Here is a 72,089-nt window from a genome sequence, read left to right as displayed (position 1 = left end):
ATATATATATATATATATATATATATATATATGGTAAGACTCTCTAGGTAACTATGTATTTCATACTTTAGAACATTTGGCTTAAAATAAGGAGTATACTGAGAGTGGCTGGTTGTTCCTAACTGCAGTGGAGAAACTGGGAGAAAGAAGGGATGAGCACATCAAATTACTAGTTTAAGCCCTGAGTACATTACCTGAAAGCTTCTATTCTGCCCTGAAACAAACCCTGTTTCCTGTGGCTATAGGACTGATATTCTAAAAACAATTACAGTGTCACATCCTGTGAATGGTAGATCATAACACAAACTGAATTCTTGACCATCTCAATAGGATATCTTCTGTTAAAGAGAGGGCATTCATTAGGAAGGAATGGGATCTTGAAAATTGGAATGGCAAGATCCTGGTGAATCTGTGAACATTGAACCCCTAAATTCTGTTGAGTCTTCTTTGATAATAAAAGCAGTCTTTCTTTCACTACAGACTGAGGAGGTTAACCGTGATTTGCCTGAAGAAACTAATGACCTATTTTGAAGTGGTTGCCTTTGAAGACATTGCTGATTCTTCTCAGGACCCATCCACAACATCTCTCTTAGCTTCTAGACCTATAACTACACTCAAGTCCCAGCAGGTCATAAAGGGTGAAGTAAAACATGTTTCCTACAAGGAGGTATACTGCATGCCAATGGATATAGACAGAAATCTGGGGAATATGTGTAGGAAAGGATAAAAAGAGTGAAGGAAAATGGTGAAAGGAATATATACTTGGTTCACTCTGGATTTATTAATATGGGCCAAGTAAGCAAAGGTTCTGGATTCAATTTTTCAGGTTGATGGGTTAGAAAGAGCTCTAACAGTGTGTTTGGTTGGTTGCCTGAAACATGGATCAAAAAATAGTTTATACTACATGAAGCTAAAATGCAAGAACTTCTCTGATATATACTGTAGAGGAAGGTGTTGAAAGGCTTAGGAATATTGGAATGTTAAAGTACATTAATCATGGAAGAGTTGCTCACCCACTTCAAGAGTGTCCAGAAAACACACCTTTCACATTACTTTGAGAAATCATTTGTGAGGTGAGCCTCAGCATCTTTGAAGAGATCTTTGGTATCTCTTCTCTGTAGGCCAGAAATTACAGTGGAAAGTGCTGCTAGTGCACAGAGATCCTTACGTACAATGGTGGTAACTGGATCCCAGAGTGGCAGGAAACAATGGGCAGAACTCAGTCACCAGAGACAAGGTGAGTCTGGTTGCCATAATGGACAGTGGAGTCAAAGCAGTAACCAGAATAGTTGAGAAAGAGATAGGGAGTCTATGAAATTCTGACTTTATGAAATGTAATCAGAGCTTTAGATTGAGTTAGACAAAAGTCTAACTTTAATCACCAAAACAGAGAACTATGTCCCCTCCATCAATTCTCAGATGTGAACCCATTTATAGACCCAGAATTTCTTGAATGAAAAGGCTAACTCCTCTTGAGAAAGAATCCAGCTACATCACCAAAATTCATACTGTCAATCTTTCTCCCAGGCTTCTTGAAAGGGACATATGCCCTTTTACCAGATTTACTAAGGACTGGGGAAAAGGAAATGTTCAGATTTTTTGAGGATTACTGAATATTGGCTCTGAAATGACACTAATTCCAGGAGATCTATAAGTCATTGTGGTCTATTACTCAGAGTAGGGGTTTATTAAGGTCAGGTGATCAATAGTGTTTTAGCTCAGGTCCATCTTACGTTGGGTCTAGTGGGTCCCTGAGTCCATCCTGTGGTTATTTCTCCAGTTCTAAATGGTTTAATTGGAAGAATCCACACACTGGTTCCTTTACCTGTGGAGTGAGGTAGGAAAGCCCAAATGGAAACCCACTAGGACTGCCTCTAATTAGGATAAGTAGTTAACCAAAAGCCATGTCACATTTATGAAAGTATTTCTGAGATTACTGCCACTATCAGGGACTTGAGAGGTGCAGAGGTATTGATTCCCACTGCATCCCTATTCAACTTGCCTTATTTATCCTGTGCAGAAAACAGATGGATTTTGAAGAGTGACAGTGGATTTTTGTAAAATTAACCAAATGGTGGCTCCAATTGCAGCTGCTCTTCCAGATGTGATTTCATCGCTTCAGCAAATTAACACATCCCCTGGTACCTGGTATGCAGCCAGTGCTTCTTTCTTGATACCCAGTAGTAAAAAAATACAAGAAGCAGTTTGCTCTCACTGTTCTACCCCAAGGGCTATCTCCAGCCTTAACATTATAATTTAGTCTTTAGGGACCTTGATCAAATTTCCATTTCCCAAGACATGACATTAGTTTATCATATTGGTGAGATTGTGCTGATTAGATGTAATGAGCAAGAAGTAGCAACTACTCTAGACTTAATGTTAAGATATTTGCATGTCAAAAACTGAAAAATCAATTCCACAAAAACTCAGTAGACTTCCACTTCAGTAAAATGTCCAGGGGTCCTGCGGTGGAGGGCATTTCAAGACACCTCTTCTAAAGTGAAGGATAAGTTGTCACATCTGTCCCTTTCTATAACCAAAAAAGGAGGCTCCATGTCTAGTTGGCATCTTTGGATTTTGGAGGCAAAATATCCCTCACTTGGGTGTGTTACAGTGAGCCATTTATCCAGTGACCTGAGGAATGCTAGTTTTGATTGGGGCCCAGAACAAGAGAAGACTGTACAACAGGTCCAGGCTGTCAAGCCAGGTGCTCTGCCACGTGGGCCATAAGATACAGGAGATACCGAAATTCAAATTACTAACATGTTTATAAGGAAATGCTCATTCTCACTAAGGATTAAAGTAGTGTAAATAGAAAAGGAATAAGTTAAGAATTTATGAACACCAGATTGGCAAAAGATAGAAAGTCAGATAACATCAAGTTTTGATAAATATATGGAGAAAAATGCATAGTGTGCAGTAAAGAGTGTAACTTAGATGATTAGCCATCATAGAGAGAATTTTGAAAGTAATTATTAAAATTAAGTATACCTAGAACCTCTAACACCCCTATCACTAGTATCAGTCTGAAAAAATATATATTTGCACATTTATTGCATCATTTTTTTCTGGTAGAGGGAGTTGGAGACAACCTAAGTTCTCATCACTAGAGAACTAAAGCAAATGTGAAATATGCAGTGTTAAGAACACGAACTCAATGTACTCTCAGAAGTACCAATAGATCTTATAGAGTATACTGCTGAGAGTAATAGATAAGAAAAATAATGAGCTCTCAAGCAGGACATCATTTCTGTAAATCAAAAATACATACAGAGACAAAGGAACATATTATATTTTAGAATAATGTATGTATCTAAAGGTATATATCAAACACATTCAAAAGGGTGTTTGTGTGAGGGAGAGGAATAGGAATACGATTGGGGAATATGGATGAGAAGGAAATAAGAAAAATTAAAATAAAACTAATAATAATTAATAACTGATAGTAGTGTGCAACAATCTGAAGAATTGACCAACTTAAATGTCTATTTAAATGAGAGAGATTTAAATGTCTATTTAAATGAGTCATTTAAATGAGAGAGAGAGAAAGCAAGAGATACAAACTACTGTTAGGAATTTTAAAATTAATAGTATATTTATATGTTTAGCAATGTATATTAACATTTTAAATGCATACCATTTACTCAACAACATATTTACAGCTATTTATTATAAGAGAATTAGGCTGTGGCCAAAGTTGTGTTATACAACATTTATCCAGAAAAGTGAAAAGATAGGAAACCTAAAACATACACTAATATGGGATTAGTTAATTATAGGAGTGGTTAAATAAAATATAAAAGACTTATTGAAAGCAAAGCTTACAGATTGTGGAGGTACTGAGCAAAATAAACATGGATTTTATTTTTATGTTAAAAAACTGATTACAAACTAGAATATACAGAATATATACAAATGTATGTAATATACATAAGAAATGACCTAATATGTAGAAGCAAATTCTGATAGTTGTTTTATCTTAATTATGAAAACTAAACAAACATGCATTAATGATTCAATAAAAAAGACAATTATTCAATTAAAATAATACAACTCTGATATATATCTTTCATCAAAAACTAGTAATCATTTAAGATATAAGTAGCTACGATATCTATACTTTTATAACAATTATTGAACTTTATTACTTCCATATTATTATTATTACTGTGAACTTCAGACATGTAACTTTTCAGTGGCTTATTAAATACTTACCGCATTGTTATGTAATGTTGATACAAGGTAAAAAAGGCATTTCTACCTTAGAGAAACCCATGGTAGGGACATGTATTTGTAAATAGATAAATTAGTACTAAAAGACAAAGACTCAACAAAGAAACATGGTCTAAGTGTTTCTGAATCCTGGAGATGTATTACTGTGTCCTATGTGTCCTTACTTATGAGGCAAAATAATATGGAAATAGAATAATCTGAGAGAATAATCTGAGGATGATGCTTGCTTTGGCAGCACATATACTAAAATTAGAATCATACAGAGAAGGTTAGCCTGGATCCTGTGCAAGGATTCTTGAAGTGTTCCATATTAAAAAAATAATAATAATCTGAGAATGATTAAGGCGGAATCTGAGATAAACCAACCTGGTTGTGCAATTGACTGGCCTCTTTAGGAACGGTCTTCCTTCCAGATCATGGTGTCCAAAGATATCATTTGCTATACCTTAAACGTAATAAAAGCAGTCACCTGTTGGAAAGTTTTTGTAAGTGTATTTAGGTAGAAGTGACACCCAACCAGTTTCTAAAGCTCTTTGGAAAATCCCATGCCCTTGAGTGAGAGAGATCGAAAAGGCAAAGCTGGGTGTAAGGACCCAGCATGATTGAGCTACATGGTACAAGTTAGAATTCAAGAAATCCCTCCACAATGGGGAAGAAGCACACAGAGGTGCTGAGTGTAACAGACTGAGGTTGTAAGGCCCACTCACTGTAGCCACAGCTGGTGTTAAGTTTGGCTTCAGTATGAAGAGTAAAGCTGCCAATTCAGATGTTATTAACACAAAGCAAAGAGCATCAATAAATATTTCTGAGAAAGGTGTTTAGTGAATGCTCTACTATATTTCACATTTCAAAAAAGTTCAAACCATAGTAGAACCAATGAACAATGCAATCGAAGAACAAAAAGTTAATATAGTCTTTCATTTTTTCAACAGATTGACAGTATATAAAAATCACTTATCAAAGAGACTCCTCTGAAGGGAACATGTAAAAGGGTGATTTTTTGGAAACAAAATAAAACTTGTTTTTGTATTTTCTCAGAATAAAAGCCTGGCAGTTCATTTGGGCTATTTTTTTTTTATGACTATTTGCAAGTGGAGACAATATTTTGTTTTTGTGGACTATCTCATTTTTAGCTAACAGACGTGTTAATAGAGTACTGCAAAACTGAGGTCCGTACATCTAACTATCCTCAAATACATTTCTAGCCATAATCCTTCAAAACTCCTTATAAAACTCACCTCCTTCATTGAATCTCACTTCATTTGATAGTCAATGAAGTGGGTATTATCAAATTAAAATATATCAGCATGCTTATAAACGTTAATTTGTTCTAATATGTGGTCTTCAGTAGGATTTCTAAGACTTTCATTTGATTAGCTTTTTAAATAAAATCTTTCAGCGCCTTAAGATTATTTTTATGGCTTATAATGTACATAACACACCCTCAAAATATATTGATTCTTGTAATAATATAAGATCCATGTACTTCATTTATGCCAGCTTACAGATCACCCTCAAGTGCTTTGATTTTACAGTTTTTCCCTGGCAGTTAATTTAAAGTTAGAACATTGGTCTTCCAAATCTGATGTTTGTGTGATTGGTGTATTGTAATGAAATTTTATTGACCTTTATCTTGTTTTTGTGCTCACTGGCTCATCAGATGCTGTGCTGTCAAAAAAAGAGCATTAACAACTTCTCTACCACTCTGTCTACAGTGTATCTTTTGCAAGAATATTGCTGATCAGTTCATGAATAGTTCTTAGCTTGGTTACAGCCTTCGACTCACTATAACCTTTATAGCCTTCAGGGAGCTATTTGTCTTCGCATTTCCTAATCTTGTGATTTATATACTAGTAAGCCCAAGGGCTACTTCTCATCCCTAAGGTGGCTACACACACTCTCTCTTTATTTTGTTGCCAAATCTGCCTTTTCCCTCTTTTAAAGTAACCATTACTTTCTATATTCTTTGAGGATACTTTTTTTTCAAGACCGGCCCAATTTTTCTTGCTGGCTCTAAAGAAAACCTATTACTAAGCTACTATTAAGTCCTGTTAGTATATATTCTGATCACTATGAAGAAGTAGCCAGGGGATGGCACTTTTATTTTTAAATATTTTTACAAATATTCTGGACTACTGAGAATCTCAGCCTTTAGTTTCTACCTGTTAATTTCTACTTCATTCCAGAAAATGTACATTTAAGAAAATTTAGCATAAAAATATTACTCTTGCTTTCTGGATTTAAATTTAAATCCAGTGTTTACATTTTTAAGCCTCACCTTGAACTAAGGTTTTGTTATCTACTGTTCTTATTCATCACCTTTATCTATGAATGTCCTTCTACTCAACAATTGCATGACCTCCCCAAAACAAACATCATTTCAGAACAGTGAAGATCTTCTAGGCTCAAATGGGTAACTTAGATTTATACACACATAGACACCCATTGCCACAAGAATGTATATTTGTGTGTATGTACTCACATGTGTATATATACATGCATGTATATACATGCATATATAATTAAATATTTATTTTCTTTATTATCTACATATGTTTATGAATATATGTGCATACACATATACGTTTAATGCATGTGTATATTCATAAGTGTGTATCATGTATGTATGTGCCATTTCCTCTCCTATGTGACCATTCATACCATAACACCATACTACTTTTTCATTAATGTTCTTTGCTGAGAATGTCGTGTATTTTTTTTTCAGCTTTATTGAACTATAATTGACAAAATAAATACTACATATATTTACAGTGCACAATGTGATGTTTGATATACATATACATTGCAAAATGACTAATACAATAAAATTAATTAACATATCCACCAACTCAAGTAGGTATCATTTGTGTGTGTGTGTGTGTGTTGATAACATTTAAGATTTACTATCTTAGCAACTTTCAAGTACAGTATTAATACAGTATTATTAACTATAGTCATCATACTGTACATTAGATCTCCAGAATTTATTCATCTTGCATAACAGAAATGATATCTTTTAAAACTTCTAAATCTTTATCATTGAAGTAATCAGGAGAAAACTTCCACAATTTTCCACTTAACTTCATGTGTTTGTGTCCATATACTATACCTTCTCCTACTTATATGGATTAAACTGCCCATGCTCCTAGCTAAGGACAACTTCTGCAGTTCACATTGGACCAATCTTTTCTGATCTACTCAAGGATAATATTCCAGCAAGTTTACCCTTTCTCAAATTCATCAAATTATCCCTTTCTCCTGAACCATTTATGTAAACTTGCAAACATCCTGTATTTCAAAAAACTAAAAGAAACAGCAAACTAATAAACCTTTTGACCATACTTTCCTCTCAGTTGAGATCTCATTTCTCTTATTTTCTTTACAGAAAGTCTTCTGTTCTTTTCATTCCATCTTGAACCCCCCACTCCAATAAGATGTTTGTTCCCACTGCTCCAGTGAAACCCTTGACTAGGGCTACTAGACTATAGAACTGCTAAATCTAATGGTCATTTCTCAGTGTTCTTTCTACTTGAAGAGTTGATGACTCCCTTGACCTTTAAACACCTTTTCTCTTGGCTTCCAAAATATCATAGGCTTTTGGGGATTTTGTTTTGGCTTGGTTTTGTTTTCTCTTTTTCTTCTTCTGGTTTTACTTCTCTTTCTTAATCTCATTTTTTGATTCTTCCTCATTTCCCAATTCCCTACAGTTGTATGTTTTAGTATTAGTATTAATAAAGTCTATCTATTGGTATTAATTGAGTGTTAATAGAAGAGTCCTTAGAACTCTTCTCTTTTCTATCATCATATACTCCCTTTACATCCTAAAGCTTCCTAAGTTCATATTTCGATCTCAAACCTACAGTAGTCTACTTCACAGGGATATCTAAATGGTATCCAAGACATTAAACATCTCAAACTGAGCTCCTTATATCTTCACTCAAGCCTGCTCTTCCTAAGTCAATATTACCCTTTTTAGTAAAGAAAAAACTTGAGGCCTTCCAGTTTTTTAGTCATCTGACTCCTGTCTTCTGCTCACTCTTAACATTTGGTTTATTAGCAAATCCTTGTGCCTCCTCTTTCCCTGTTTTGCTAACCCTTAGTGCTTCCTACCTGCCTAGCATGGTTCTAAATGCTCTTCAGAGATTACCTCTCAATTAGTTACTATTATTATTATTCCTGTTTTTACAAAAGGGAGAAGTGTTAAACAAAAAAATAGACCACTGTCTTTTATGTTTTAAGTAACTAACTGGATTTCAAATCTGTGCAAATGAACTCTAGAAGCTGGTCATCTGACCGCTGTGCTACGCCACCAGAGTTAATCAGATTTTACTATTTCTCATTGCTTCTACTACTTCAAACTGGATGTAGGGGTCTAAGCCATCATTGTTTCTCTTGTAAATTGTGCAAAACCTCCTGCCTTGGCTTGCCTGCTTTTACTATTTTCCCCATCTATCTGCCAGAGTGATCCTTTTAAAATATAATTCAGATCATGATCATGTCACTGCTGTGCTTAAAAGTATCCAATGGCTCCCTTCACACTCAGACAAAAAAACCCATGAGTCTCTGTATGGTCTATGCCCTGTTCTCTCTCTGATTTCACCACTATCCTTCCCAATCACTTCTCTACAGACCACTGGTCTCCTAATGCTTTCCCAAAGACACCTGCAATGTATACACAGATTGCCTCCTTCCTCAGAGTCTTGGCATAAGTTCTCCCTACTTTCTGGAATAAACTTTTCCCAGTCAGCCTCATGTGTTATTCTCTCTCCTCCTTCAGCCCTTATCTGACTTTTACTTATATATTGAGGCTTCTCTTGGTATCAAATGTTTCACCCTTTCCCCTTCCTAGTCTACTTCCCTGCCTTACTATTTTTTTCTTAGTGTTTATCATGAGCCAACATTTAATATATTTTGCATGTATTGTTAGTCTTTTTGTCTCCCTGGCTAGAATGGAAATCTATTTGTCTCCCTGGCAGGGCTTTTTGTATTTTTTGTTGTAAACCAAAAATATAGTATCTCCAGGACCCAAAATATTGCTTGGAATATTTTTTATGCATAATAAATATTTGTTGAATAAAAATTAACAAGCATTTATTCCATCATCTTGGCTCAAAATTTCAAGATTATGATTATTTTTTTCCCAAAGAGACCTATTAATTCTCAGGTTATGATGTCTAGAAATGCTATGAGATTCCTTCTTACAATTGTGGTTTTGGTCAGTATGTTTCTGATTAAATTTGAGACTCTTACTATACTTTTATTTTTATTTCTTCTCATTTTGTACATGTTTTATAGGGCCATCATCATGATCATTTTGAAAGAAAGATGCATTTTGTTATAATTCCCTTCCAAAATCTCTGTTTATGAATCATTAACAAATTAAACAAAACATTTCTATTGTAAATCAAAGCCAATATCTGGTTCTTATTTCAAATTTCCAGCTTCATCTCTCACTAGCTTTCTCCTTAAACCATACATTATTATCAAAGAAACCACCATTTGTTTCTCATACATAACATTCATTTAAATATATTTTCCTTAGTCTTCTCTAAAACAAGATTTGATTGATTTCATTACATCTACCTCCAGTATAGTTTCTTCCTATCAGTTCCTTTTCCTTCTTCTTATCTCTCCTTTAATGAATCCTTATTTGAAATCCAAAAATTGAAATCTCTTTCATATACACTTGTAGCATTATATCTTCACACTCGTAACTAGCTACTGTGTTGTAAGTTTTAAAATCTGTCCCTTTCATGAAACTGTATGCTCTGTGAGAGCAAGGACTGTGTCTTAACTACCACTGCTACTCTGAGACACAGCACATAGTGTGTGTATATATATATATATATATATATACACATACATACGTATATATACCTTTTATATATATTTATTGAACAGTTGGAAGATTGTATGAATGTACCATCTATTTTGTTGGCCAACAGAAATCCTATTAATTCCTTTAATGAATATTTCCCATCTTTCTAATATTGCAAGAGTTAAACCCAAAGGAAACCTACTTTATAAAATAAATTTGAATAACATTTATTTTTAACAAATTATTTATTCACAATAAAGAAAAATGAAGTCACAGACATGTTAAATGCTTATATCATTAATCAAAATTGAGTATTATTCAAATATAACATTTTTACTAATTTTCTGAAACCAAAATAGATAAGATATATTCACCTGTTATTAAAGTTTCAGTTACTGAAGTGTAAAATTTTAATGAAAAGTCTTCCTAGGAAACTTTATATAAAAAATTAGTTATACTGAATGGAAAATGTGTGAAACATATTTAATGTGTTAAGTAGTTAAAGCCAGTCTATTGTCAATAACTGCTTTTTTACAAAACTTCAAAATACATTATACAATTGAAAAAGTTTCAATTTTTATGTTTTAGGAATTCTTTCTAAATTGTTTATCATGCTTTTAACATAAAATTATTTTATAAACCTCATTAAATTTAAATCTTTACTTTTTGTGTTCTCTATACTCTAAATTTTAGCAGAAGTATCCATCCTGCAAACAATGCCATCATTTTTAGAAAACATCTAATAAAACCTTCCACACAATTCAATTATTCATCTCCATTGGTCATGCCATCAACAGTTTGTAGGTACAAACTTTTTTACCTTCCATCCTTTCTTTCTTCCTTCCAACCTACTAGGGTCATGGATCTGAGGTAGAATTAAGGATCCAAATTGTGCAAAACTAATGTGGTCACTATCACTTATCAAGTTCCAGTTTAGTAGAGAATACGTATGTGTTGTTTCAAAACCTTCTAGGGAGCTTCCTTTGTGTAATTTGAAACTGGCTTCCCTACAAGGAGGACAGGAAGAGACTGAAGAAAGAGGAAAACCATTCCAGATTGGTAGGTGGCAAGTTTCATAAGCAATGAGGCTTGTCTTGGGCAGCAGCAGGATGAGTAGATTTCCACACACAACTACCAGATCATTGAATGAAATTTTGCCATTTGCAGCAACATGAATGGACTTGGGGGGTATTATGCTAAGTGAAATAAGTCAGAGAAAGGCAAATACTATATATATCACTTATATGTGGAATCTAAAAAATACAACAAACTAGTGAATATAAGGAAAAAGAAGTAAACTCACACATATAGAGAACAAACTAGTGGTTATCAGTGTGGAAAATGAAGCAGGGATGGGTACTATAGGGGTAGGGGATTAAGAGGTACAAACTGTTATATATAAAGTATATATTGTACAACATGGTGAGTATAGCCAATATTTTATAATAACTATACATGGAGTATAACCTTTAAAAACTGTGAATCACTGTATTGTACACCTGTAACTTATATAATATTGTACATCAACTATACTTCAATTAAAAAGTTTCCATAGAGGTCTTAACCCGTTTGGTCACATATTCAGTCTTGATGATCACAACAACACCTTACTCTCTCAAGGCTGTATCCTTGGAACAGCTCCCATTGTGGGAATTGTAAGCAGAATGTATGTTCCAAGGACAGGTGAGGGAGTGAGGAGCCTCTGATTGCCTGGGTCCAGCTTGTGGGTCAACCAGTGGTCATGTCCTCTTGATTAACTCCTCCAACCATATGTTAATCAAATCATTACAGAAAATTTTGAAATTATAACTATGGTAAATATTATGAGTAAGGAGGTTCATGGATCAATCAGAGAACATAATAGAGGAATTTGACCTAGATAGAAGATTTGAGAATATTTTCCTGGGAAAATGAAAGCAGAGCTGAGATGTGAAGAAAGATTAGGGGTTAACAGAGGAAATGCAGAGGGAAGAGCACTCCATGAACAGAAATAAAAGGTGAAAAAGTTGTGTGGCAGGAGAGCCTGTAATGCTTCATGGAGTTGAAAACAGTCAGGATGACTGAGCCAAAGATAATAAGGAGAGTGTGGTATAGAATAAAGGAGGACAGAAAGACAGAGTCAGCCCATGTGTGAGAATATCTAGTGCATATTTAGTATATCTAATCCTCAAATAAATGAAGAGGAGTTGAATGACTTTAAGCAAGAGAGTGAAGGGTGAAGGGTAAGTGTTCTGTTACCAGACCATAGAATGACTTTGTGTAAATCAGCAAAAGGGTTTGTTTCTTCATGACACTTTACTGCCATCTGCTAGGAAATTGCCAAATACCTATTTAAACTAATAAGATTATGGAGTGAAGAATGCCCCCTAAAGATGTTCAAAACACCACCTGCACTGCTTTAATCAGAAGTTGTGCATGACTGGAGAAGACCTTGTAAAAACAGCGTTATACTAAAGTGTGAAGGTAGCTGAACCTAGAGCAGAAGCAAAGAGAGTGCATAAACAAAAATTTGCATGAGCAAAATTAACTGAAATTTGGATTTAATATTAGGGATGAAAATGGATTTAACATATAATTAGAAGATAAAACTAACAGAACAATGTTATATATCAGATATGGGGAAGAGAAGGAAAGTCATTTGACACGTTGGTTTCTGGCTCATATAAGAGCAAGTACCATTCACTGTGACAAGAAACAATAGAAGAGAATTGGTTCTGGAGAAAAAAGAGGGGAGACCATTATTTCAGTTCTTCACCTGTTAGTTTGGAGATATTTCGAAGCATTCAAGTGGTGACATCACGAGAACAGTGGATATAAATCTGAAGCTCAGTGGATAAATCTTAGCTGAAGATAAAATTGTAATCTTTGACTTATATGTGGAAACTATAGTTGTGTGCTTGGAAGAGACTGCCTTGGGAGAGAGTCAGGGTAGGTAAGAGTTAAGGGTATAGCACCTGGGGTTATGGAGAGAACAATTATTCTTTGAATGTGATGGTGATTAACCATAATGAAAGTGGAAGTGTCACCAAAATCAAGGAAAAAATGAGTTTAAAGAAGGAAGGAGTCATCAATTGTATCAAATTCTACTGAGACAGAACATAACATAGAAAGTTTAGAAAAGCTTTCTTTGGTTAACTTTTTCAAGTACTGTTTTAACTAAAGTGATGAAAATGAATTGATCTAGTTTGGAGTTGCCTACAGATTGTGTACGTAAGAAATGGAGGCAGCAATTAAATATTGGGTTAGCCAAAACTTCATTCTGTAACAGCCTATGGAAAAGCCTAAATGAACTTTTTGGCCAACTCAATACTATTTTTGAGAAATATGGTTGAAAAGACCTAAAGATAAATCAGGGAGGTACAATAAAGAATGTAACAATAATTAGTACTTTTTTTACTTCATTAGCTTATTTTTGCTGTTGTTCCTATTTAATGTAAGATTCTCCAGCATATTTTAAAAAATATTTTTCAAAACTGTTTTTAACCTTATTGAGTCTTGTATTAAATATTTCATATATTGGATTATACTCTACTTATTTTAGGAGGGCAGATATACTAAAGCTATCAAAATCAGAAGGAAATATTAAACAAGTAGCATTACATCTTGACTTTGAAAAATTGTTAGAATGTTAGGAGCTAAAGGAGGAAAGAGAGCTAAATGACACAGTTTTCCATAGAATATTTGGAGAATCATGAGATGGCTGCTCTAGTAGCAGTTTCTTTTCCTGTAGTCATGAGATATAAGATTGGGAATATAAAATAAACTTTACTAGTTCAAAGTTTTAAATGCCAAGCCAAAGCTCTATGGAAGAATAGGGAGAAGAATGAGGCTAGAACATGAAAGATGGGGGTAGAAGAGATTCCTGTAGTTCACACAGCTGTCAGAATCATCATAATGAAACATCACAATTTTGGTGTAATTCTCATTGATGCAAACATATTTAGAAGCTGCCAGATCTCTGTTCACCTGACGGTGTCACTGCTCTTGTAAAGTTCAATAAATACTTTCGTGAAGATCTTGCTGCTTCTCCTCACCCTTCTCCTGTGCTTGGGGTACAGCCAAAATTATTCAAACAGCTCTTGAAAATTTAAACCCATACAGGTATTATCTTAGGCTGAAGCATGTTCTACTTGGAAATTTATAGTGACTCCTCCACGTTAATCTACATATTTAAATTTAAAAATAAAATTTTAAAAGTATTAGTTTTCTTTAAATGTTTTAAAGCATTCTATGCTTATTATAGAAAATATTCTAAACAGTATTTTAAAGTATCAATATTTAAACCTATATTTCTACCATCCAAGTTAATCATAGTTGAAAACATATGATAATATCTACTTCTGGGCAATTATATTTATAATGTTTAGATAACAATAAGTTTTTAAATTTGCATCCTAAATTTTTTATAAACATAATATGAAATACATATTTTTATTTCACCAGTTATTATCTTCTCTCCTCTCCTAATAAAAGCATGTTGATATTTTGGTGCATTATAATAGAATTTTCTGAGAAAATATTAAACAGCATAAAACATAATAGTTAAGAACATGAGTCTTGGTATTAAAAAAATTTTTTTTAATTTTTGTTTCTACACTTGTTATGTTCCTCTCTACTAAGTAGTCTAAGAAATGTTTCTTTAACTCTCAGTGACTCCCTTTCAAAATAGTAATAGTTCAGATATGAAGACAGCTTGGTTATGTGTTACATATTAGAAAGCATCATCCATTATCCTTTTGTTAATGATGTAATGTCATTATCTTTAATTTTTGCCAATTTTGTATAAAAGATACAGCTCATTTTAATTTTAATATATTGCTTACTAGTTAAATATGGAATTTTCAATCTAGACATTTGACATTTAAATCTAATTTTCTGAGTTGGTTTCTCATCTCATTGGTCCATTTTTATTTTGAAGAGTCTTCTTTAATTTTTAAAGAATCATATCTTTTGAAAATTAGCCCTTTATCTGTCACATGTTTTTCTTTATTAAGTGCATTATTTGCACAATATTATAATAATACTTTGACTTATAGATGCCTCAAGTGATAGAAATAATATATATGCATATAGTTTGTGCATGTGTGTATATACATTCTTTTTTGAGCATAGAAATTCCTTCCCACTAACAAATAATATTAATAATCTTATTTGATTTCTTTAGTTATTTATTGATTTATTTTTTCATATTTAACTCTCAGATATATTCAGAAATTCTTTTAGCATTTGGTTAAGTAGGTATCCACCTTAGTTTACATTTGGCTGAGCTAGGGAATTTTCATTGAAAATTTTCCAGAGACTTAAACGTTTCCTTTATCCATTAAATACTTAAACGTAATGTGGTCTATTTCTTCTTCTTATTTTTTCCCATGTGGATTACACTTTAATTATTATGTCTTTATACTATATCTTAGTCTCTGGCAAGCCTCTTGATAATACTCTCTTTTTGTTTGAGTGTTGGATGTATATTCTTGTCCACTTATTCTTCCACATTAACATTAAAATCATTGGTCAAGTTTGGGGTGAAAATATCCCAGGGTGAGCTTGAACTGATTTTGTTTTAATCTATTAAATAAGTTAGGGAGAATTGAACTCTTTATAAAAATGTGTTTTCTCATTTAATGACATACTGACTCTTCATTTATTCATCTTTAATTATTTTTCTAGATAAAATTATGTAATTTTCTTAGAAAAGATATGCAACATTTCTTGGTAGGTTTATATCTATTTTTTGTATTAAAATACTAGTTTGAGAAGACTTATATTCCCTTATGTTTTCTAGCTGATTAATCTTGCGTACTGGATGGAAGTAAGGAGTACAGTTATCCATCTCTAGACTCCCTGGGCTCAGATCTTGATTATTTTGCTTTTCAGGTAGGGAAAATTACCTAATCTCTGCGTATAAATTAGTTCCTCTATAAAATTAAGATAATATTTCAATAATAATAATAATCTCATTGAGTTGTGGTATGGATTAGATGAGTTTTTATGAGGCAAAGAGCTTGGTAAGGTCCCTATCTTCTGTGATGCACTCAATAAAACTTGGAAAATATGTAGGCAAAACTTTTTATTATATGTGTATTTTCTTACTGAACTGCTTAAAGTTCTTATAAAACTTTTTATTCAATTTTGTTTAATAAATATTTCTGTCATTTATATGTAATAATTTTCTCATTTCTATTTTCAACCCTTATACCGTTTATTTCTGATTTCTATGCTGGACTATTTATATCTAGAGGTTACATAATTTGCAACACAGTAGGTTTAATAGTGGATTTTTGGTTGGAGTCCTGGAAAGGGTAAAAAAGCACACTAAATTTGAGTAATTAAAAAAATAATACAGAGACTATTTAAAAATATATGGGTGAGGGTTAAGAAAGCAACGTGATAAAGTGAAGTTCTCGGCCTCATAAGAAAGGGGTGCTAATACTGCCTTTATGCTACAGAGACAAGGGAGAAAGCAGTTATCAGGACTGGAAACAGAGTGTATTAAGAAATGCAGTCAGTGTGGAGTAGCCATAATGGAGCAAACCAAGGGAATATACTCACCAACTTAACTCTCCTTCCTCCTCTATAATGTCTGCAGGTATTCAACTTTGGATAAACCAAAAAGGAAGCCTTGGGATAAAGGAACCCTTAATGTTGTTTATTTGGGTTGACCTTGCAGGACACCGAAGATGGTGTATATGAGGAGGATAGTGAAAGATATCCAGTTGAGGGGTAGTGTTGTCACATCCTGACATGGCTTGGTGTGTTTCTATTTCTTCATAGTTAAATATGAGTTCTACGATAGTTCTAACTAAAATAAAATTTCTCTTTCACAAAGTAATTTATTACCCTATTACTAATTAACTATTTTTTAATATATCAGGAAGAGATGTTATTTTTCCAATTTTGTTTACATTTACTCATTTGTTTACATGTTTTCTGAGGCCCAGTTATAAGCCAAGTTCTCAGCAGGTGCCCAATTTGCATTGGAAGTTAATTCAGAGTTAGTTCCTGCCTTTATGAAAATTACTGAATTTCAGTGAGACTGACAAAACTAGGTAAGAAATCAAATCTATAAGTAAATGATTCCAAAATGTAAATTATTGCAAAGAAAACAAATAATATGTTGCAATACAGAATGATTTGGTGGAATGTAGAAGAGAGTAAGGGGGCTTACACTTTAACACGATGTTCATGGAAGTCATTATGAAAGAGCACATTTAAGCTGAGACCTACAATATGATTCCACAATGACAAAAACAGCCAGGACAAGAAATGAGGAAAAGCATTTGAGAAATATTATGCCAAAGATTTAAGGGCACAATCTGGGAAGGGAAAGGTGAGTGAAGCTGGGGTCTAATGCTCCAGGCAAAGAGAAGAGGAACTGAGTACGACCAAGCAAGTGCACAGCCCATAGTTTATAATAAAATTAGACTTTAAGCCATGGAAAGACATTGGCCCCTTATTTCTCTGACACTCCACCTTCAGTCACTTAAAGAATCAAATTAGGTTTATCTTCAAAATATATCCAGTACCCACCACATCCAATGACTTCTACTGCTACCATCTTGTTTCCAGACATCGTGACCTTAACAGCTTCCCCCTCCCCAAAACCCTTGTATTCACTATCCTCCACACAGTAGTCAGGGGCATATTCCTAAGAGTAGGAGTGATTCAAGCTGTACCAGTCTCCCCACTGTTCCCTTTTAAAACCCTGCAGATAAACAAGGCTGGTGTTCAGTTTACTTTCTCTTGCACTCCAATAAAGTTGGGATTTAGGTCATTTCATAAAATTAACTGGAACACTTTTTAAATTTTTTCAATGCTCTTGAACTGTCTACATGGGTATATTGTAAAAGTTACAGCTAACTAAAAAAGTAAGCCAAAAAGTTGAAAGTTTATTTGATCTAAATATATTAAACTATTTTGAATTTTCTCTGGGCTATTGATCTCTTCAGCTATACTTATTATTTGATAACTTTGGGTGATTTATAATTAATCGTGCAATCATTGAATTCTAGTTTTGTTGCAATGCAGTTTAAGGAATGTGGCCTTTAAATGTTGTTTTCACATTAATTTGGAATATGATCGCAGAATTACTTTTAAATTTTATTGTAAAAAATTGTGTCCTTTATTTATATGCCAAACATTGTATAAATCATTTCATATAACTATGTCATTTTACATATCTATATGTTAATTTATATATCTATAACATCAAAAAGTCTAATGAATTATATTACCCTAAGATATATACTTATGCATTTTAGAGTACATTTTCTTTAAAAGACAGAGTGATTTATTAAAGTCTTCCTAAATAGTTGTTTATGTTGATCTTTATTGAACTCATTACAGGCATACAATGGAGATATTGTGGATGTGGTTCCAGACCACAGTAATAAAGCAAATATCTCAATAAAGCAAGTCACAAGGATTTTTTTGGTTTCCCAGTACATATAAAAGTTATGTTTATACCATACTATGTATTGCACACACATAGCTTGTGTGCAATAGCCTTATGTCTAACAATGTACCTACGTTAATTAAAAATAATTAATATCTTAAAAATGCTAACCATCATCTGAACTTTCAGTGACTCACAGTAGTAACATCAAAGATCACTGATCAAAGATCACCATAACAGATATAATAGTGAAAACGTTTGAAATATTGAGAGAATTAATAAAATGTGACACAGAGTCATGAAGGGAGCAAATGCTGTTGGAAAACAGTGCTGACAGACTTGCTCAATGCAGGGTTGCCATTAACCTTCAATTTGTAAAAAACACAATGTCTGCGAAGCACAATAAAGCCAAGTGCAATAAAACAAGATATGCCTGTACATACTTTGTCTTATTTAATTCCATGCTTTGTTAGTTGAGGCCAAGAGCTTCATAACTGTTATATAACCACTGGGACTATAAACTAAGCCTTTCATCTCATGGAATTTTTAAAAACATATTTTTTTTAGGTATCTTGAAACATCACAACAGGTTCTGTGTGTTCTGAGCCTATCTCTGAGGGACTTCTCATTTTTTTATCATAGAATATAATTTCAATTGTATAAACTGATTAAATTTGTTGTGTGAATATCATTCTTTCCTGGTTTCCATCATTGCTGTAGCCTTCATCTCTTTGTTGTACTGAAGTTCATATTTAATGAGAGTTTCTGACTATGATGTTGAAAAGGAGTTTGTGGATGTACTCTTGTTATATTTCCTACTTTTCTTCTGATCCATGCAATCTCATTTTTTATAGTCATAATTTTGATTCAATAACATAATATCAAGTGTTTCTAAATGAACCTAAATTATGAATAAGAAAATCAGAGAAGAATAAAGAAGAGACCTATCAGTGGTAATCACCCTTCTTTACAGCACCATTCATTGTTTGCCATTGTTCTCTCTCTCTGTTGTCCCTTATCAAAAAGCATATCTTATCAGGTAAAATTTAAAAAAAAATGATTTCGTGGCCAGTCAAATCGATTTATTATTCATCTTTTTTTTTTTAATTTTTACACTTTATTTATTTATTTTATTTTTTTTTGGCTGTGTTGGGTCTTCGTTTCTGTGCGTGGGCTTTCTCTAGTTGTGGCGAGTGGGGGCCACTCTTCATCGCGGTGCGCCGGCCTCCCACTGTCGCTACCTCTCTTGTTGCGGAGCGCAGGCTCAGTTCTTGTGTCTCACGGGCCTAGTTGCTCCGCGGCATGTGAGATCTTCCCAGACCAGGGCTTGAACCCATGTCCCCTGCATTGGCAGGCAGATTCTCAACCACTGCGCCACCAGGGAAGCCCCCTATTTTTCATCTTTAACTTAGTAAAATACCACTCTAAATAAAACTCTAGTATTCTGAAAATGTGGTTTGGTCCTTTTTTCCCCACTTTCATCATAGCAATTACATCAACATAAACAAAAATTAGATGGTTCAACATGCAGTATATAAATTACTGACTTTCATTAAAGTCAGTTTATGACCATCTTGAGCAAGACCTCTTCTCTGCAAACTATTGTGAGACACAATGTGAAATTTAGCATTTTTTTGGTCTTATTTCAATTGTACTGCATATCCCCTTAGATAATACTATCTGTTTTACTCATATAAATCAAGATAATTCTGTGATACAGGTTTTATATTATACTTTCTTATGTGCTTATTACTTGGAGGCCAATGCTTCTGAAGCTTTTTTTTAACTGCAATGTAAACTGACAGATTGCCCTGAGTTATTTCTTTGAGGAAAAATGACTAGAGGCTGTATTTTATTTTTTTAACCTCAGTTCCACATTTGTAAATTGAAATGCATATATCTTATAACTAGAAAGGAAAAACGGATTCCTTATGGACTTGCCAGAGTAGTTTTGGGCTTTTACTTGTTGAGTTTCAGTTAATATCTAAATAATAATTGGTGTATCAATTAAGATATCTTAAAAACAAAATAAAATAAATTATAGTCCAATCCCAAAAGCAGGCAACAGCCTTTAGGGAGGTTAATCAATATATATGTTTTAGGACCCCTCACTTTTTTTCTTCAAACCTAAAACAGGAATATTAACATTTTTGTTCACTAAGGACTTCCTTCGCATTTGAACTATCATTCTACAATGTGGTGTGCAAACTGAAAATAAATATTTATTTAAGGATTTTTTGGTGCCCTGCACATGGTTTATACTCCCAATCTATATAATTAGTTATTATTACTCAAGCATATTTCACAAAATGCAAGCAAGCAAATACAAAGAAAAATGAGTAAGTTAGATCATATTTTCTCTAGGAAATATAAGATATATACAAATAATCAAGGAAACATAAGTAAAAATCAACATGCAATTGAGAGAACAGAAGAAGAGACAAGCAGAAGTAATTTAAAATTATTTAAATTAATAAAAATTGTAGGGCAAAATTTTTATCTCTGGCACAAGAGTGGATCAGAAGGCACATTTTCAGCCACTAATAGAGGTTTGAGTTTACTTTGCTGCAAATGTTGGTATACGGAGTTGGAGGCATAACAGAAAGAAAATGAAAAAAGAATAGGAATCTGAAGCGCAGAGAGAAATACTCTATGAAAAGCTGTTATAACCTACCAAGGCACACATTCAAAAATTTACATTCACACGAGTTAATCAGTAGTATGAGAAGAGTGGTGTGAAAAATCAGCCTAAGCACAGGGAAGTCTGAAAGCAACCACTTTTCCAAGGTCAATATACAAACTAAATGAGGATACAAACTTTCTTTCAAGATATCATTATCAACATTTATTTTCAATTAAGCTTTTAAACATATAGATAGTTTTTTTTTCACTGTATTTTATTTTTACAAGAGATAAATAGACTGACACCAAGCATTGTAAATGGATGACCACAACAAAAGCAACAATGACTGCAATTACCAAACACAAAACACACTCATACTATGTCATAATATTGACATTCGGTCCAGTAATCCCCCACTGTAACAGCTCCTTTACTCTGCAGTGAAAATTGATTTGTATATTCTTTGCCTCTGAGTCCTTGTGGGATTTTTTTTTTCTAATTCAAACAGAAAGTCACAAAAATTATAATCATCCTCATCAGTTAGATAGTTTTGAAAAGCATTTTTTCAAAGTATTTGCTATTTTTGTCCTATGGGATATATTTTAATTTAGTAAGAATTGTACATATTTTCTCTGGTTATTGAACAATTTAGAATGTTATTAACCAATGGTAATTAGAATGTTATTAACCAATGGTAATATAGAAGCTATTAACATCAAATCAGAATGTTCAATTTTATACAATTACTATCTCCTTTTATTTAAAAAAAATATTCTGATTATTTTTATTTCTTTTATTGAAACAATGCAATAAAATTAATGTTTTAATGAACGCACATGCCTCGCACTATATTATGACTCTAAGTACTTAATGGAATATACAGTAAATGCATTGAACTTTATAGTTTTACAAAAATCTCACGTTCTACATTGCCAAAAGCAACAGTGTATTATGGTCCTGGGGAAAAGCACTTCTGAAACCAACAAAGCCACCTTTTATATCAACTGATATGGTGCTAATAAACATTAGAAAATATTTTGTGCTTGGATGTCAAGTACTGAGAAATGATACTGTGCCCTCGAATATGTTCTTAATATTAGTTGACTGATAAAGTCACTGCAGGTGGCATTTATTGCCATGAACTATAGTGCTTCACTTTATCACTCAGACTAGATCACAATGTTCCAACAGCTACAATCTGTTAACTCTCATCCAAATAGCTAAAATGCCCTTAAAGGAAGTGTTACTTGCCTCTGAAGGTTCCCTAGCAATTTTAAAGATTTCATAAACTCTGGTAAAGCTCAATATCTGCTATTGGTTTGACACTAAATTAATTGTGAAATAGAAGAGAAAACTTTCTTTTTTTCCACAAGAAACTGAGCCTTGTGTTCTACAATATTTGTAAGAATTGTACACTTATTTCAGTAAAAATCAAGAATTATACTCTATTGGATTGTCCTTACAAACTACACATGGCAATGGATGACACAAAACAGCACATGATAAAACTAAGTGCTCACTCCCTTCTCTCCATTCCCTTCTCTCACTCCACAAGGAAAATTATTAACTATATAATGGACATCTTTTCAAGTAATTTTTCTATGTCCATGTAAACATATGAAAGCATATATATATATATATATATATATATATATACACACACACATACATAAAATCTGTTTTTACAAAAATGCTATTATATACATTACTCTGAAACTTGCTTATTTTACCGAGCATTATGATTATAAAGAAATCGATTTTTTTTTAATGACTGTGTAATATCAGATATTTATGGACGTGCTATGATTTTTTCAGTCATTCTCTTATTAGTGGGTATTTAGGATCCTTTTATTTGTTAGCCCTTCAGAGAATTCTGCAGGGAATCTTTAAACAATGGGACTTTTCTTTCCATATTTTTATTATGAAGTGAGAATGTTGAATGTAGTGGAATGTATATTTCAGTTTTAGATTCTGCCAGCTTAGTTTCCCAAAAGGTTGTTGTGATTGGCACTTCCATTGGAAATGCATGAGAGAGCTCCTTTTGATTGCCCTCACCATCATTGGATGATATTAGTATTTAACATATTTGCCAGTATAATCAATTAAAATTGTTAGTTATTGATTAGCTTTTTCCCAATTCAAAAAGAGGTTGAACATCTTTTAAAACACTTATTGAAAATTTGAATTGATAGCCTTTTCTACTCTGTATATTCTTGTCATAATCTCTACCATCGTTTCCATTTCGGTTAAAGGTCTTTTACTCTTTAATTTGCAGGAGCTACTGGAACATTAAAATATCATTCCACTCCTTTTTTTCTTTTATATGTTTCAAATCTTTTCTCCTGGTTCTTTTCTGTTTCTCTGACTTATTCTTCTATTTGGAAAATATTAAATTCTTATACTCAAATATATTACATATGTTTTTTCTTTGGTATCTTCTATTTTGCAAAATGTCTTTCTAAGTTTTTAAATTTGGACTTTAATCTTTTTGGAATTTACTTTTATATATGGTATGAAATAGTGGTTTAATGTGACTTTTGTTCATAATCATTAATTCCTTTTGATGATTAATTGTTAATATTTTAATTCTACAAATTTCCAAAGATGTTACTCATATACCCATATGATTCTAACATGGAATCATACCATCATGGGCATTATATCATGATACTTATTTCTTTGTTCCTCACCTCCTTTCTGGGTTCCAGTGTTCTGAAAATGTTTATGATTCTTAAAATCTCTGTGAATTATCTGCTATTCTGAATTTTGTTCATGTCTGTTGTTGTTATTTGGGCTGGGGAAGGGAGTAGAGTGTGCGTGTTTGTGTTTGCATGCAATTGTGTTTATGTGTGTGTGTGTGTCCGTGTGGTTGTAGCTCTCTCTGCTTTTTCTTTTTTTTTTTTTTTTAACATCTTCATTGGAGTATAATTGCTTTATGATGGTGTGTTAGTTTCTGCTTTATAACAAAGTGAATCAGCTATACATATACATATATCCCCATATCTCCTCCCTCTTGTGTCTCCCCCCCACCCTCCCTATTTATTTCTTTTTGAACTGGCATAGATTCTGACAGTGTACGGGGTTATGCCCCACTCAGACTTTTATCAGAGGGTTTTGTTTGCTATTTTCTTTGTAACATTGTAAATATCTTCTGGCTACAGTAATACAGGTGATTTTTGATGAACCAGTTCAAGGAATTTCTGTGAAAGCTATAAAGTCCAATGTTACAAGTTAGAAATTTGATTAGTTGGCAGAGTTTGTGGCTAACATCTTATTTTTTGTTTGTTTGTTTGTTTTGTTTTCTTGTGAAGTGATATTGGATATACCGAAATACATTAATAGATATTTGCCTGGTCATGACCTGCTTCATTGTCATTGATGACTGGGGGTAAAATATCAGTTTTGTTCTCCACTACAAAAACAAGCAATTAAAAAAGGGGAGACCACAAAGTAGACAATAAAACTAATGATCATAATGACCATCATTTAATAACTCTTTCTATCCAAAATTTTTTATAATAATAATCATACATGTTGAAGTTTAAAATATATCTTTGAAAAAATAAAATTATACTTTTAAAAGTGGTGTTTTAACTCAATTTTGAGTTTTCTCTTTCCTAATATAAATAATTTGAATTTATTTAAAATTTTGCCTGAAGGCTATTTTTCTAGGTAGATGGTCAATGTGGATATTACTGTTAATGAGAATAATGAAATGAAGACAGTCAAATACTCAACAGTATTTACTGAGTATCCACAACATGCAAGATTCTGTTACATGTTCAGAGTGTTTCAAAGAAAAATTATGAGTAGAGCAATTACAGTTCTGTTAATATTTATATAAATAAACATAGCTTAAAAGAATCTACCCAACAATTGTATGAATTGTATTCAAGCCTTATATTTTAGATGATGTGTGGGTAGTTATGCTGCTTTTTATTGGTCCTTCTGTCCCTAGGAAACACAGCTGCATTTAGTGAAGCTGGCCAGTGCTTACTGAGAGAACATTTCCTGAATTAGAACAATCATAAAACTTTTCTTCCACAATATAACTGTATTGCACATTTATGATTTCTCTGATTCTTCTAATAATTTCCCTAATATTTACATAGACAAAATATTTTAATCCCCCTGGAAGCATAAAGAAAAAGGTCCTAAACTACTCTAATATCCAAGTTTAAATCAAAAAAAAAAAAAAATACTCAACCTATGGCAATCACAAATGTTTTAATAAAAGTAGATTATTATATAAAATATTTTATTCACTTAAAGTTTACTTTTTAAAGACATTTTAATGCAAAAGGAAATGAGGGATAAGGGTTGTAAGATAATTCATATAGAATACAAGATTCAAAAGCAACTCTTCTACACTTGTTTCTTTGTACACAATTATTATTACATTTTGTTCATGCTTATTTAATAAGGTATTTATACATATGATCATCAATAAAGTTGTATCACAAGAATTCAAGGTTTTGAAAATATTAAAACAGTGATTAATGCAGTAAACTGAAAGATTTAAAGAAAAAGCATATAATTATACTAATAAATGCAGAAAAAAATAGACTTTATCCAAGTTCATTTGTAGTCAAATAAACATTTGTAGCAACAAAATTGGCTAATTTTTTAACTAATTAAGGGAATGGCCCAAACTTACAAACAAATCTAAATCTGGCATCACATATATAGTTATTTTAGACATATTCCCCATAAGATCAAGAATAAAATTACATTCACTGTCATTCTTTCCTTTTTTTTTTTTTTTTTTTTTGTTACAAAGAAAAGTAAAAACCAAACTTTATTGTTGCTTTTTGCCATTTGGTAGCATTTTACACAGGTTTCGATCTTCAGAATACCCTGGATTCAGTAGAAAAACCATTTAAATGAAGTTTTGTACAATAGAAACTTCTCAGCAGTCAAAATTTAGACTGTAAAAAAATACATGCAAAACATACTTTTCTGAAAACACTTAACTTTGAACAAAGCACCGAACTACACAAATGCAGAATGAAAACAGCATTCCAACTCCACCAAAAGTAGTCATCATAAAAGGTGTAAAAGTCACCTAACTTCACTAGGCACTGTTCACTTTTTAAACAGGAGACAATAAAAATATTGTCCACAAACAATATCCCAACTCTAGGGCAGGTTTCAGAAAGTCTTCAACTTCATGCTTTAATAGCGACGAGGTGAGTATGATCGAGATCTGGAACGTGATCTGTATCCTCCACGACTATAGTAGGGAGAAGGTGACCATCTTCTGTATATCTGATCCCTGTCTTGAGCAGCTCTCCATCCTCCTCCTCCTCCACCTCCTCCTCTGTATGACCTGCTGTAATTGTCCCTATCATCGTAGCCTCGATCATATCCCCTGTCGTAGTAATCTCGACGGCGTGAGCTGCCATAGGTAGGTCTCCCCATGTAAATTCCTGGTGTTGGGGTATGTGGTCTCTTTGTTATAGAGAAATCAACTCTGATCCTACGTCCATCAAGCTCCATTCCATTGGCACGCTCTTTCGCTTCCTTGGCATCATCTACATTTTCAAAATATACAAAGGCAAATCCTCTTGAACGTCTAGACTGCTGGTCATATACAATAGACACATCAGCAATTGGGCCATATTTAGAGAACACTTCTCTTAGATCTCCTTCTGTAGTGTATAAGCTCAATCCAAATACTCCAAGACAACAGTTGGGATCAGGATTTGCCCGATTCCCAACATGACGCCTGTGAGTAGACATGGGAGAATGACTGTGGCTATGCCGTCTTCGATAATCTCTACTGTACGATCTGCTACGGGATCTTCTATGGGAGCGGGACCAAGATCGTGACCTTGTATAATGCCTTCGAGAACTTCTTCTAGATCTAGACCTAGATTCAGATCTGGACCTGGACTTTGATCTGGAACGCCTGGAATCTTCCTTGGAGCGAGACCTTACAGGGGTATGCCTTGCAGATTTCCCAGATCCATAAGCACTTCCACTTCTGGAAGCAGAACGGGATTCCTTGGTCCATGGTCAAATCTGTAAAACCAGCTGGAAAAGCCCCTACACGCAAGGGAAATTTCAAGTCCACTTTCAGGGTTAGCGTAGTGCTTTCTGATTCCAGATTACTTCTTATCTTAACTTCATTTTTATTTCTTTTCTTCATTCTTCCGTTTCAAATTCTGACTTCTTTCATCTTCCCGACTTCACACAAATTGCTCAATATTCTACAAGTGGGACTTCTGGTCTGATAATTAGCATGCAGTCTTTCTTTTATTTTTTCAAATTTCAGCTTCACTTATTCCTGAGCTTCAAATACTCATTTATAAAACTTGTCAAATGACGACTTCCGCATTTTCCTTCTTCAGCATTAACCCGCTCGCCGTAGTTCTGCTCGCCGCTGTCGCTCATGACTCTAGCTGCTGTCGCCGCCCGACGTGCTTCAATGGAAGCTGCCAACCTCTTGCGCCTTCTATCTAGAGGCTCAGCCGCGGCCTCGCACCACGCACTGGTTCCCGAGCCGCTGAGAGGAGAAACGCTCCGCACCGCCTCCGCTCGGGCTCTAACCATTCTTTTAACTTTATAGGCTCTGTGTGTGGCCAGGGAGGGTAGCAGATCCTGGCTAATTTCAATAAATCTAAAAAATGAAATACATGATATAAAATTAGATGAATAATGTCTAATTATATAGGAAAGGGAAACCTTGGAGAATCTAGAAATCATTAGAAAAAAGATAGTGAACAACAATGTTGTTTGGCATAAAAATATTATTCAAAGGCAGAACATTTTACAATCATAATTAAATAATAAAATTTTTTAAAAACCACATAAAAACCTAAAACTACAAGATATACATAAATTGAGCTACTAAATGATGTATAAGACTTTTATAAAGAAAATTATAAAATTATAATAAAATATATAAAAGAAGATTTACAAAAAACTGGACAAACATACCATATTCATGGACAATACTATTCAAAAGTATGAAGATTCTAATTATCAAAAAATTAATTCATAAATTTATAAATTATCATTCAGGATATTAGCAAAATTTTCACAATACTGGATTCAAAACTAGCTAATCTGAAAATATGTATGCAAAGGAAAAAATGTACATGTCAAGAATAACCAAAGAAATATGGAATAGAATTGGCAAGACTTATAAGTAAGTGGATATTAAAGAGACAGAGGAGAAGATTTCTTCAGAGAAAGAGAGGGTGCTGATATAATGAGTTCCCACTTGGGGAAGAAAAATAGAAAGTGAAAATACTTCTTCTTCATATCTCAAGTTAAGTGAGGAGTTTTCAGGCCAACCACCTAGACAGCTGAAAAAGCGTTCTTTCAGGTTTGGCAATCGTAGAGCCTGGTGCCTGGTTATCATTTAGAGAAGGATAAAGAAGAAAGGCTGTTGTTGAAACAGTCTTTCTAGTTGATCGCATTCAGAGCAAGCTGTACTTATTAATGGTGGTAAAAGGATGCGTGGAGGGTCACTTGAATTTACAGAGGAAGTGAAATTCCAATAAAAGTGGAATTCCAGACATCAATGGTCTGTAGACCCATCAGTAAAGAAAGGAGTGTAAAGCAGCCTTCCAGAAAACAGGCATCATTTGCCAAGGGGCTTCAGTCAGAAGTTACTGCAAAAGAATCTGAAAATACAAAAAAGCATACTGAAAAAGAGCAGCTAGCAACTATGCATCTGCATTTCCCAGAGGGAACAGAAGCCAGATTAAATATCACCCAATATGTAAAGCAGAATCCTTTTGTCTGTTAAAGACTGATTTTCAAAAAGGTTAAACATATGGCTCAAATAAATACAAAATGAACATGTGTCAAAGAAAAAGAATTTAGAAGGAAACTGTTAAGACAGTATAACCAGTTCAAAGATCATTTGAGGACTTGAGGTTTGTAGACAATATAATAAATGAATACTGAATAAGACTGGTTACTTACAAAATTTGTTGATTTCTTATGGAACAAAAACCAGTAATTTGGAGGGTTATCTTTTCTATCAGAAAGAAAGTGTCTGCATCTCTCTTGGACAAAAATATACAATTTAACATGTAACTTCACTAATCTGGGACTTTGTTTGAAGTGAATTGGATAAAGTACAGTTCTCTGGATAATCCTCAGATGGGCCTGTTAAACAGTGTCCTCATATGACCTTAAAGTGACATATTGCCCAATTTTTAACCTTATTTCCAAGTTTGGGATATTTTTTTTAAATGTATCTTTATTTTAAACTCCATTCATCCTACCCAGTCTTCAAGGATTAAAAATCCACTTCTAATGACATCTCCTAACCAAGCTCCACTCTCCATGGCACACTTGCAAGCCAGAAACCAACCCCAGATGGAGGAAAAAGAGTCTATTTAATGTGAAAAATATTCAAGTCTTTTATGACCATATCACATTACACATTTTAGTTATTAATAAGAGACTGCTAAGGCTATATTGTATTTTGAAAATTTCCTAAGAGAGTGAAACTTATATGTTCTCACCAAAACAAAACACAAAAGGTAAATAAGTGAGGTGATGGATGTGTTAATTAACTCAATGGGGGAGAATTCTTTCACAATGTATATGTACATCAAATCATCACAGTGTACACTCCAAATATCTTACAATTTTCTTTGTCGATTATACATCAGTAAGGCTGAAAAAAATAAAAGGAGACTGGTTTTAAGACTAACACAAAATGCTGTGGAATGAGTCAGATTTTTTTCCCAGGACCTATTGAAGAGACAATGGGAGAAAGAGTAGGGTTGCTTCATGAATGCCTCTAACTGAGTTCAGCTGATTTCATTGGATAGTTATATTTTCAAGAGTAGAAATTTGTAAATAATTACCACCTTTAGGAGAATGAACAAATAAATTGCGCAAAATCCTACAATAAAATACATTACACGATTGAAATGAATTAACTTTAAATGCAATGCAGTGTCCTGGACTGGATCCTGGAACAATAAAAAAAAGCATTAATGGGAAAAATGGCAAAATTCAAATAAAGTATGAAGTTTAGTTAATGGTAATGTTCCTATGTAGGTTTCTTGGTTTTGATAAATATTCTGTGGTAAAGTAAATTGTTAACATTAGGGGAAAATGGATAACGGGGTATGGGAGCTGGGGTGGTTAATTTTATGGGTCAACATGACTGAACTACAGGGTGCCCAGACATGTGGTCAAACATTATTCTGGGTGTGTCTGTGAGGATGTTTCTGAATGAGCTTAATATTTGAATTAGTAGACTAAGTAAAGCAGGTTGGCCTCCCTAATCTGGATGGACCCCATTAGATCATTTGAAGGCCTGAATAGAACAGAAAGGGTAACACTCCCATGAGTGAGAAGGAATCCCTTCTGCCTGACCTCCTTTGAGCTGAGACATCAATTTTCTCCTGTCTTCTAATTTAAACTCTAATATAGGCTCATCATGGGTCTAGAGCCAATGGACCTTCAGACTGGGACAGTGTCATAGGCTTTCTTGGGTTTCTGGCTTACACACTGAATAGCATAGGACTTACTCTCCATTACTGTATGAGTCAATTTCTTATTAGAATAAGTCTCATATATATACACATATATATGTATGTATATATATATATGTATGTCATAAATATCTCTTCAAGAAGGGAGATGTGGTCATTGTGCTGATCGGGTGGCACCCTGGTTCAGGCTTCACCAACACTATGTGAAGTAATGCCTGTGCCGTGATGAGCCCGGAGCCCCTCTTCCAGCCCCTGTCCTATCCCCCTTCCCCGACCCATCCTTTGGGCCAGCCATGCTTGTAGTTCTCGCTTGGGGCTGTAGTGTGGCACTGGTGGGCTGTGATGCCAGGGAAGACTCTGGGCCTGCCCTGACTTGCTTCTCCAATCCCCTCAGCTTCCATTGGAAAGTAAAAACATAATAATAATAATATTTAAATCAGTGAGCACTGACTCTTTTTTCTTCTTTTTCACACACACACACACACAGATCTAATAGCCAAGATGTGCAGAGGAAATGAGCTCCTCCTGTGTCCACCACAATCCCCATTCTGTGACTGAATCTGCTGCTAGCCCTCCCTTCTTTCCAGCAAACATAGAAGCTCACAGTGGCTGCTCCACACTGCAGCTGTAATGCATTTCATATTTCATATTGTGTGCATGTCCCTCCCCAACATATCCCCTCTTACAAAGAAAACAAAAAAGTTGTTATTGGTCAGGGATATGTGCTTCCCAGTGGCATTAGTTCCTACCTCACAATGAGAAAGTGAGGAGATATTCCTGTTAGGAAGATACACCCCCCACCCCCCCCACACACACACCTCCTATTGCTTCTGCTCCTCTGGAGAATCCTAATATATAGGAACTATCTGTACTATCTTTGCAACTTTTCTATAATACTAAAATCATTCTAAAATGAAACGTTATTAAAAACATTAATTAGCTAAAGCTGCATATATAAAGAAAGATAAATCACAAAATGTGTCTTTGAAGAAAGTTATACACATAGTTCTTTTGTTTTCTACTCATCTGTAATCTACTAATACATCCAGAAATTAAATTCACTGATATTTAGTCTTAAAAAAATATCACGCCACATACACACATCAATAAAATGTATTTTTTTTTCCTGAATACTCATCGGTACACCATTGTTTGTAAAGTGAGAGCTAGTTAGGCTGGTAAGAAAAAATACTGATAACATTTTAGGAACATTAATTGTTACTATTTAATATTTTTACATTTTCAAACTAATATATATAATTTTATTTAGTTCTTACAGTAGCCACTTAAAGTAAACAGGGAATTATTCCAATGAGGATATTCAAATATGTTAAATGGCATGAATTGTTAGAGGATAGTAATAGTTGAACCTGAATCCCATTGTTTCAAATATTTTATGAATATAGTATAACCATGGAGTCCATTGGAAAGTCAATAAATTAACAGCTTCAACATATTTTAAAGGTCCTTAGGTAATCCTCTGATATTTAAAAGGATCTTATGTGCTAACAAACTTGTTCAAAATCCCCATCCTATAGATCTCACATTAGCAAATACTAGAATATGTCATTTTATTTCTCACTATATACAATTTGATTTTCCTTTCTCTAAAAAAATAAAATTCAGCCACATAAATGGCTGTACTTTTACCCCTTCCTACACTCCATAATCATGGCAGATCTACCCAATATGCACATTAGAGATGAAGCAGGCCCAGATTCATTTCTGTAAAACAGTCAAATGGCTATTTCAGATAAGTTGTTCCTGAAGTCTAACAAAAATCTATTTACAGGCCAGAGTCCCCTGAATGTACCTTAACTTTATTTGACTAAATTAGGGAGTGTTAATGAATCTATCAATCGTTTTGTTCTTTATACTTTCTCTTACAAGCAGGGAGAATGGTGGATGGCTTTGTGCTAACTGCCTTACTCAGTAGAAGCCCGTATTCAGTGAGAAATGGAGAAATTCTCAAATCCAATTGCTATTCATAAGAATCCATTTTACTCATATGGCTTTGCCTATTGTTCAAAAGGTTATCTATCGGGGCTTCCATGGTGGCGCAGTGGTTGAGAATCTGCCTGCTAATGCAGGGAACACGGGTTCGAGCCCTGGTCTGGGAAGATCCCACATGCCGCGGAGCAACTAGCCCGTGAGCCACAATTACTGAGCCTGCGCGTCTGGAGCCTGTGCTCCGCAACGAGAGGCCGCGATAGTGAGAGGCCAGCGCACCGCGATGAAGGGTGGCACCCCGCTTGCCACAACTGGAGAAGGCCCTCGCACAGAAATGAAGACCCAACACAGCCATAAATAAATAAAAAATTTAAAAAAAAAAAAAGGTTATCTATTGTTGTAATTGCCTTTTTATTCCTTAATTCTCTAGGATTCCCTTTCTTTTCAATCACCTTCTCATGTATTCAAAACTCATGAACTTCCTATTTGCAAAACATATGAAACCGTAATTCCTTTTTTACTATTTTTCATTCTAGCCTCTTTAAACTCCTACATAATAACATTATTTTTATTTGATTTATGAAAATTTTATCCTAAATAGTTGCAGCTAGTACTGCCAGTATCTTAACTTTTTTGTGTCAGATGGTACAACACATTACAAATGTTTGTTTTAGGTACTATATAGGTAAATATAAATAAAGAAAATTTAAAATTATGTGTTTAGGTAATAAACTATGAAGTTTATGCAAAATCTCATCTCCTCTGAACATATACTTAGGGAAAGACCACTGCTGCCATCCTCCCACAAAAAAGCCTTTTTTGTGCTTTTATTTCAAAATCTGCCACACTGTAATAATTTTATTAAGTATTACACTCATGGAGCTAGTTGCATTAATAATCTATAGTAAATTCTGTTGCATATCCACTCACATAGACTAATACAAAAATAGGTAATATTTGCTAATCTGTATTTCATGTCTTAATTCTGGTCATGAACTATTAGGAAGAAAATATAATATGGTCTTCTGATCTCCTTCATAGTACATGCAGGTAAGTCTCCCCAAAGAGGCAATCCTTGGGAGCTCCCTGGCGGTCCAGTGGTTAGGACTTGGTGCTCTCACTGCCATGGCCTGGGATCAATCTCTGATCAGGGAACTAAGATCCCACAAGCTGAAGGCCAAAAAACAGACAATCCTTGAGGCAAAATTCAAACTCCCTTGTATTGCTTTGGAGAGCTTTTCTCTAGTGCTCCCTCAACATGAGTAATAGATTCTTCTTTAGAAAACATCACAACACTTGTTACAGAACCTACTATTTGCTTCAAGAAATGTTGTTCCCCACTTCAGAATATTTTTGGCTGGTGATTTTTTTCTTTTCTTTTCTAATTATATTTAAAGTTCTTTAAGCACAGAAACTACAAAATTCTTCCTTTCATTTGTTTTTCATGCATTGCTACAAGTAGAATGGAAAGAAAACAATTTACTCGTTGGATTTATTTTACGAATGTGTAAGTTATAATAGGAAAGGAAATGATTTAAAATAATGTTGCCTACTTTAAGAACAATGTCAAAGGAAGCATAGGGTAAGGATAAAACTTCAGGGCAGAATGTTGCCCTACAAAATGAAAACTCGACTAATTGAAATCTTTAGGCTTCTGGTGACTCTAAGTGAAAATTCAATATAACATTTTTGCCTTCAGTTCTTCCTATCCATTTAACAGACTAAGCAAAATGCACAGTGCAATCTTGCATAAAGGAAAAAACATAAAAATCATTGACTGAGTTACCTTGTGGATTTGATAAATTATACATCAGGATTCAACACTAGAAGCATTCTCTCCCTATGTCCTTTCCTGGAAACAACCTACAGGGAAGGAAAGAGAAGCATAAGGGAAGCTTGATTTCTCCTTCCACTTGACTGCTGTATTTAACTTCACCTCAGCCCAATCCTAGGGTTCTTTAACCTTTTGACTTTTAGGATTTGCTAGATAACTTTCCAATTTTTAAAACCTTTAAAAAACAGCTTATTTCTGATATATTATTCCATCTAACACTTTCTGGCATTTCCTGGCTATAGGAATGATAGCTCATGCAAAACTCAGAACTAATCTTTAGATATATTTTTGCAATCAGAGAAATATCTTATTCCTTTTTGTTTTGTATGTTATTAATTTCTGGGTGTTTTTCCTGATTAGCAGCTCTACAGGTCAGGTAACAAATGTGTCACAAGTATCATGTTAATAGAAAATTAAAGGGCATTAAGGTAATCTCGCTATTGGGAAACAGGGAATTCCCAGTTTCATGGATGTTCCCAGCTGCACAAATTTTATTCCAAACTTATCACTCCATCATAATCCACCAAGAATCTGGACAAATGTCTTTTGTTTTAGAACTCATAAGCAAGAATAGATCCCACTTGAAAACCATTTTCACTGTGTTTTTAAGATATAAAATTATATGAAACACACTTACCTTGAAAACAAATGTTCTCTGAACCGTGATATTAGTCAAAATCCCCTTTCAGAAAAGCAAACACATATTACTTAATAGATTTAAACATTCTAATATTTTTAATCACAGGTTTATGATTTCCAGTCGACCTCTCAGCAATGAAAAGGTTTTTCTATTTACATAGAGCAGAGGTCTTCAGTATCAACACAATCCATTTTTTTACTATAGATTGTGGTATCCCCACCTAGGCTAAATGGACATAATTTCAATCTCACTGGAGTAAGTGAATTGTTCCCCAGGGTAAAGAAGATCTCTTCTCATCAGATCTCTAAAACGTGAGAGAGAAAACAAAAACAGAAATAGACAAGTAGGAGCTTTTTTCTCTGAGATATTCCTTTAATCCAACAGCATAACTGGCAAATACTTAGATCCAATTCTGCTCTTAGAATTTCCTTTCTTTCTTGTGAGGTTATTTCTTTACACCTGAAAATGAATCCATCTCTCTCTTGCATCTTGACACATACTTAGAGGATTCACTAAAATCAGTGTCCAGTGGTATATTTATTTCCCCAAAACCAAATCATTAACCCTAAAGACAAATTGATGCCCTTTCTCAATTACTTCATTGAAATTATATATGACTTATAAGTATTTCTAGAAACACTTTCTCCCCTCTACAATTTAGAATGCTTCATGTAATATTATACTGCATCGATCTATGAATTCAGCACATCTGTTCATTATTCCAAGTTTGTGATAAATTCTAAAATCCCTATACAAATAAAATATTTAATAAAATCCACAAATGTAATAAAATGTGAGAGAAGAACAGATGTAAAGTGTTTGAAACTATCATATACATCTTTGTTTGTAATTACCCCAGTAATTCTCACCATTTTGTTTTCCTACTTCCGCAAAAGAATCATGAGCTTAGAGAAATTTCTTCCTATTTTCAGTTTCACAATTTAAAATTTCATATCTTCTCAATATCCTTGTCATCTCACCCTGTCAAAACTTCAAGGAGCGAGGTTTGCAGTTTCAATCCATATATGACTCATGGGAATGTCTTTCCTAGTTGTTTAGTTCACTAATTAGACTTTTTCTGTACATATATACATCATTTAAGAATTTTCCCTTTGTTCAGGATCTGGAACACACCGTATCTAAATGCTGCGCATTTCTTATAGTCTAGTTTAAATAACGGGATATATCACTCCACATTTAACATCAATTTAACAAGTTTGGTAAATACCTCTTCTATTAGGTCCTAGAGAAAAAAAAATGGCACAAAAGATATTGCTTATTTAGTTATTTGCTTCCTAGCCGGATAACTCCTATTCTTTCAAAAACACTGTTACAGATATGGCTATTTTCTCACTTGGCGTTTTCCACTACAAGCAGTTTCAGTAAAAAATATGTGCATGTATCCCTGCAACACAGACATCCATGGGGCTTAATTGTCCCCAAGAAAGTTGGAATGAATGACAATTGTGTACAATCTCTAGATTGTTATTTAAGAAGGGTGCTAAATCAATTACCTGGTGCTTGTATTATGAATATTTTATGATTGATCTTTGTTATTAATGACAATAAAACGACTCTGAGGATTTGTATAATGTTTGAGGTTGTTATTATTTTGAAATGGTGTCATAGTCAAAAACTAATATTAATTGAAATGTTTGTATCATATTGAAATAATTAAAGTATTTTAATGGCTACTGCTCAAGTTCCAGATAATTTTGAGTCCCAAAGCTACAGAATTTTTATATTTTATGCTTTGATACTGGTTCTCAAATGTCAAATTCTTTGTTTGTCTTTGGTTCTCTCTTTAGCAATAAATTCCACACTGCGAATATGATTTGAGTAGATGACCCTCGATTAAGCACTTTCTCTGCTATTCTCATTGCAGTGCCAATATCCTGGCAGCAATATAAAGGTTTTAGTAGCAATGTTTCCCTTGCATGTGATAAAACAGATAATAAAGATTGGCTTCCCCTAGGTACAGACTGGCCAATAGTAGCTTTAAAAGACACAAAATGTGCTCTTCTCATAAGTTATTTACTAAACAAAATACTTGGGAAGATAAACACAGGACGGTTTTACAACTATATCAAACGTTATAATGCAGAAATGAATGAGCATTTTAAAAAATCAGTAGTACTACAATTTATAAAAAAAGATCTAATGTTAATATTAATAATAATTTCAGTGGTAGTCGTATTATGGTCAATATTCATTGAATGATTTCTATGACCATTGCAGTGGGTTAAATATTTTATATACATTATCTATTTTAAATTCCACCGTGATATCTCTGAGGTAGATATTATTATTATTATGGTTTTTTTTTTTTAGATGAAAAACAAGTTATCTGAATTATCTAGCTAGAAATTATCACAGATGTGTTTTATACCCAGGTGTGTATGTCACATCCAAGTTGCTAGTCACTCTCTTATACTGCTTTAAGAATAATAAGTTCATCTTGGGACACTGTTACTAATATTTATTTTACTTGTGCTCTTCTCTAGAATATTCTGTTTCATCCACACATTAATAATCATCCTAATATTTATTGGAAATCTACCTAATATGCTATTATATATATTAATAGTTTTTTTTTTTATAATTATGTGCTATATTTGACTACGCTACATATGATCCAATGGTGTTTTCCACAGATTTTTTTTCTGTAACCAGTGTTGTCAAGGGCACTTAACACATATTGAGTTTTCCCAACAAGTTTTAATGCAATGCTCTAACTTGTTGATAATAAGGAATGCTGTTTTGAAAACACTGTCAGGAATTTTTGTAACAGTTGCAACATTCATAAGAAGTCCATGCTAGACATCTCCATTTTATGCCTCAAAGGATTTACTCTCCCTCCTCTACCTCCCCTCTAATTGGCTGGACTACATAGTGTATTTCAACAAGGCTCTTGTACACTAATGGATTCCAGTTGTTTTAGCCCATAAGTAACCAGGCAAGAGATTGGAGGAAAGGAAGAGAGTAAGATTACTGTAATTTTACTTTAATAGACTTTATTTTTTAGAGCAGTTTAGGTTCACAACAAATATGAGCATAAAGAACAGGGAGTTTCAGCATACCTTCTGCCATCACACAAGTTACTGACTTCACCGTCAATGTCCTTCACCTGAGTAGTACATTTATTAAAATTGATGAAACTACTTTGGCCATCATTATCATACAAAGTCCATAGTTGACATTAGGGTCACTCATTGTACCTTCTATGGGCTTGGACAAGTGTAGAATGACATATGTCCACCATTGTCGTATCATACAGAACAGTTTCACCACCCTAAATATCCTCTAAGTACCCCTTCTTATCTCTCTGTCCTCCTTAACCCTTGACAACCACTGATCTTTTTATTATCTCCATAGTTTTGCCTTTTCCATAATGTCATAGAGCTGGAATTCTTTCAGGACTATATGTGTTAATAGCTCTCCACTACTAGCCTCAGATTACAGCACTATCCTGTGTGGTTTCTTTGTAAGGAACACTCTTCTTTCCCGTGTGCCCTCTGTTTCTTATTTTGACACTAACTGATAGAAAATCCAAAGTTGACAAAGACCCAACTCCCTCTCTTCTGTATTTTACTGTTATTTTTACATGTGGAATATTCAGAAGAATATGTTGCAAAGTAAAAATAATATCTTACTGGTTTTTTTTACTAAATATTCCTCAATATGAGGCTCTTTCTAGTACAATAGCCTCGGACCGGGGTGGACACAGAAAACAGGGAGCATCCACATCACACTTTTAGCTCAGGGAAGATATCCAATACCAAACGGAGCATTCTTTCTACATCCAAATGATAATGGAGACATTTTCATAAGAGATTTCTTGCTGCTCTATTGATGCAAAGCAGTTAAATACTATCACCTCAATGTCATCAGTAGCCTTGTGGAGAACTATTATCTACGTTTTAAAAATTAGTAAACTGAGGGTCCTTTGCCAATCAGGAAGTTATAATAGAATTTAAAACTAGGTCTAAATTCAAATGTTGTGTTTGTATTTCTTTCAATTCTGCCTTGTGTAAAATCTAAGTATTTAGTATTCTGTACATTGTTTAAATGACTGGGCTTTAAATTCCAGACCCCTGTAAGTGGAGGCAAAACCATGAGTTCTCACATCTTTCTCCTGTGCCATCCCTTGAGCCCCCAACTCCATGTTCAGCTGACGAGTGACCTGGTTGTGTGATGCTCCTACAACTACTCTATGTCCTCCCTGTGCATCCGTGAAACTCAAGGTCCTTGCCCTCTCCTCCCAGAGATGTTCTACCTCTGCACATTCTTCTTTCAGGAAGCCATCTCTTTCTTGCACTAGATTAACAAATTAATTCTCAAAACTAGAGATGGAAGACAGATTGCTCTAGAAAAGCAATATATCTGATGTTGTAGCAGCCTTGACCAAAATGGAGTGAAGAGGTTTGGGAAGATTGTCAAGGCACACAAAGCTGGCTATGATTATAAAAAGTAATATTGATAAATCCCCCAAAGCAAATTTACCAAAGAGTATGGAAGGTCTAAACAAAAATGAGGATATTATAAAAATGATAACATCAGAACTATATAAATCAATAAAGAGTATCAGAAAAGCTACTTCTCTTATGGGTTCTTTCAAATATTACAGTTTCATCTTTTGTGCTGAATATTTGGATTTCTTTCACATTTGGTTTCTCACTTAGCCTACAACCATAGGTGTGACCTAGACAGACAGATATAGAATTCTGACACTTAGAACACATTTACAGAAGAAACAGAGCTAGAGAATAATTACCTTGCCCAACTGTAACAAAATAGAAGCAGCATATTTGTTATATTTCTTTCAGCCTAGGCTCTTTAACAGTTCTAGATTATGCTTTTAAATACACTCATGGAAAACATGAGAATAATAATTTTCATGTTTTCTAGTGATGCTTATAAAGAAAACAAAAAATAAAGGGTAAAAGAATTAATGATTATTAAAAATCTAGATATAAAAATCTAACACTAGTGAAGAATTTAAGACTAGAGGTCAACAGGTTACATATAATTAGTAGTCACTACATGCAATCAAGAAAGAAAGTCCTAATGAGTAAACAGAATAAGATAAAGTAACATGCAATTAAATCAAATAGTGGACTTGCAAATTAGAGATAGTTAAGACTTAAGCCAGATTTGGGGGCCAAATTATTGAACCATGGATTTATTTTACCTCATGTAATGAAAGATTGTAGTTATTAGATGTGCACGTATGAGAAACAATCTGCATTCTGAGATCACAGGCAAGGCCTTTTTAGTATGTCCTGCTTTTTTATGCAGACATTGCCTAATATTACTTCATAAAATAGTGGTGATGTTTCTTTGACTTATGGCATCCCTCAAAAATTTTAGTTTACCATGACAGCTGGCTAGGATATTTTTGTGTATGAAGAGCTAAAAATATATTGCCCTCAACTAAGCCTCCATGCAAATCCCAGTAAAATAATAATTTATATGGCAAAGATTTCTTAGCTCTGTCTCCAAAACAAGTTGTCATGTCTATAAGAAAGGGCTTTCACGAGGTCTGTGTGTTTAAGCAACACACTATTTCATGAATTAAATCCACCCATTCTCTGTAGTTAAAGGTCATAGAGTGGCCCCATTTTTTCAGAAAAACAATAAAAAAAAACCATGTTTACATCACAGGAAAAGAGTGATTTTTTTCTTTATATTGATAATAATGTTTATGGTTTAAGTTAACCTCAAATCAGGATACCTATCACTTTCAAGGTTTATGTTATACTGGATTGCAGTAAAGGCAGGAAACAATTGAGCAGGTACTTATTGATGGCTATGTATTCTGGAATCATTTCTAACTCCAGTCCCTTAAAAAGATAAAACCCACCCAAGCATAACACCCATCCACCCACTTGCAATTACCATGGATTTAACTCCAGGAATCATGCAGGAACAGGGTTTTTTCAGTTTAGACTCTCTAATGACTCTAAATTATGCTTTTATATATACTCCTGAAAAACATAAGAAGCATAATTATTCATGTTTTCTGTTGCTGCTTATAAAGCATAATTATTCATGTTTTCTATTGCTGCTTTAACAATAATATTAAATCTTGAGTCTTTGGAATGTACTGCATGCCTCACTCACAGCCAACATACCTATTAACTAGTAGTTAACATTTAAAAGGTGAATATTTTTAATACAAATGTTTCTAGATATATCAAAAACACCTCTTCAGCATTCAATGTTGAACAATATAGCACTCTGGTATTTAAAATAAAGGATATTTTTAGGAGACACAATTTCTATATCCACAGTAATGTATCATGAGAATTCTTTAGGAAAAAACCCCTTTCCACTAATACTGTGATATTTCATAGAGAAATAAATTACAGTCTATTTATTGAAAATCTTGCTTTCATAACTGGTTGGTTAATTAGCTGTTTTTGGAAAGGGATAGTGACATTTCAGGAAAGCTTCATTACTTTGGAGCTTTAAAAGTAAAATGGGATTTCAAAGGAAAAAAGAGTAAAACCAAAACACTAGAAGTAAAATATTTTTAGCTATTCTAAAAATTATCAAGTAGACAAGGGAGATGATTCATAGAGTTTATTTATCCATTCATTAGATGTATTCAGCTATCCACCATACGCCATGTACTGTATTAGCTCCCAGGCCTAGACTTCCAGGCTGACCAAATGCATGCATTCAGGGAGTTTATACACAGTTGGGATAATAGAACAAGTAAGAACATAAATACATTAAATAATTATAAATTGTGATAACGCTTGAAAAGAGAACCAATTAGGGTTTAAAACAGGTAAAAGAAAAGGTTGCCTATCATGTTTTGGTCTTCAGGGAAGATTTCTCTGATAATAAGATACTTTTGGTGAGAGTTGAAAGAAGAGAAAGACTTATCTTGGGATTATGGGTAAAATGGAAGCAAATGTATGTGCAAAGTCCTGGATCTGGTGAAAGCATGGTATAGTGAAGGGGATTAGAGCAGCTGGTAAGAACAGCAGGAGATGAGGCAGAAGAGGTAAGCAGAACCAAGATCCTGCAGGGCTTCTAAAATTATGTTGAGGAATTTGAATTTTATTTCAAAGAATAGTTTGGAGGGTGGAAAGAATTAAAATATAGAGACTAGTTAGAAAGAAGCCATAGTTCAAGCAAGGAGAGGCAATAATCTAAAGCTAATTGTTATATGAATATAAATTTGCTGATGAATTGGGTTCAGAGGCTCAATAGAAGAATGAAATAGATAATAAATGTGGATTTCTCATTTCAGCAAATGGGAAAATGACATTATTTACTATGAAGAGAAACACTGTGTAGAGGTACAGATGTCAGAGTTTAAGAAAAATGCTCTTTTGGACAAGTGAGTTCTGAGATAGAAGACAGTGACATAGAATTGACAAGTAGAGAATTTAATGTATGCTTTCTAGAGATATTAAGCTAAAGATATATATTTGGAACTCAGCATATGATAACTTAGATGTCATGTGAATAATGGAGGTGATCTGGAGAGAGCATGTAAGGAGAAAAAGATAGAGAATGAATACTAATGTAGTAGAATAAACAATAATATGTGACATCACAGGACTCAGAAAAGGAAAATGTTTCCATAAGCATCATGAAAAAGATGTTTAAACAATGAATAAACTGAATTTAATTTTACAGGCTGTAAGGAGTCTTCAAATGTTTTTCAACATGAGTGTCATGTAATCTTCATTGTGGTATCATAAGACCAGTCTAACAATATCATCCGGGATGGACTGAAGGAGAAGCAGTTATGGACAAATTAATAAGCTAAGACCAGGGTGCACATTAGATGGAAGGAATTAGAGGCAGGGCAATTTTGGATTCCTTGATGCTGGTGTTAGTGGGAATAGAAAACAGGACGTATTTAAGGTATATGTAAGGCCAATGTCCCCAGTGTATTGCAGTGAGGGGAAAAACAAGTTTGACTGTTATCAAAGATTCATTAAGTAAATCCTTTGCAAAACACCTGGAAGCAAGAAGATACTGGATATTTTTTTCACAGATTGCTGTGGACATGCCTAATAACCATCCTGTTGGAGATGTCCATAAAATGTTTAACAATTTCCCAGAGGTTACTGGTAGATTTCATGGTCATAAAGATAATATTTTAAAGCATGGGTATGGATATTATCACCAGTGGAGAGTGATGACACTATATCTAATGAGAGGGATGGAAAAGTAGTAACGTAAAGAGCTAACAAATGAAGTGAAGGATAGAATGCATGTTCTAAGAGGAGTTAACTAGGGAAGGATGGCATCTTTATAGTCTGGAGGAAAGGCTTCATAAAGTAAAACAGTCAACAGGAGCAAATTCTGCAGGGTTGGAAAAGACTGCAGAGTTTGAGGACATCTGTTTGTTTGGTACTAAGATATGGGGTATTTTCTAAACTTTTCTTTAGGGTATGTTTCTTCTACATTTTTAGCTTAATTCCTCTTTTCTTTTTTTAAACGAATTTTTATTTCAGCTTTAAAAATTGAGACGGGGTGAGGGGTTGGGTGAAATAGGTGAAGGGGATTAAGAAGTACAGACTTCCAGTTATAAAATAATTAAGTCACAGGGAGGTAATATACAGCATAAGGAATAGAGTCAATAACACTGTAATGATGGTTTATTAGACTTATCATGGTGATCATTTCATAATGTATTTTAAATGTTGAATCACTAAGTTGTACACCTGAAACTAACATAATATTGTACATCAAATATACTTCAATTTTTAAAATTGAGACAGGTTCTATCAAAGATGTTTGTGGGTTCAACTTTGCCAAATTAGGCCTGCTTGCACTTTGGGCAGAAGAAGAATTCTACAGCATTAAGAAAACATTTGTCTGTTTGATTTTATTTCATTCTCACCCTCCCTTCTTCACTCTCTAGCTCTTCCTTTCATTTTATTCCATTAACTACAATAAGGTGATTTAATGATCACATTCTCTAAGTGGTAGGATTAATCTTCTACTGAATCAGCAGCAGGCATGTATCTGTTAATTTTTGGCCCACTTTCTGCAGTAAATGGGAAATGGGTTAGGTCAACTTTGAAATTTTTGGTCTATGTAGTTCCAACATGTGCAAAAATGTCCAGAGTTGCTCATATAATCTTTTTTTTTATTATATAAATATTTAATACAGTTTTCAAGCATAGGTATAATATAACATAATCCTTACATTACTCTCCTCAAGGAATAAGATGAAAAATAATCACATTCAATATTTATGAAATCAGTATTTGAAAATGAAGGAGTGTTTAAAATGAGAATGTAAATATCAATAACATAAAGTATTTTCAGAATTTGCTGGGTATCTCTTTTTTTAATAATTTTTATTGGAGTATAGTTGATTTACAATGTTGTGTTAGTTTTAGGTGTACAGCGAAGTGAATCAGTTATACATACACATATATCCACTCATTTTTAGATTATTTTCCCATATAGGCCATTACGGAGTATTGAGTAGAGCTCCCTGTGCTATACAATAGGTACAGATTATTTTCATACAATCCTAATATACTGCTTCAAGTCTCAGCTTCCCTTGAGCTGGGAATTAATACAGAGAAAGTAATGGGATTCTTAAGTGGTCCTTTAATTATTGCTAAAATGGATATTTTTTAAAATTTGTTCTTACAATGCAGTCTCGCAACACATAGTGTTGCATTCCTCAATGTTTTGAATGTATAAAAAGTGTATTTTCCCAGTTTCTAGAACAGATATTAATTTCACCCCTTTTCTGTTGTTTTTATTGTAACCACTTGAGTTTGTGAGAGGACTGGAGTTTATATATTTAATTATGTTGCTTTCTTGAACATGAAGACTCTTTATCTTAAAAATGTTCATACTTCTCTGTTTCCAAAAGCAGTACATGTTTATTGTAGATAGTTGGTAGTGTTCTGGTGTACTAATATTTATACATTAATTAGATTATTGATTTGGCTGCTTTAACAGAGACTAAAATAATGGAGGTTTTTAACAAGATAGGTATTGTATTTCTTTACCTAATAAAAGGCAGAGCTGGTTAATGAGGACTTCATTAAAACTTTTGCTTATTTAAGGACACTTTAAAAATTGAAAAGGCAAGCTTCATATTGGGAAAAAATACTTCACAAAGCCATCATAATCTATATCTATATTCATATCTACCTATTTATCTATCATCTATGTCATATGTCAGATCTATCTGGTATATATATATATATATATATATATATATATATATATATATATCCTTACATGACAAAGGATTTGTCCTTTATGTAAGGAACACTTATAACTTGTAATTCAATGAGAATACAAATATAATTTAAAAACTGACAAAAGATTTGAAGGACATTTAATAAACGAATATATTAAAATTACAAAAAACACATTAAAAACACTCAGCATCATTAATCATTAGGAAAGTGTAAATTAAAACCATAATGAGTTATTACTATACACTCACAAGAATAGCTTAAAAGAAAGCTGAGGGACTTCCTTGGTAGCGCAGTGGTTGGGAGTCTGCCTGCCTATGCACGGGACACGCGTTCGAGCCCTGGTCTGGAAAGATCCCACATGCCATGGAGCAGCTGAGCCCATTTGCCACAACTACTGAGCCTGCTCTCTAGAGCCTGCGAGTCACAACTACTGAGCCCTAGTGCCACAACTGCTGAAGCCAGCATGCCTGGAGCCTGTGCTCTGCAAAAAGAGAGGCCACCGCAATAAGAGGCACACGCACTGCAACAAGGAGTGGCCCCCGCTCGCCGCAACTAGAAGAGAGCCCGTGTGCAGCAATGAGGAACCAACACAGCCAAAAATAGTTAAAGTAATTAAATTTTTTTTAAAAAGCTGAAAATATTTTTTTAATTTATTTTTATTTTTTTAATTTTTTTATTTTATATTGAAGTATATTTGATTAGCAATTTTGTGATAGTTTCGGATGTACAGCAAAGTGATTCAGTTATACATATACAGGTATCTATTCTTTTTCAAATTATTTTCCCATTTAGGTTGTTACATAATACTGAGCCACTTTTTCTTAATAATTTATTTTAATGATGAATCTTTAAGAGATCAGATATGTGAAAGCTTTAGATTCCTCCTGATTTATTTACAGTGTTCTGGAGTATCTCACTTTGTATTATTTTCCTAGTGCTCTTGGTATTACCATACATGTATTTCACTAACACAGCCTACTGGTATCAACATTTTGGCAGTTCATGTGAAGTGTAGAAACCTCACTTTCATTTAAGTCCCTTAATCTTTCCATGGAAGAAGGAGAAACAAAAGCTTTCTTTTGTTTCCTTTCTCTGTAGAGACATTCCTTTAGCAATTCTTACAGGGTGGGTTTGTTAGCGATATTTCTCTATGTTTTCCTCATCTGAAAATGTCTGTGTTCCTCTTCCATTCATGAAGGGCATGTTCACCAGCTGGAGAATTCACATCTCACAGTCCTTTCATCTCAGAACTTGAAAGATGTAGTGGCTCTTTCTTTTGGCCTCCATGGTTTCAGATGAGAACTCTGATGTCATTCTAACTGGTCTTCCCCATCAGCCATGCATTATTTCTCTCTGGCCCTTGTCAATTCTTGTCTTTGCCTTTAGTTTTCAGAAATTTAATTATGAGGTGTCATGGACATTGACTTCTTTTTTTTCTTTTTTTTTTGAATTTTATTTTTTTACAGCAAGCTCTTATTAGTTATCTATTTTATTCATATTGGTGTATATATGTCAATCCCAACCTCCCAATTCATCCCATACCACCACCTCACCTCTCCCGCTTTCCCCCCTTGGTGTCCATACATTTGTTCTCTAAATCTGTGTTTCTATTGCTGCCTTGCAAACTGCTTCATCTGTACGATTTTTCTAGATTCCACATATATGCATTAATATATGATATTTTTCTCTTTCTGACTTGCTTCACTCTGTATGACAGTCTCTAGGTCCAACCACATCTCTAAAAATGACCCAATTTTGTTCCTTTTTATGGCTGGGTAATATTCCATTGTATAAATGTACCACATTTTCTTTATCCATTCATCTGTTGATGGGCACTTAGGTTGCTTCCATGACCTGGCTATTGTAAACAGTGCTGCAATGAGCATTGGGGTGCATGTGTCTTTTTGAATTATGGTTTTCTCTGAGTATATGCCCAGTAGTGGGATTGCTGGGTCATATGGTAATCCTATTTTTAGTTTTATAAGGAACCTCCATACTGTTCTCCATAGTGGCTGTATCAATTTATATTACCCTCAACAGTGCAAGACAGTTCCCTTTTCTTCACACCCTCTCCAGCATTTGTTGTTTGTAGATTTTCTGATGATGCCCATTCTAACCAGTGTGAGGTGATACCTCATTGTAGTTTTGATTTACATTTCTCTAATAATTAGTGATGTTGAGCAGCTTTTTATGTGCCTCTTGTCCATCTGTATGTCTTCCTTGGTGAAATGTCTATTTAGTTCTTCTGCCCATTTTTTGATGGGGATGTTTTTTTTTCTAAATATTGAGCTGCATGAGTTGTTTATATACTTTGAAGATTAATCCTTTGTCCATTGATTTGTTTGCAAATATTTTCTCCCATTCTGAGGGTTGTCTTTTTGTCTTGTTTATAGTTTCCTTTGCTGTGCAAAAGCTTTTAAGTTTAATTATGTCCCATTTGTTTATTTTTGTTTCTATTTCCATTACTCTAGGAGGTGGGTCAAAAAAGATCTTGTTGTGGTTTATGTCAAAGAGTGTTTTTCCTATGTTTTCCTCTAAGAGCTTTATAGTGTCTGGTCTTACATTTAAATCTTTAATCCATTTGGAGTTTATTTTTGTGTATGGTTTTAGGGAGTGTTTTAATTTCATTCTTTTACATGTAGCTATCCAGTTTTCCGAGCACCATTTATTGAAGAGGCTGTCTTTTCTCCATTGTATGTTCTTGCCTCCTTTGTCATAAATTAAGTGCCCATATGTACGTGGGTTTATCTCTGGGCATTCTATCCTGTACCATTGATCTATATTTCTGTTTTCATGCCAGTACCGTACTGTACCTTAGGTAGGTACCTTAAGTAGTTTTATTCCTAGGTATTTTATTCTTTGTGTCGCAATGGTGAATGGGGTCATTTCCTTAATTTCTCTTTCTGATCTTTCGTTGTCAGTGTATGGGAATACAAGAGATTTCTGTGCATTAATTTTATATTCTGCAACTTTACCAAATTCATTCATTATCTCTAGTAGTTTTCTGGTGGAATCTTTAGGATGATCTATGCATATTATCATGTCATCTTCAAACAGTAACAGTTTTACTTCTTCTTTTCCAATTTAGATTCCTTTTATTCCTTTTTCTTCTCTGATTGCTGTGGCTAAGACTTCCAAAACTATGATGAATAATAGTGGCGACAGTTGACATCCTTGTTCCTGATCTTAGAGGAAATACTTTCAGTTTTTCACCATTAAGAATGATGTTTGCTATGGGCTTGTCGTATATGGCCTTTATTATGTTGAAGTAAGTTCTTTCTATGCCCACTTTCTGGAGAGTTTTTATCAAAAATAGGTATTGAATTTTGTTAAAAGATTTTTCTGCATCTAATGAGATGATCATATGGTTTTTATCCTTCAAACTGTTAGTATGGTGTATCACATTGATTGATTTCCATGTATTGAAGAATTCTTGCATCCCTGGGATAAATCCCACTTGATCATGGTGTATCATCTTTTTAATGTGTTGTTGGATTCTGTTTGATAGTGTTTTGTTGAGGATTTTTGCATTTATATTCATCAATGATATTGATCTGTAATTTTTTTTTGGTAGTATCTTTGTCTGGTTTTGGTATCAGGGTGATAGTGGCTTCATAGAATAAGTTTGGGAGTTTTCCTTCCTCTGCAATTTTTTGGAACAGTTTGAGAAGGAAGGATGTTAACTCTTCTCTAAATTTTTGATAGAATTCACCTGTGATGCCACATGGTCATGGACTTATGTTTGTTGGAAGATTTTTAATCACAGTTTCAATTTCATTACTTGTGATTGGTCTGTTCATATTTTCTATTTCTTCCTGGTTCAGTCTTGGAAGGTTATACCTTTCTAAGAATTTGTCCATTTCTTCCAGGTTGTCCATTTTATTGGCATAGAGTTTCTTGTAGTAGTCTCTTATGATGCTTTGTATTTCTGTGTTGTCTATTGTAACTTCTCCTTTTTCATTTCTAATTTTATTGATTTGAGTGCTCTCCCTCTTTTTCTTGATGGGTCTGGAAAAATGTTTCTCAATTTTGTTTATCTTCTCAAAGAACCAGCTTTTAATTTTATTGATCTTTGCTATTGTCTTCTTTGTTTCTATTTCATTTATTTCTGCTCTGATCTTTATGACTTCTTTCCTTCTACTAACTTTGGGTTTTGATTGTTCTTCTTTCTCTAGTTCCTTTAGGTGTAAAGTTAGATTGTTTATTTGAGATTTTTCTTGTTTATTGACCAATGGTTGTATTGCTATAAACTTTCCTCTTAGAACTGCTTTTGCTGCACCTCACAGGTTTTGGATCATCGTGTTTTCCTTGTCATTTGTCTCTAGATATTTTTTGATTTCCTCTTTGATTTCTTCAGTGATCTCTTGGTTATTTAGTAACGTATTGTTTAGCCTCCATGTGTTTGTGTTTTTATGATTTTTTCACTGTAATTGATTTCTAATCTCATAGCACTGTGGTCAGAAAAGATGCTTGATATGATTTAAAGTTTCTTAAATTTACCAAGGCTTGATTTGTAACCCAAGAAGTGAACTATGCTGGAGAATGTTCTCTGTGCACTTGAGAAGAAAGTGTAATCTGCTGTTTCACATGGAATTTCCTATAAATATCAATAAAATCTATCTGGTCTATTGTGTCATTTAAAGGTTCTGTTTCCTTATTAATTTTCTCTCTGGATGATCTGTCCACTGGTGTAAGTGAGTTGTTAAATTCTCCCACTATTATTGTGTTATTGTTGGTTTCCTGTTTTATAGCTGTCAGCATTTGCCTTATGTATTCAGGTTCTCCTATGTTGTGTGCGTATATATTTATAATTGTTATATCTTCTTCTTGGATTGATCCTTGTCTCTTGTAACATTCTTTATTTTATCTGATATGAGTATTGCTATTCCAGCTTTCTTTTGATTTCCATTTGCATGGGATATCTTTTTCCATCCCTTCACTTTCAGTCTGTATATGTCCCTAGTTCTGAAGTGGGTCTCTTGTAGGCAGCATATATATGGTTCTTTTCTTGTATCCATTCAACAAGCCTGTGTCTTTGGTTTGAGCATTTAATCCATTCACATTTAAGGTAATTATCGATATGTATGTTCCTATGACCATTTTCTTAACTTTTTTGTGTTTGTTTTTGTAAGTCCTTTTCTTCTCTTGTGTTTCCCATTTAAAGAAGTTCCTTTAGCATTTGTTGTAGAGCTGTTCTGGTGGTGCTGAATTCTCTTAGCTTTTGCTTGTCTGTAAAGCTTTTGATTTCTCCATCGAATCAGAATGAGATCCTAGCTGGGTAGAGTAATCTTGGTTGTACGTTCTTCCCTTTCATCACTTTAAATATATTATGCCACTCCCTTCTGGCTTGTAGGGTTTCCACTGAGAAATCAGCTCTTAACCTTATAGACGTTCCCTTGTATGCTATTTGTCACTTTTCCATTGCTGCTTTCAATAATTTTTCTTTGTCTTTAATTTTTTCCAATTTTATTACTATGTGTCTCAGCATGTTTCTCCTTGGGTTTATCCTGTATGGGACCCTCTGTGCTTCCTGGACTTGGGTGGCTGTTTCTTTTCCCATGTTAGGGAAGTTTTTGTCAATAATCTCTTCAAATATTTTCTCAGGTCCTTTCTCTCTCTCTTCTCCTTCTGGAACCCCTGTAATGTGAATGTTGGTGCATTTAATGTTGCCCCAGAGGTCTCTTAGGCTGTCTTCATTTCTTTTCAATCTTTTTTCTTTATTCCGTTATGCAGCAGTGAATTCCACCATTCTGTCTTCCAGGTCACTTATCCGTTCTTCTGCCTCAGTTATTCTGCTATTGATTCCTTCTAGTGTATTTTTCATTTCAGTTACTGTATTGTTCATCTCTATTTTTTTGTTCTTTAATTCTTCTAGGTGTTTGTTCTTTCATTCTTCTACTTCTTTGTTAAACATTTCTTGCATCTTCTCGATCTTTGCCTCCATTCTTTTTCTAAGATCCTGGATCATCTTCACTATCATTATTCTGAATTCTTTTTTCTGGAAGGTTGCCTATCTCCACTTCATTTAATTCTTTTTCTGGGGTTTTATCTTGTTCCTTCATCTGGTACATAGTCCTCTGCCTTTTCATTTTGTCTATCTTTTTGTGAATGTGGTTTTCATTCCACAGGCTGCAGGATTGTAGTTCTTCTTGCTTCTGCTATCTGCCCTCTGGTAAATGAGGCTATCTAAGAGACTTGCACAAGCTTCCTGATGTGAAGGACTGGTGGTAGGTAGAGCTGGGTGTTGCTCTGGTGAGCAGAGCTCAATAAAACTCTAATCCACTTGTCTGCTGATGGTTGGGGCTGAGTTCCCTCATTGTTGGTTGTTTGGACTGAGGCAACCCAACACTGGAGGCTACAGGCTCTTTGGTGGGGCTAATGGCAGAATCTAGGAGGGCTCATGCCAAGGAGTACTTCCCAGAACTTTTGCTGCCAGTGTTCTTGTCCCTGCAGTGAGCCACAGCTACCCTTGCCTCAGCTGGAGACCCTCCAACACTAGCAGGTAGTTAGGTCTTATATGGGGTCACTTCTCCTTCCCCCTTTGTCCTGATGTGCACTCTACTTTGTGTGTTCCTCCAAGAGTGGAGTCTCTGTTTCTGCAACTCCTGTTGAAGTCCTGCAATCAAATCCTGCTAGCCTTCAAAGTTTGATTCCCTGGGAATTCCTCCTCCCATTGCTGGACCCCCAGGTTGGGAAGCCTGACATGGGACTCAGAACCTTCACTCCAGTGGGTGGACTTCTGTGGTATAATTGTTCTCCAGTTTGTGAGTTACCCACCCAGCAGTTATGGGATTTGATTTTATCATGATTGTGCCCCTCCTACTATCTCACTGTCACTTCTCCTTTGTTTTTGGATATGGGGTATCTTTTTGGTGAGTTCCAGTGTCTTCCTGTCAATGATTGTGCAGCAGTCAGTTGTGATTCCAGTGCTCTTGCAAGAGGGAGTAAGTGCATGTCCTTCTACTCCACCATCTTGAACCAGTCTCGAAAGCTGAAAATATTGACACACCAAGTACTGGCAAAGATGTGCAGAAACTGAAGCCTTCATATGAGGCTATAGGAAATGCAAAATAATGCAACCACTTTGGAAAACTAGTTGATGGCTTGTTAACAAGTAAACATATACTTACAGTTTGACCGAGGTATTTATCCTAGTTATCTATCAAAAATAAATGGAGCATTTGGCCATGATAGCCCCTAAATGGACAAAATCCATATGCCCATCAACTGGGGAGTGGATTTTTTTTAAAAAGTGATATACTCATAAAATGCAATCTACTCAACAAGAAAAAGGGGACAAACTATCACAAAACAATGTGGATAAATCTCAAAAATGTCGTGTTACATAATATATAATTATATTCATATAAAATTCCTTAAAAGGCAAACTATGGTGATAAAGCAGATCAATTGTTGCCAGGGGTTGGGGTTGAGGATAAGAATTGACTGCAAAAGAACCTAATGGGACTTTCTGGAGTGTTCCAGAAATCTGGAGTGTTCTAAATGTTCATTCTGAAGGTAGCTGCACAACTGTGCATTTATCAAGCTTATCAAACTGTACAAGCAAAAGATGAATTTCCTTTCAATAAATTATATTTCTTTCAAGTTCTAAAAAAAAATGCTGAGCTGTTCTACGGAGAGGAGCAACTCAGCTTCTCCAGGATATCATTCAGGTCTCCATCACTTCTATGTGTTTTTCCTCCTTATCCTTTTGTGCTGTCCTCTTGTTCTTGGTTAAAGCTGGCTGACCCCTTCCATTCCCACATTTCAGCCTGTAAGAAAAGGAAAAATGTGAAAGTGGAGAGTCAGTGGCCTTTTTAAAGGAACTAACTGCTCATCTTGCACTGACCTGAACTTGGACATGTGATTGTATACAGCTGGAAGAAGACTGCAAAATATAGTCTCTGGCTGGGTGACATGTATTCATTTAAATCTCAGGAGATTTTTTTACTAAAGTATGAAAAAGAAATGTGATATTGACAGATAATTAGTAGTTTCTACCAGCTGGATATCTATACATCTATATTTATATGTGCATCTATTTATCTACTTATCTATCTAAACTTGAAGGTGTATGTACATAATCTACTATAATTTTGAAATAGTTTTGTTAAGACTGTGTAATTGTCATGGAATACTTCGCAAATATGTACAAGTTCATATGTAAGGTGAAACTACATTTTAATGAAATATTGGTTTCTATTTACTGTATTGACATTTGAGGATACAAATGGTATTCTTATTTTTTGTTAGCTCAATGGGAAATAAATACATTAGCAATGATTTTACTGTATTGTAGGTAAAAACTAAAAATGGGTAATCCTCTGAAACCTTGAATTTTAGGCTTATTTCTGTAGTAAAGACAATAATTTGCCGTATTTGCCATATATTGTTGCAGCTCAGAAGTTATAAATAATGTCTGGCTTGATATTTCTGAATATTACTGGTCCAATGCAAGATGGAAAATTACATATAATGACTTTTATAGTAGACAAGGAATGTATATTTGTTTAGAGAATAAAGGAAGAAAATGACAAAAATATAGAAGTCCCTAAGAAATTTACATGAGTGCAACTTCTTTTTGATGTCACAATAAGAATATATTAATACATGGCACTTGGAAAGTAAGATGAATTTAAAGTGTCAGTAGCAATAAAATGCCTTAACCAAAATTAAACCAAAATAAAGATTTCCTACAGACTCTCTATCTTCCTCTTGCAGTTGACAAAATATTTTCTATTTAAATATTTGTAGTTCCCATATACTATGCTGATTTACATGCATGCCCTTGGATGATAGTGTCTCTGTTTAGAATGCCTTCCAGTGTTTTCCACCTGTGAAATATCTATTAAACGTCCATTATTTAGAATTGTGTAGTCTTTCTCCACCTCTTGGACTGAATTCAGTGTTTCTTCTTTCCTCCTCCTTCCTACCCCATATATTTCTACCAAGCTTCCTGTTGCAGGTTGTGATCCTTATTCATTTACATATGCAAAGACCATAAATACATTGAGATCAGAGTCATTTTTTTATTCATATTGTATATGTAGAAAGAGGTACAGTGTCTAGAACACTCTTGGGGTGCAATAAATGTCTTTTAAATTAATAAATGAAGAGAAATTCAATTGAAAAGAAACTTTAAAAATCACTGAGCATTTACAAAAGCAAAGTGGACAGTGCTGATAACTTTGGGCAATATCAAATTTGCAAAGAGCTTCCTTAGAACAAAGTCAATTGGCTACAGGCACTGGATATGGATGTTCAATTTTGTTTTTCTTAAAGTAAAGGGCACATTTCTATCTTTCAAACAAATTGGTGCAATTACTGGAACTAGATAGAATTACACTGTTTGCTATTGTATGTGCTCAGTTTCCCAGAATACTGAATATACCTTCAGGGATTTATTAACAACTTTCTATAGTCAGACTATTTTAATGTTATGAAGGTCCTGGACACTGAATCCTCAAGGTATAAAAAGAGTTTTATTTCCAGAAGTTTCTAAATAGTACTCTTATAATTTTGATAGGAATAATACAAAATTTAACTTATAAATGTTCACTGGTCTTTTTTGCCTTTCCTCAAATCCTCTGAAGAATATGCTGACATTGTCTGATTTGCCTTCCAATCCTTATTCTGGCACATTGGGATATAAATTATGGGTAGGTGATGTTAAGGGGAAATAGTTGAGTCAGAGAAGTGGACATGTAGAAAGATTTTTATGTTTTATGGGCAGAACATAAATGGCAAGAGAGAGAATAATAGAAGGAAAAGTAGAGAGAGAGAAGAGAAGTAGAGGGTAAATGAAGATAGAATACAGATGGAGTTGTAGAGTTTAAGAGTGGAATTATTAAGAGACTTTGGGTCATCTGCACATTGTGGGTGAAAGGTAGAGAGTACAGCAATGGAAAAGATGATTTAAAAATATTACAAAGACATCCAAAAAAATAAAATATATATTGCTAAGACTGGTGTCAAAGAGTTTACAGTCTATGTTTTCTTCCAGGAGTTGTATGTTTTCAGGTCTTAATTTAAGTCTTTAATCCATTTTGAGTTTATTTTTGTATACAGTGTAAGAAAGTGATCCAGTTTTATTCTTTTGTGTGTAGTTGTCCAGTTTTCCCAACACTATTTATTGAAGAAACTGTCTTCCCCCCCCACCCCACTGTATATGCTTGCCACCTTTGCCACAGATTAATTGACTATGTGAGCATGTTTTATTTCTGGGCTATTTCTGTTCCATTGATCTGTGTGTCTGTTTTTGTGCCAGTATCATATGGATTTGATTACTGTAGCTTTGTAGAATACTTTCAAGCATGGGAGCATGATTCCTCCAGCTTTGTTCTTCTTTCACAAAATGACTTTGGCTATTCAGGGTCTGTAGTTCCACACAAATTTTAGGATCTGTCTCCTCAGGCAAGGGTAAGAAAAGCAAAAATAAACTAATGGGACTACATCAAACTAAAAAGTCTTTGTACAGTGAGGGAAACCACAAGCAAAATGAAAAAGCAACTTACTGAATGAGGGAAGATATTTGTCAATGATATATCTGAGAAGAGGTTCATCTCAAAAATGTATAAAGAGCTCTTACAACTCAACATCAAAAACAAACAAACAACCCAATTAAAAAATGGGCAGAGGACCTGAATAGATATTTGTCCAAAGAAGACATACAGATGGCAAACAGAAAAAGGTGCTCAACTTCACTAATCATGAGGGAAATACAAATCAAAACCACATTGAGAGATCTCCTCACACTTGTCAGAGGGCTATTGTCAAAAAGACAAGAAACAAAGTGTTGGCAAGGATGTGTAAAAAAGGGATCTGTTGTCCATTGTTGGTGGAAATGTAAATTGGTGCAGCCACTATGGAAGTTTCTCAAGAAACTAAAAATCGTATCACTTTACAATTTAGCAATTCAACTTCTGGATATTTATCTGAAAAAAAATAAAGACACTAATTCAAAAAATATATAGGGCTTCCCTGGTGGCGCAGTGGTTGAGAATCTGCCTGCCAATGCAGGGGACACGGGTTCGAACCCTGGTCTGGGAGGATCCCATATGCCGCGGAGCAACTGGGCCCGTGGGCCACAATTGCTGAGCCTGCGTGTCTGGAGCCTGAGCTCCGCAACAGGAGAGGCCGCGATAGTGAGAGGCCCATGCACCGCGATGAAGAGTGGCCCCCACTTGCTGCAACTGGAGGAAGCCCTCGCACAGAAACGAAGACCCAACACAGCCATAAATAAAATAAAATTAAAAAAAATATATATATATATATATGAACCCCAATGTTCACTATTTTCAATAGACAAGATATGGAAGTGACTTGAGTGTCCTCTTGTAGATATACAGATAATGTCATATATATATATATATAGTGCAATATTACTCAGCCATATAAAAAGAGTGAAATCTTGCCTATGTGGACAACATGGATGTACTTAGAGAATATTCTTCTTTATTTTTTTCATATTTATTTTATTTACTTATTTATTTATTTATTTGATCATGCCAGGTCTTAGTTGTGGGAGGCTCACGGGCTCTTTAGTTGTGGCACGTGTGCTCCTTAGTTTCAGCCGGCAGACTCCTTAGTTGTGGCTCACGTAGAGAATATTATTCTTAGTGAAATAAATCAGATAGAGAAAGACAACTACCGTATGATTTAACCTAAATGTGGAATCTAAAACAACAAAACAAACAAACAAGCAAAACAAAATAGAAACAGACTCATTGGTACAGAGAAAAAATTGGTGGTTGCCAGTCAGGAGGGAGGGGCAGACAAAATAGGTGAAGGGGTTTCAGAGGTACTAACTTCCAGTTGTAAAATACATAAGTCATGGTTATGTAATGTACCCATATGGAATATAGTCAATGGTACTTTAACAGCTTTTCATGGTAAGGATGATAACTGGTCTTATTGGTAATCATTTCATAATGTATAAAAATATCAAATCACTATTTTGTATACCTGAAACTAATATAATATTGTATGTTAATTATATATCAATAAAATTTTTAGTTAAATAAAATATTACTGAACACAATATGTTTCTCTTTTAGCAGCATTTTCAGATTATACATTTCAGCAATGTCAATTGTGCATTTGTCTACAAACACTGAATACACAGTCATCCAAGAAACTTAGTCCTATGAGATAATCTTATGAAATACACCTTTACTGATTTTCCTTCTTTTCTTCCTTCCTTCCATTTTTCTTCCTTAAATGAGTGAATACACATGAGGTTATTAGAACAGGATCTGCATTCAATAAATGGTATATATTATTATTGCCTAAAATACACTACAAGGATTATTTCATGATCCTATTTAAATCAGAATAAAGGAAACATAACAGCAGTTTGATCTTTAGAATCTTTGGTGATGATTCACACCATGGAAAGTATAATGCCAAATCTTAAAATAAACATAAACCTGTCACTGCTATTAAGTAATTTACTTTTTTAACATATAAAGTTAATAAAATATGTGAATCAGAATACTTAGAGATGGAATGTGTGTGTGTGTGTGTGTGTATCAGAATAACAGCAATTTCCTCAACTTTACCAAACTATTCAAAAGAAATAGCTCATGGATTGACAAATGGACAAACTCTGTAACATATTAAATACAAATTTTCAAACTGGGGTTTTCTGAGTAACTAATATTATCCATTAGTAAGATGGCTAGCTTATCTTTTCCATCTGCTTTCTTTTCTATCTTAATTTGATTCATCATTTTAGGACTAACTTAAGTTGGACATTCTTTATGAAGTCTCCACTCATAAGAGTTTCTCTGCTGAAATCTCACAGCCTTTATAGACTTTCATTCTTTGGTTAAACAAATACTGCCTTAATTTTTTTCATATATATGTGTGTGTGTTTGTTCTTTTTTTTTTTTTTTTTTAATTTGCCATGATCTCCACTTTAAATTTTTATTTTTTTAATGCTATTCTTGTCTGCTTACATTCTTTTTATGTATGTATGTATGTATGTATGTATGTATGGCTGTATTGGGTCTTCGTTTCTGTGCGAGGGCTTTCTCTAGTTGCGGCAAGTGGGGGCCACTCTTCATCGCGGTGCGGGGGCCACTCTTCATCGCGGTGCGTGGGTCTCTCACCATCGCGGCCTCTCGCTGCCGAGCACAGGCTCCAGACGCGCAGGCTCAGTAATTGTGGCTCACGGGCCGAGTTGCTCCGCGGCATGTGGGATCTTCCCAGACCAGGGCTCGAACCCGCGTCTCCTGCATTGGCAGGCAGATTCTCAACCACTGCGCCACCAGGGAAGCCATGTTTGTTCTTATCTGGTAAACAAAATAATGCATTTCTTCAGTAAAGAAATTTTTTATACACAGCAAATAACCAAGTGCCAGGCATATGGTAAGCATTTACTGAAAAATTTTAGAGTCATCTAAAACTTACTCCATTTCTCAACTTCCATCTTTAATTAGTTAAACATGTCTGGTCACTTTTACTTCTCCAGTATCTACCAAAGCGTCTCTTCATCTTCATTGCTATTGTCATTGTGTTATATCTTTAAGCTCTCATTTCTCACAATAGCTATTTCTAGGCATTTAATTGGAATCTCTATCTCCTTCCAGTCTGTCACCCAGTCTATAGTTAGAGGTAACATCTTAAATTGTAAATCTCATATTTATTCTCTCCTGGATTAGTAAAGGATGCTATGGTTAAAAGGACATCTGAAAATGCAGTAATTCAGATAAGATAAAAACTAATTTGTCTCTCAAATAATACGATGGGTAGGCTTTTCTACTCACAGGGTAACTGGCCATTTAGGACGTTTCTATTGTGGTGTTCATCATTCATTAGAATGTCCCTTCACACCACCACGTCTGTTGTGGTCTTCACCATTCATTAGGATGCCTCTTCACACCACCATTTCTGTGTTTCTGATATCAGCGAAGGAGACAAACAGAATGGAGAGTAAGCAGCTTCCTTTTAAGACATGACCTATAATTTGCACACATAACTTTTCTTTATCTGCCATTGACCAGAACTTATTCATGCTTGAATGCAATCTCTAGATGACAAGCATTCTATTTCAAGAAGAAAAATTTTCCACCGCCAACCCTTATGAACACAAAAGTAACTTCCTTCTCATGCATGAAACATATTCCCAGTACATACACACACACACACACACCACACACACAAACACAAATACACACTGTGAAGACATCTCAACATCCTATCAAGGTTCTCCACCCAGCTCAAGGTCTGTCCAAGACCTCTGGATAAGGAATAGTCCATCCACCAAGTCCAAATGTGGCTCCTAGTTTAACACATGGATTTCTTTACTCCCCTCATGCTCAGTTTACAATGGTGGAGTCTGAGCAGAGTTATTACAATAATTCTTCATTGAAAAAACTGGAAGAACATAGAACATGTAACATTCATCATTCCAAGATAGTTATCAAATTCTGCTTGGCAAAAATTATGAAAAATCATTCTTTGGCAGCTAGGAAGACCATCTGCTACCTCAGTTGCTGTTGCTTGTTCATTATTATTTTCCATGGCCACCTCTGTAGTTGGCATTGGAGAGTATGCCCTACTAAGGCATACTCAGCTTCATGCTGGTAGAGATTTGGTGTCCCCAATATTTTTTTGAAGTTGAAGAGACATAGACTTTTGCAGGCCAGGATAGTGGTTTATTTGGCAAAATATTTCAGCTGTGTTGGCTTCCAAATATATGATTTAAATTAGTTCCATTTACAAGTACCTATAACCAAATAGTTCATCTATGCATATTTCCTAAGCCTTACATATCTGTGTTCAGAATATCCTCTTCTCTTTCAGGCTGTGTGTGATTACCTTAAAGGCATTTGACATAAGATGTTTTGTGAAACTGGAACAACCTGAATCTAATATATGCTACTGAGCTAATTCCCACCGGGTAGTGAAAGACATTTAAATAGAAGTTCTGAGACAAACTTAGAGTCACAATTATAAATCCTGCTGTTTGGGGTTAAGAAGTAGTTGGTCATTGACACCATGGCAAAACCTCAAATAACTGACCTCCCAGTCACTTTATAGTGCAGGACATGGTCTGAAAGAATCTTCCGTAGAAGAACTATACCCATTGACATTTCTGCTTCAGTGCAATTATAGTTAAAATTCATATTTCTGATGATATTTTGCTAATAGCTACAAGATAAAAACCAAAAAACAGGGATATTTTAACATTTTATAACCATTTATAGAGTTCCAGATTATGTAGAAATGTGATCTGCCTTCCAAATTGTCAAAGGCGGCTACTTTAACAATGTTTTCCACAGCTGAAGAGGATAAAAAGCTTTCTAGCCGGTTGTGTCAATATCCTCACTGTTCAGCTTGTGATTATTAAGCCAATGTCATATGCTTTAGAATTTTTGTTACAAACATACCTTATTTCCAAGTATCATTTTTTTCTAATTGCGTAGGCTGTAAGCTAAATTTCTACAACTAATAGACCTCCAAATACAGTGGATTAAATAAAATAGATCTTAATATCTTTCTCAACATAATAGTTTTGGGATTGGTAAATGGTCTAAAAAGAGTTAGGCTGCTCCTCCTTAATCCTTCCAGGGATGCAGATTCTCTCTACCATTTTGGTCTGATTTCCTCTCAGGTATAGCTCTCATACACATGATTATATCTGGCTCATGTGACCAGAATAGCATGCCACTCCTCACGAAGGGAGAAAAGGGGTGGAGGTAAGCAACTGCTTTTTTGCTTGTTTGTTTATTTTCCAGTTCTACATTAAAAAAAAAAAAAATTGGAGTACAGTTGATTTACAATGTTGTGTTACTTTTAGCTGTACAGCAAAGTAATTCAGTTATACTTATACATATACCCACTCTTTTTTAGATTATTTCCCCATATTTTAAGGCCATGTCTTGGAACTCGCATATGTCACGTTTGCTCATATCCCATTGTCCAGAACCTAATTCCATAGATATCTCTGTGTGAAGGGAGGCAAAGAAATACAGTCCTCTACTAATTAAGGAAAGAAAGTGAAAATAGACATTTGAGAGACATAATATAAACTTCAACCTTAGTCCTTTCCATTCCATTAGCTCCTGACAAGGTGCAAGGGTAAAATAGAAACTATTTAGCATGGCATACTGATGTCTCCATGGCCATTCTTTCTAAATAATAAAGCTGGGAGGGTGAAGTATATAGTTTGTTGTATATTTCATTATATCATTAATTTGTCTGTTTCTTCTGATATAACAATAAAAACTCAATAACATCTTAAGATTCTCTAAAGTCCACGTTATACAATGCCTAAATACAAAGTTTTCTGATTAGTAATAATTGCTAATTAAATGGAAATTTCTCCAGCGGAGTTTGTGGGAGAATTATGGTGCAGAAAAAATAGCAAAAATAATTCTCTTAGGTAGGGTGACTTCTATGAAATCTATTTTTCCGCGTCATTTATTAAAGCAATTTTCCATCCAGAAACATCCTTCTTCTCTGTCGCACATGTGCAGAAAGTAGCTTTATTTTATTCAGTAATGTTGAGATGTGAGAAGTCACTTCCCATAATCAAAATATTTTACCTTGTGAGCAGACAGTCCTGAACTGCAAGGGTGAAACAGGAGAGAGTAGGTTCTACCTATTCTTTAATAATATAGTTGATACATTGAGCAAAGTCTAAAATTCCTTTGGTTTAAGTGAACTTGCCTCAAAATATTGGACGTTTTACATTCCAGTTTCAAACAAAGAATCCTGAAATGGCTGTGGCATAGTTCTGTTATAGAAAAGCTCTTTTCTGTGACAGAAAGTATTGTTTGCCTTCCTGTTGAGAATGTTGTTAAATGCCCCTCCAGAAGCTGAAGAGGGTGCTGCTCAAAATTTATCTTGATTCAAGACACGTCATTGGTGTCCCTGATTTACGGTGTTGTTTACATTTAAAATTTTTCTCTATTGTACTTTGCTCTAGATCAACATATATATCTAAGAATTTTAACCCAGGTGAGCTTTAAAGAAATGAGTTTTATAAGTCTGTCTTAAGTCATTGTAATTAGCATGAAACATTATATTTTTACGCAAAATTAACAGATGAAATTTCAAGGTTTCTTTTTGCTATGTTTAAATTCCAAGCAAAATGTGGTTCTAATTTTGAATCAGACTTAAATCTTTTCAGAATTAAAGAGAATACTTGTATCAAAAGTACAGTATCTGTTTGAAAGAACATTTTATGAATAAGTTCAATAAAAGAAGGTTTATAAGCTTTATCAATCAACAACTATATGCATCACAGAAAACACCATTCTGGCAAATTTAACCTTTGTTATTTGTTAATATGCTGTGTTTTCAAGGTATGGTGTACTTGGACTTCAACTGCCGGAATGGATTTTTAGGTGTTCTTTAGAAACAGCTCTATCCTTCAATCACATCTGACTTCTTTGAATAGAGAATGGAATATGACAAGGATGATTTTCCTTGTAATTGATTTTTTTTCATTCTTATATTAATACTTGTGCATTTTTAAACAGAAACTCATGTTGAAAAGCTTATAATAGAGCATAATATTATTGTGGCTCTCCATTCTCTTGTTCGACTTTTTAAAAAATGTATTCTGTCCTTTGAATTTACTGCTTTCAACTTTTTATAAAAACTATTTGAAGAGAGGCTGGTTTTTATTATCTTATTTGTTAATATTTTCAATGCACTGATATTACCTATTTATAATATTTTTATATTATTTGTTGATATTACAGTTTTACATTCTTGTGCATTATTTTGGGGATGCCCTGGGATACCTATCTATTGGTTTACCTCCATGTTTTGGTCAAGCACATCTTCTAATAGCTTCCTAAAAAAGGGTGAGTGGGGAAATTTTTTTTTGACAATTTCTGAAATTATCTTTATTTTCCTCTTTTCCTTGGTTTATAGTTTTTATAATTTGAAGATTATAAGATTATAATTTGAAGATTATAAGATTATAAGTTTATAGTTTTTATAATTTGAAGATTATATTAAAAACCTCAGGCTTTTTTTTTTTTTTTTTTTTTTTTTGGTTGTGTTGGGTCTTCGTTTCTGTGCGAGGGCTTTCTTTAGTTGTGGCGAGCGGGGGCCACTCTTCATCGTGGTGCACGGGCCTCTCACTGTCGCAGCCTCTCTTGTTGCGGAGCACAGGCTCCAGACGCGCAGGCTCAGTAGTTGTGGCTCACGGGCCTAGTTGCTCCGTGGCATGTGGGATCTTCCCAGACCAGGACTCGAACCCGTGTCCCCTGCATTGGCAGGCAGATTCTCAACCACTGTGCCACCAGGGAAGCCCAAACCTCAGGCTTTTGAAATCCGTGCTCCCTTAAAACTTCTCCGTGTTTTTGAGTAATTTAAAGCAATTCTTAACTATTTTACCATGACATTGTTGTTTGAATTTTATTATATTTATTTTTTTATACAACAGGTTCTTATTAGTTACCGATTTTATACAGATTAATGTATATATGTCAATTCCAACCTCCCAATTCATCACACCACAATGATTCCCCCCCACCCCCCGCCGCTTTCCCGCCTTGGTGTCCATAAGTTTGTTCTCTACATCTCCGTCTCAATTTCTGCCCTGCAAACCGGTTCATCTGTACCATTTTTCTCAGTTTCACATATATGTGTTAATATACGACATTTGGGGAGGTAGGGGCAAGATGGCGGAAGAGTAAGACGCGGAGATCACCTTCCTTCCCACAGATACAGTAGAAATACATCTACACGTGGAACTGCTCCTACAGAACACCCACTGAACGCTGGCAAAAGACGTCAGATCTCCCAAAAGGCAAGAAAATCCCCATGTACTTGGGTAGGGTAAAAGAAAAGCGAAATAACAGAGACAAAAGAATAGGGACGGGACCTGCGCCAGTGGGAGGGAGCCGTGAAGGAGGAAAGGTTTCCAGGCACTAGGAAGCCCCTTTGTGGGCAGAGACTGCGGGTGGCAGAGGGGGGAAGCTTCGGAGCCGCGGAGGAGAGCGCAGCAACAGGGGTGCGGAGGGCAAAGTGGAGAGACTCCCGCACAGAGGCTCGGCGCCAACCAGCACTCACCAGCCCGAGAGGCTTGTCTGCTCACTCGCCGGGGCGGGCGGGGGCTGGGAGCTGAGGCTCGGGCTTTGGTGCTAGCCGGGAGGGAGTCCGGGAAAAAGTCTGCAGCTGCCGAAGAGGCAAGAGACTTTTTCTTGCCTCTTTGTTTCGCGGCGCACAAGGAGAGGGGATTCAGAGGGCTGCCTAAACGAAATCCAGAGACGGGTGCGAGCCGCGGCTATCAGCAGGGATCCCACAGCAACAGGGGCACAGAGGGAAAAACGGAGAGATTCCCGCACAGAGGCTCAGCGCCAAGCAGCACTCACCAGCCCGAGAGGCTTGTCTGCTCACCCGCTGGGGCAGGCGGGGCTGGGAGCTGAGGCGCGGGCTTCGGTCGGATCGCAGGGAGAGGACTGGGGTTGGCGGCGTGAACACAGCCTGAAGGGGTTGGCGTGCCGCGGCGAGCTGGGAGGGAGCCGGAGAGGAGGTCTGCAGCCGCCGAAGAGGCAAGAGACTTTTTCTTGCCTCTTTGTTTCATGGCACACAAGGAGAGGGGATTCAGAGCGCCGCCTAGACGAACTCCAGAGGCGGGCGCGAGCCGCGGCTAACAGTGTGGACCCCAGAGACGGGCGCGAGCCGCGGCCATCAGCGCCGACCCCAGAGACTGGTAGGAAACGCTAAGGCTGCTGCTGCCGCCACCAAGAAGCCTGTGTGCGAGCACAGGTCACTCTCCACACTGCCCCTCCCGGGAGCCGGTGCAGCTCGCCACTTACAGGCTCCTGTGATCCGGGGACAACTTCCCCGGGAGAACACACGGCGCGACTCAGGCTGCTGCAATGTCATGCCGGCCTCTGACGCCGCAGGCTCGCCCTGCCTCCTCCGTACCGCTCCCTCTCCCGGCCTGAGTGAGCCAGAGCCCCCGAAGCAGCTGCTCCTTTAACCCCATCCTGTCTGGGCGGGGAATGGACGCCCTCAGGCGACGTACATGCAGAGGCGGGTCCAAATCCAAAGCTGAAAGCTGGGAGCTGTACGAATAAAGAAGAGAAAGGGAAATCTCCCCCAGCAGCCTCAGAAGCAGTGGATTAAAGCTCCACAAACAACTTGATGTGCCTGCATCTGTTGAATACCTGAATAGACAACGAATCATCCCAAATTCAAAAGGTGGACTTTAGGAGCAGGATATATTAATTTCCCCTTTTCCTTTTTTTGTGAGTGTATATGTGTATGCTTCTGGGTGAGATTTTGTCTGTATAGCTTTGCTTTCACCATCAGTCCTAGGGTTAGGTCCGTCCATTTTTTTCTTTTTACTTAAAAAATTTTTTTTTCCTAATATATGCTTTCTTAATAATTTTTTCCGTATTTTCTATTTTTAGAAATTAAAAAATTTTTTAATAAGTTTTTTCATATTTTTAATTTTAAAAAATTAAAAATTTTTTTTCTTAATAAATTATTTTCTTAAAAATTTTTTTCTTATTTTTTACTATAAAAAATTAATAAATCTATTTTTAAAAATTAAAAAAAAAAATTTCTGAATACATTTACTCTTAATAATTTTTTTTCTTATTTTTTATTATAATAGCTTTATTTTATTTTATTTTATCCTCTTTTTTTCTTTCTATTTTTTTCTCCCTTATATTCTGAGCTGTGTGGATGAAGGGCTCTTGGTGCTCCAGCCAGGCATCAGGGCTGTGCCTCTGAGGTGGGAGAGCCAACTTCAGGACACTGGTCCACAAGAGACCTACCAGCTCCACGTAATACCAAACGGCAAAAATCTCTCAGAGATCTCCATCTCAACATCAAGACCCAGCTTCACTCAACGACCAGCAAGCTACAGTGCTGGACACCCTATGCCAAACAACTAGCAAGACAGGAACACAGCCCCATCTATTAGCAGGGAGGCTGCCTAAAATCATAAGGCCACAGACACCCCAAAACACACCACCAGACGTGGACGTGCCCACCAGAAAGACAAGACTCAACCTCATCCACCAGAACACAGGAAATAGTCCCCTCCACCAGGAAGCCTACACAACCCACTGAACCAACCTCACCCACTGGGGACAGATACTAAAAACAACGGGAACTACGAACCTGCAGCCTGTGAAAAGGAGACCCCAAACACAGTAAGATAAGCAAAATGAGACGACAGAAAAACACACAGCAGACGAAGGAGCAGGGTCAAAACACACCAGACCTAACAAATGAAGAGGAAATAGGTAGTCTACCTGAAAAAGAATTCAGAATAATGATAGTAAGGATGATCCAAAATCTTGGAAATAGAATAGACAAAATGCAAGAAACATTTAACAAGGACGTAGAAGAACTAAAGAGGAACCAAGCAACGATGAAAAACACAATAAATGAAATTAAAAATACTCTAGATGGGATCAATAGCAGAATAACTGAGGCAGAAGAAGTGATAAGTGACCTGGAAGATAAAATGGTGGAAATAACTACTGCAGAGCAGGATAAAGAAAAAAGAATGAAAAGAACTGAGGACAGTCTCAGAGACCTCTGGGACAACATTAAATGCACCAACATTCGAATTATAGGGGTCCCAGAAGAAGAAGAGAAAAAGAAAGGGACTGAGAAAATATTTGAAGAGATTATAGTTGAAAACTTCCCTAATATGGGAAAGGAAATAGTTAATCAAGTCCAGGAAGCACAGAGAGTCCCATACAGGATAAACCCAAGGAGAAACACGCCAAGACACATATTAATCAAACTGTCAAAAATTAAATATAAAGAAAACATATTAAAAGCAGCAAGGGAAAAACAACAAATAACACACAAGGGAATCCCCATAAGGTTAATATCTGATCTTTCAGCAGAAACTCTGCAAGCCAGAAGGGAGTGGCAGGATATACTTAAAGTGATGAAGGAGAAGAACCTACAACCAAGATTACTCTACCCAGCAAGGATCTCATTCAGATGTGATGGAGAAATTAAAACCTTTACAGACAAGCAAAGGCTGAGAGAGTTCAGCACCAACAAACCAGCTTTACAACAAATGCTAAAGCACCTTCTCTAGGCAAGAAACACAAGAGAAGGAAAACACCTACAATAACAAGCCCAAAACATTTAAGAAAATGGGAATAGGAACATACATATTGATAATTACCTTGAATGTAAACGGATTAAATGCTCCCACCAAAAGACACAGGCTGGCTGAATGGATACAAAAACAAGACCCATATATATGCTGTCTACAAGAGACCCACTTCAGACCGAGAGACACATACAGACTGAAAGTGAGGGGATGGAAAAAGATATTCCATGCAAATGGAAATCAAAAGAAAGCTGGAGTAGCAATTCTCATATCAGACAAAATAGAGTTTAAAATAAAGACTATTACAAGAGACAAAGAAGGACACTATATAATGATCAAGGGATCGATCCAAGAGGAAGGTATAACAATTGTAAATATTTATGCACCCAACATAGGAGCACGTCAATACATAAGGCAAATACTAACAGCCATAAAAGGGGAAATCGACAGCAACACAATCATAGCAGGGGACTTTAACACCCCACTTTCACCAATGGACAGATCATCCAAAATGAAAATGAAAATAAATAAGGAATCACAAGCTTTAAATGATACATTAAACAAGATGGACTTAATTGATATTTATAGGACATTCCACCCAAAAACAACAGAATACACATTTTTCTCAAGTGCGCATGGAACATTCTCCAGGATAGATCATATCTTGGGTCACAAATCAAGCCTTGGTAAATTTAAGAAAATTGAAATCGTATCAAGTATCTTTTCCGACCACAACGCTATGAGACTAGATATCAATTACAGGAAAAGATGTGTAAAAAATACAAACACATGGAGGCTACACAATACACTACTTAATAACGAAGTGATCGCTGAAGAAATCAAAGGGGAAATCAAAAAATACCTAGAAACAAATGACAATGGAGATACGACGACCCAAAACCTATGGGACGCAGCAAAAGCAGTGCTAAGAGGGAAGTTTATAGCAATACAAGCCTACCTCAAGAAACAGGAAACATCTCGAATAAACAACCTAACCTTGCACCTAAAGCAATTAGAGAAAGAAGAACAAAAAAACCCCAAAGCTAGCAGAAGGAAAGAAATCATAAAGATCAGGTCAGAAATAAATGAAAAAGAAATGAAGGAAACAATAGCAAAAATCAATAAAACTAAAAGCTGGTTCTTTGAGAAGATAAATAAAATTGATAAACCATTAGCCAGACTCATCAAGAGAAAAAGGGAGAAGACTCAAATCAATAGAATTAGAAATGAAAAAGGAGAAGTAACCACTGACACTGCAGAAATACAAAAGATCATGAGAGATTACTACAAGCAACTCTACGCCAATAAAATGGACAACCTGGAAGAAATGGACAGATTCTTAGAAATGCACAAACTGCCGAGACAGAACCAGGAAGAAATAGAAAATATGAACAGACCAATCACAAGCACTGAAATTGAATCTGTGATTAAAAACCTTCCAACAAACAAAAGCCCAGGACCAGATGGCTTCACAGGTGAATTCTATCAAACATTTAGAGAAGAGCTAACACCTATCCTTCTCAAACTCTTCCAAAATATTGCAGAGGGAGGAACACTCCCCAACTCATTCTACGAGGCCACCATCACCCTGATACCAAAACCAGACAAAGATGTCACAAAGAAAGAAAACTACAGGCCAATATCACTGATGAACATAGATGCAAAAATCCTCAACAAAATACTCGCAAACAGAATCCAACAGCACATTAAAAGGATCATACACCATGATCAAGTGGGGTTTATCCCAGGAATGCAAGGATTCTTCAATATACGTAAATCAATCAATGTGATACACCATATTAACAAATTGAAGGAGAAAAACCATATGATCATCTCAATAGATGCAGAGAAAGCTTTCGACAAAATTCAACACCCATTTATGATAAAAGCCCTGCAGAAAGTAGGCATAGAGGGAACTTTCCTCAACATAATAAAGACCATATATGACAAACCCACAGCCAACATTGTCCTCAATGGTGAAAAACTGAAACCATTTCCACTAAGATCAGGAACAAGACAAGGTTGCCCAATCTCACCACTATTATTCAACATAGTTGTGGAAGTGTTAGCCACAGCAATCAGAGAAGAAAAAGAAATAAAAGGAATCCAAATCAGAAAAGAAGAAGTAAAGCTGTCACTGTTTGCAGATGACATGATACTATACATAGAGAATCCTAAAGATGCTACCAGAAAACTCCTAGAGCTAATCAATGAATTTGGTAAAGTAGCAGGATACAAAATTAATGCACAGAAATCGCTTGCATTTCTATACACTAATGACGAAAAATCTGAAAGTGAAATTAAGAAAACACTCCCATTTACCATTGCAACAAAAAGAATAAAATATCTAGGAATAAACCTACCTAAGGAGACAAAAGACCTGTATGCAGAAAATTATAAGACACTGATGAAAGAAATTAAGAATGATACAAATAGATGGAAAGATATATCATGTTCCTGGATTGGAAGAATCAACATTGTGAAAATGACTCTACTACCCAAAGCAATCTACAGATTCAATGCAATCCCTATCAAACTACCACTGGCATTTTTCACAGAACTAGAACAAAAAATTTCACAATTTGTATGGAAACACAAAAGACCCCGAATAGCCAAAGCAATCTTGAGAACGAAAAATGGAGCTGGGGGAATCAGGCTCCCTGACTTCAGACTATATTACAAAGCTACAGTAATCAAGACAGTTTGGTACTGGCACAAAAACAGGAATATTGATCAATGGAACAGGATAGAAAGCCCAGAGATAAACCCACGCACTTATGGTCACCTTATCTTTGATAAAGGAGGCAAGCATACACAGTGGAGAAAAGACAGCCTCTTCAATAAGTGGTGCTGGGAAAATTGGACAGATACATGTAAAAGTATGAAATTAGAACACTCCCTGACACCATGCACAAAAATAAACTCAAAATGGATTAAAGACCTAAGTGTAAGACCAGACACTATCAAACTCTTAGAGGAAAACATAGGCAGAACACTCTATGACATACATCACAGCAAGATTCTTTTTGACCCAGCTCCCAGAGAAATGGAAATAAGAACACAAATAAACAAATGGGACCTAATGAAACTTAAAAGCTTTTGCACAGCAAAGGAAACCATAAACAAGACCAAAAGACAACCATCAGAATGAGAGAAAATATTTGCAAATGAAGCAACTGACAAAGGATTAATCTCCAAGATTTACAAGCAGCTCATGCAGCTCAATAACAAAAAAACGAACAACCCAATCCAAAAATGGGCAGAAGACCTAAATAGACATTTCTCCAAAGAAGATATACAGATGGCCTACAGACACATGAAAGAATGCTCAACATCATTAATCATTAGAGAAATGCAAATCAAAACTACAATGAGATATCATCTCACACCCGTCAGAATGGCCATCATCAAAAAATCTAGAAACAATAAATGCTGGAGAGGGTGTGGAGGAAAGGGAACTCTCTTGCACTGTTGGTGGGAATGTAAATTGATACAGCCACTATGGAGAACAGTATGGAGGTTCCTTAAAAAACTACAAATAGAACTACCATATGACCCAGCAATCCCACTACTGGGCATATACCCTGAGAAAACCACAGTTCAAAAAGAGTCATGTACCAAAATGTTCATTGCAGCTCTATTTACAATAGCCAGGACATGGAAGCAACCTAAATGTCCATCGACAGATGAATGGATAAAGACGATGTGGCACATATATACAATGGAATATTACTCAGCCATAAAAAGAAATGAAATGGAGGTATTTGTAATGAGGTGGAGGGAGTTAGAGTCTGTCATACAGAGTGAAGTAAGTCAGAAAGAGAAAAACAAATACAGTATGCTAACACATATATACGGAATCTAAGGGAAAAAAAAGCTATGAAGAACCTAGTGGCAAGACGGGAATAAAGACACAGACCTACTAGAGAATGGACTTGAGGATATGGGGAGGGGGTGGGGTGAGATGTGACAGGGTGAGAGAGTGTCATGGACATATATACACTACCAAATGTAAAATAGATAGCTAGTGGGAAGCAGCCGCATAGCACAGGGAGATCAGCTCGGTGCTTTGTGACCACCTAGAGGGGTGGGATGGGGAGGGAGGGAGGGAGGGAGATGCAAGAGGGAAGAGATATGGGAACATATTGTATATGTATAACTGATTAACTTTGTTATAAAGCAGAAGCTAACACACCATTGTAAGGCAATTATACTTCAATAAAGATGTTTAAAAAAAATATATGACATTTGTTTTTCTATTTCTGACTTACTTCACTCTATATGACAGTTTCTAGATTCATCCACATCTCTACAAATGACCCAATTTCATTCCTTTTTATGGCTGAGAAATACTCCATTGTATATATGTACCACATCTTCTTTACCCATTCATCTGTCAATGGGCAGTTAGGTTGCTTCCATGACCTGGCTATTGTAAACAGTGCTGCAATGAACATTGGGGTGCATATGTCTTTTTGAATTATGGTTTTCTCTGGGTGTATGCCCAGTAGTGGGATAGTTGGGTCATATGGTATTCTATTTTTAGTTTTTTACAGAACCTCCATATTGCTCTCCATAGTGGCTGTATCAATTTACATTCCCACCAACAGTGCAAGAGGGCTCCCTTTTCTCCACACCCTCTCCAGCATTTGTTGTTTGTAGATTTTCTGATGATGCCCATTCTAACTGGTGTGAGGTGATACTTCATTGTAGTTTTGATTTGCATTTCTCTAATAAGTAGTGAGGTGGAGCAGCTTTTCATGTGCTTCCTGGCCATCTTATGTCTTCTTTGGAGAAATGTCTATTTAGGTCCTCCACCCATTTAGGGATTGGGTTGTTTGTTCTTTTAATATTGAGCTGCATG

General features: G+C 35.1%; 1 protein-coding gene and 1 pseudogene across 2 annotated transcripts; one reads left to right on the top strand and one right to left on the bottom strand.

Moving 5' to 3' along the window:
* The first annotated feature begins 4,456 nt into the window (after window positions 1-4,456).
* LOC118884478 lies at window positions 4,457-4,548 on the top strand (annotated as a pseudogene).
* Window positions 4,549-25,836: 21,288 nt separating this feature from the next.
* LOC118884182 (transformer-2 protein homolog beta-like) lies at window positions 25,837-39,311 on the bottom strand. 2 transcript variants are annotated; one of them, XM_036831633.1, is made up of 4 exons: window positions 39,305-39,311; window positions 36,269-36,270; window positions 27,427-27,466; window positions 25,868-27,072 (listed from the first exon to the last, which is right to left on the bottom strand). In XM_036831633.1, the coding sequence occupies exons 3-4, from the start codon at window positions 27,460-27,462 to the stop codon at window positions 26,242-26,244; spliced, it is 867 nt and encodes a 288-aa protein (XP_036687528.1). In that variant the 5' UTR covers window positions 27,463-27,466; window positions 36,269-36,270; window positions 39,305-39,311; the 3' UTR covers window positions 25,868-26,241. The 2 variants fall into 2 exon arrangements, with proteins under 2 accessions (XP_036687527.1, XP_036687528.1); XM_036831632.1 differs by lacking the exons at window positions 36,269-36,270; window positions 39,305-39,311 and having other exon boundaries at window positions 25,837-27,072; window positions 27,427-27,611.
* Window positions 39,312-72,089: the final 32,778 nt, after the last annotated feature.

The sequence above is a fragment of the Balaenoptera musculus genome, chromosome 18 (genome assembly GCF_009873245.2).
Source record: "Balaenoptera musculus isolate JJ_BM4_2016_0621 chromosome 18, mBalMus1.pri.v3, whole genome shotgun sequence".
Lineage (NCBI taxonomy): Eukaryota > Metazoa > Chordata > Mammalia > Artiodactyla > Balaenopteridae > Balaenoptera > Balaenoptera musculus.
Note: the sequence above shows the minus strand (reverse complement) of the source record. Positions and strands in the feature narration are given on the sequence as shown.

Bases quoted from the DNA above. Each gene is read 5' to 3' on its own strand.
- LOC118884182 (XM_036831633.1), bottom strand. From the start codon at position 27,462: ATGAGCGACAGCGGCGAGCAGAACTACGGCGAGCGG. The intron at 27,073-27,426 runs GTTAATGCTGAA...CCATGGACCAAG, and splicing joins AGCAGAACTACGGCGAGCGG to GAATCCCGTTCTGCTTCCAG.